This window comes from Lotus japonicus, chromosome 3, assembly GCF_012489685.1.
Source record: "Lotus japonicus ecotype B-129 chromosome 3, LjGifu_v1.2".
NCBI classification, from domain to species: domain Eukaryota; kingdom Viridiplantae; phylum Streptophyta; class Magnoliopsida; order Fabales; family Fabaceae; genus Lotus; species Lotus japonicus.
The window spans coordinates 9,683,797-9,747,115 of NC_080043.1; the positions used below are offsets into that span (position 1 = coordinate 9,683,797).

A 63,319-nucleotide genomic window follows, 5' to 3' on the forward strand; every position below is an offset into this window, starting at 1 on the left:
CTTCACTCAAACATTTGGTATGCATTAATATTCGATCGAATTGGGGTATTTAAGTTGTTCCACCATAAATTAATAACGAAACGACACATGAACGGCCATGAAGCATATTTCTTGAAAAAAATTCTGGCCGTCGCATTGTTAATGACGAAACTTGCAATATATATACACCCAATTGTTGCCATGCTTTTCGTACAAATTAATTTACAGTATTTAGCAAGCATGGCTTCCTCTCCTCGTACATTCCACACCATGTTTGTGTTCCTCTGCCTTGTTCTTCTCCTTTTCTCCACAAGGGGTAATTAACTCATGAATCAAACTGCCTTAAATGCTTAAGCTCCATTAATGTATATCATTGAAAAGTTTAAGAGTAGTAATGAATATGCAACGCCAGTGTAAAATGACTTTTTTTTCATTGTTGATTTGCAGAACATGTACAAGCATTCGGTTGTAAGAAGCGTAGCGTATTATGGGATGTGGGGGTGCCCTGTCTTGACACCGAAAGATGTAAGAATCAGTGCGTCAATGTGGAACGCGCAGTGTTCGGCGCTTGTGAAAACCCTGCTGGCTTAGGATTTGCTTGTTTTTGCTACTTCTGTTAAGCTGTGAATTGAATATATATAATGGGAACTGGGAAGGCAACAACGCAGTTTTCAGGGCTTGTCACCAAGATGGCTTTGACCTCGCATGCTTTTGCAACAAAAGCAGTGAATTTCATTTCAAGTCATGTGATTTAATTTCCACCTTTCATATTTAATTGCTCTCTAATCTTTCCACAGCTTAATATCGCTCTTTAATACAAAGAGGATTCATTGACAATTGGATGCTTCATTCAAAACTAATTACGTTGATTTCCAAGTATAGAGACCAACCATTCAAATGCAATAGTTCAAGATAAACTCCATGAGAATTTCAACGTATTGACTTAAAATCAATTGAGTGAGAATCTTGAATTAAGCAAGGTGATAGGCAAAACAACCATAGAGGAATAATGCACAGAGTAAATGATTTCTGGATGCAGCCAAAGTGTGGAATTAAAAGCTACAATCAAGAGATCGACTCTCTGAATCTGACTCATTTACGGTTACCATGCTGCTCTGTAAAACAGGCACATAGAGCTGTATTTCACAATTTCCTCCAAAGTTTCTTGCACTTGTGGTAAAGATTTGGGTCCCCACAAAAGAGTTGTTCTTTTTTGTTATACAACCCCCTACCTTCTATCATTAGAATTTTTATCAAATTACATTCCATATTTTGTCTCCACACTGTTGTATGAAACTTGGCACACACCCCATTAAAGCATGAAACACCTCTTCAATATTATCAAAATACAACCTTTGCCAACAGAGTTTTGTTTAGGAAGTTCTGGATACCCACGTAAATAGCCATATTTTCTAATTTTGAAATTGTGGTATGTCCATTATTTCCTCCTTGTCATATCCAACTTCAATTTTACTCAAATGGCCTCCAATTTGAAACTTTTCTTCTTGACTGTCCTCCTTTTCCTGCTTTTCAAAGGTGTCTTCCTTTTCCTGCTTTTCAAAGGTACATATTACAACTCTTCTTTGTAGCATGTATATATCACATTGTACTTTTTTCAATAAACTCTTAATTCATTGCTTTTATTGTTTCAGCTCATGGACAATGCTCCTTAAGTAACATTAGCATTGGACAAAAAGAAACATCAGATACAGCACATGGCTATCCTGTGATTCGTGTTAACATCACCAACAACTGCGCATCATGCACTCAGTCAAAAATAAAGCTTGATTGCTCTCAATTTCAAACAAAATTTGGTGACGACCCATCAAACTTGAAGGTTTCTGGGGATGATTTTTGCATTCTAAAAAATGGCCAACCCATTGAACCTTTTGAAACTGTCACTTTTCGCTATGCGTGGGATATTAGGTTTTCATTTCAACCAATTTCTTCAAAAATTGTATGTTCTTAAGTATGAGGATTAGTAATTTTTTTATTTTTCATTATCTCATGATCAGGTGAAATTTCCTATCATATCCTCTTGTTATTGTTCTATTTACTTTAGTTCCTTTAGGTGTAGCTTTAGGGAACTGACACTTTCGAATTGAAGCTTTGTATGAACTAATTAATGTCAAAATTTAGAAGATCTTATAATTAAACTTGATTTCTTGAGAGAACACAAGCAATGACTGAGCTAGAATTCCTCAATAAATACAATATGATGTTGTTAATAATAAATACCTTATGGAGATATTTTTAAACTATTATTTTTCAATTTTTATTAATAAGTAATATTTTATTATTAATTAATTTAAATTTTTAATACTATTTACATAGAAATATATTTCCTAGTTTTATTTTACAATTTTAATTTTTTTTCCTCAATTTATAATTGATAATTAATATTCTGACTATTTTTAATTAATAATTAATAAATTATTTTTTATAAGAAACTAAGAAGTTGATAACTATTATTTAATACAACTAATAACATGAAATTGTAATCAATAATTTATTACTATTGTTACTCAGACAACGTTAAAGTGATTTTTAAAATAATTTTCTAAAATAATGAGAAGGAATTCTTCCTCTATAACTCATTTATTTCAAGGAAAAAAAAAAGAAACTCATGTATAAAGGAATTAGATGAAGGGGGAAGGGGAGAAGATAATAGTGGGAGTGAATGATTAAAATATGATTTAAATAAATTTCAAAGACTAAAACTTATGTGAAAAAAGTGCATGTGACCACTCTAGCTCAACTGACTAGACTCGGTACTAGATGGTTGACTGGTCAAAATTGATGGCATGTAGGCATATGAACTTAATTTGATTTAAAAATTAGGATGACATTTCAAAGATTTTTTTTTTCAGGAACCCAATTGGATTCCTCTTACAATGTCAGAGACCTCAAGCATATTTAAATTAAACCTTTTAAATTTTCCATTTTTTATACACAAAAAACAGTTTTTGAAAACAGTAATCAAACAGGTCCTCGATCATCACAAATTACTAGGGCCCCCTCAACCTTTTGGCAGGTATAAAAGGCCAGGATTAACCTGAAACTGAAACAGGTACACACATCTTACTCCAAATTCAAAAGAAATCATAAATTCCCCAACCACTAACTTAGGTATCGTAGTGTCTTTGAAGGGACCCCTAGCCTCCCGGGCACAACACCCTGAGCTCTCCCCCAACAAAGTTCAACCGTTCCACCTCAATCAACCAGCTTGTGTCCAATGTATAACCTTAGTCTCTCTACTCTTGCTTTATCATGCTAGGCTTTGTTTTGACATCCTTTTTCATTTCCCCTACAATTACAATGCATTAATCCCCGCATATATTCGACCGATTAGGGGAATCAATTAAAATAAGTTGTTGCATCCCATGTAAAACGAAACAAGACAGGAACAGCCATGAAGCATATTTCTTGAAAATATCTCGTGCTGTCGCTAGCTTTGTTAATGACGAAACTTGCAATATATATACACAAGATTGTTTCCATGTTTTTCGTACCAATTACACTCTCATTGACATATTCACAATAGATATTAATTTAACAAGCAAGCATGGCTTCCTCTGCTCGTCTATCCTACACCATGTTTGTGTTCCTGTGCCTTGTCGTTCTTCTTTTCTCAACACGTCGTAAGTCATGAATCAAATTATAAAAGCTTAAGCTCCAATGCTCCATTAACGTACATAACTGATTTTTATATGATAGTTCATCTCACATCTTTATTTAATTAGTTTCACTGATCTTTTCTTAAATTTCTGTGATGTCTTTTTCATTCTTGTTTTGCAGAAGTGCTAGCATTAGGTTGTAAGAAGCGAAGCACTTCATTTAGTGGGATATGTACTGATTCGGGAAGCTGTAAAGATAAATGCGTTAACGTGGAACACGCAATCTTCGGGGCTTGTCACCAAGATGGCTTAGGCTTCGCGTGCTTTTGCAACTTCTGTTAATTACAGAGTGAATTTCAAGTCATGTGATTTAATTTCCACCTTTCATATTTCCTATAAAATAATACAATGGGAAGGAAACAATATACCTTATTTCTTTCTCTCTTTATATCTCTGTTGTAATTGACAGAAGATATAAACCACCTCACTATATATGTGTTTGCTTTATAATTAATGACTTGATGATGTAAATTCACACATTGTGTGGTTTTGTATAATAAAATGATTTCATTCAAAGAAATTTGCATTCTCTCAATTTTCGTATTTCTACTTCAATACGGTACCATTGTCTTTCTCGTGGTGTAGGCTGTAGACACATAAATATATTAAGAGAAGAAAAAAGAAAAAAGAAATGCTGATAAAAAAAATTAAAAAAAAGAGAAAAATAATAAATGTAATATATGATGTGATATGATCACAAGAAGAAAAAGATAGAGAGAAAAAAGAATGTATAAATGATGCTATCGTCTTATAGTACACGAATTGTGACAATTTAAGTCAGCCGGATGAATTGTGACACCATTTTCTTAAAATTGAGTACAAAATTTAGATCATCTTCATCCCTAGGTTGTTCTTAACATTATTTTTGTGTGTCCCAAGTGTCACACTAGATCTAATCAAATCATAAGAATCCTGATTCAAGTTGTTATGTATTGATGCTAGGGTTTTTAAAGTTGTGTGAGTATTGAAGCTTAAAAATGTGGTTTTGGACGTTAGTCCTTGTTGGGTAAAGCATATGCATATAGTTAGCAACTCAACTGACTTAGTAAGTTTTAGCTTTAATTTAGCTCTTAGTTTGATCTTAGAAGTTATATAAGTCTAGTTGTATGTGTGCTTGTTAAGGTTTGATTCGATGCACACGACCGTACGGGAGATAGGACTGCGAACTTGCAAGAAGAACACTTTTGGTACGGGCACTTCCAGTTCAGGACTTTAGCGTGCCACTTGTTTATTTGTTTTTTTTTTTGATAGGCAATATGAATTATATTGAATAGAAGTACAAGGGGTACTTCAACCCAATACAGAAGAGAAAAGAGTCATATAACTTGTTTATTTGTTATATGAGTTGAATGATCTTGTTGCTAAATATGAACATGTGAATGGAAATATGCTATGATATATGAGATTATGATATATGATATGCTGAGCTATGTTTCAATGACATATTGAATTATGATACGTTATGTGAACTTATGAACATGACTTGCTGGAACATGCTATATGATCACATGCTCTTGATGATATGAATCACTTGATAATCTATGATATGGTTGCATGCTTTCAATGATGTGATTAACATGAAAATCTATGAGATGATTGCAATGATTGTATAAACTATTTATTATGTTTTCTATTGAATGTTATCATCGACTATGATCGAACGGGGAAGCTAATTATGAGAAAGCTATATATCGTTGCTACGAGAAGTTATGGATACCTATGATTTTGGTGATCCCAACCACTCATGTGGAAGATACGTCGTTGGAAACTTAACTTCAATGATTTTGGTGATCCCAACCACTCATGCATGGAGATATAATTACATTTCTAACGAAATCTTGGAGCTGTTAGTGGACGGGGAATGTAACATCTTGACTTGATGACTGCCTCATGGTAACAACACGGGTTTTTCCAACACGTTTTGTCCTTACTCACGTGCTACCCAGTAAAACTTCCCTGAAGGTCACCTATCTCAATATTGCTCCAAGGAAAGCACACTTAACCTTAAAGTTTTTATGAGTTGGGCTCCTAAAAAGAAGACGTATCTTGTTGTTATGAGTAGTACCAAACAAATCTTTTAAACCCTCCTCAACTGTATAGTCTCATACCATACAATCTTGAACTACCTCTTCTTCAGGTGCGAGATCAGTTCATTCATGAGAGATGCTTGGACGGATGTCTAGCCTTCGGGCGAGATAGACTTTAATGTTGAGGAGTCTAACTCTAGTGATGCTTGGGAGGAAGAGTATTGCTCCCACCATCTGAGCTACCTCGGGCGCGTCACTGAGAGACTCTGTGATGACTGAGGACGCTACATGACTACACGCCGAGATTAGAGCCTATTCCTTCTTGGATGGCTTTGGGTGACTTTACTTCTACTGCTACTACTTCGAGCCCTTCAACTAGAACCAGTGCTGACTTTACTCTGTCAGGTTTTCTTGCTTCAACGTCTTAGGTGAAGGAAGAGCCTTTTCACACACCTTCGTCACCGACAAGATACTGTCTCCTTCATCCGACTACCACAAAGGAGACTGTTGTATGTGCGGACTGTGCATATCGACATGGAGTGGACCATCATCGATCTTGATCCCGAGGGTCCATAGAGGGATTCGCACCGATGCAGGAGGAGCCTACTGAGGATGCTAGTTAGGAGGAGGACCCATCAGAGAGGGTGTTTCACTAGCCTCATGGGAAAGTTGGTCTTGTGGGTAGATTTGGTCTTTGTAGGACTCTCTTATACTTTTTCTATTTTCTATTCCTCCAGTGATCTCTTCCTCCTAATGATCTGTTATCATTGATTGTAACAGATAGAAGGAGCTTGCCATAGTTTTTGTTTCTTGCTTTTCTTTTTTCGTAATTTCAGAACTATAGCAAGAAAATGTACTGAGAGTAATTTTTAAACAATTTATTACCCAAAAGAATATTCTCAGTTTCAGCCTCTTTTCTTCTTTTTCATCCCCCACAACAAGGAATTTTTAATCATTAATAGATATTTGTATTTCGAGTAGAACTTTAAAAGTAGAAGTTGCAAAATTTAAAATTATAGAGCATGTATGCAAAGTTAAATGGCATGTAGTCTAAAATTAGAATTATTATTTTTTCCAGATTATATCAAATTTAAAAGAAAACACCAATGAAATGTATCATTTAATTTTCAAGAAAAAATAAACTAAAGGGTTAATTGTAAAATTAGTCCCTTAGTTTGTAAGCGAGTTTGATTTTAGTTCATTTGAGGGAAAAATGACGTTTAGTGGCGGTCAAAAATCGTCACTAATTGTAAAAATAATCATCACTAAACGTCATTTTTCATCAGATCGAGAAACTAAAATCAAACACACTTATAAACTCAGAGACTAATTTAACCATTAACCCTAAACTAAAATAGGATGTCAACCTTAAAATATATAGTACCTCGTTTTTATATAAATGGGGTAGATTATATTAGAGGAGCAAAGAAAAAATTTCAAACCAGAAAGAAAATACAAGATAGTGTTTGGACAAGATATTTGACATTAGATTCGCATTTTTACAAAAAGTTGGGAGTGTCGATAAGAATTGGCTATTGGCTATTAGTTTAAATACAGAAGAATCAAGACACGAACAAATCAATGAAGCTTATCCCTAAGGGAGTATTCATGAAATTTTCCCCATGTTCACATTGTTGAAGGCAAAAGAAGCCGAAATGCCGAATTGTCTTGCATTACATATACACCCAACTGGCCATGCTTTTCGCACCTAACATCCTATACTCTTAGCAAACAATGGCTTCCTCTGTTCCTACATTCTACACCACGTTTCTTTTCCTCTGTTTTGCCCTCCTCTTATTCTCTACATCGGGTACAAACAACTAATTAAGCCACATATTCAATCATGCATGTCTATTTCCTTTAGATCCTATTTATTAATGAAAAAGATTGATGAACATAAAAACAGTGCAGTCTACTGCTGGACACCCACAAAGTGTATTGGCGGTCATAAACCACTACCAACGTGGGGCGTCCCATAGTAGCATGCACTGTTTTTATGTTTGTGTATCAGGACTGAATTATTAACCCATTGTTTGTTGGTGATTTTAGAATCATCAATGTATTTTAGTAGTAATGTGTTCTACTATAGGCTGATGCAATTACGCGTTAGGCTCAGAATCGAGTCAGGTTAGTGCGGAGTGCACGCTCGGTGAGCCAACGCATAATTAACCGCGAATACGAACCGGGGTCCAAGGGGCGGAGCCTAAGGAATGAATACAGAAAAACAGAAACAGAATACAGACACAGAAATTCGAAAACCATAACATCTCTACTTTCTTTATCTGTTCTCTTGTGCCAAGAAACAGATTGATTGTCAAGTATTATCCCAACAAAGATTTCGTGAACCCAGGCAATTATAGGGTCGAAATAATTTGTTCGGAAAGTGGACGCTCACGATTCTTGACTTTATCCAGGATTATCACAACTAGTTTTCTAACATTGTTCTCATTGTCTTCTTAATTATTTTATCATTGTGCAGAGGTGGAAGCACAATTTTGTGAAAGGCGGAGCAGTACCGATCCAGGGACTGGTAGTTGTGTAGTGTTGGGAGAGGGAAGCTGCCAAAGTGTGTGCATCAACACTGATAAAGCAGATTTCGGTCGTTGTCTGCGTCGTGGCTCTGGTTATGCTTGCTTTTGCTTCTTCGGCTGCTAAACTAAACATACTTCATTTCTGCTCTCGAGCATGCAGTTTCCTCCAGGAATATTTCCAGTAAAATAAAATAATGGAAAAAAGATATCTACTACATCTTATTCTCCAGTTACTATTCATAAGAAACAACCAATGAGTTTGCGCCACCTGGCTTTCTTTTCTTTAATTTTTCGTTTTTTTACTTAACATGTGGGATACGACGTTGTTGGCCTCGCCAACACTCTTCCTCCCCATCTCCCATCAACCCTAGCTGTCGTTAGCGTGATTCCTCTCCCATTCTACCCTCTTTGTCGTTCATCTCTCTTCTACATCAATCTGAATCCAGCTGCGTTTCCACCCACTTCTCACCAATCCATCAACTGTGTCGTTTCCGATTTGATCTGATGAGCCTTTTTTTCCGCCGTCGAACCATTCACGTCTCGACATCTCAAACGCTCAATTGTTCATTCATCACCCCTTCTCATGAGTTGCAGAACTCTTAGGGTTGAATGCATCAGCAAAGGTTGATTCTTTACTCAAATGGTTTGTATCAATCCAAATCTCCATTAATTTTCTCCATTGGGTTGAATATATTTCGTACTACTCCAACTTTTTTTTATCTCTGTTGTTGATTTTTGTTATTGAGATTTCAATTTTTTTTAACATTTATATATTATGACTACCTACAACTGCTTCATGTGTGTTTATGTGAGTGTAGTTTCAAAGTTTGGCTATAAATACCCCATGTTGTGAACTCTCATTCACACCATTCCCATATCCCAATCCTTCTGCTTGAAACCCCCCACCTCTATTTCATATGATTTCACTGTTCTGTTTGAACTCTCATATTTCATCTGATTTCACTGTTTCATGCTGTGGAATGGGAGGTCAATTTTTATATCATTTTATTATCAGATTGCAGGTTCATTTTTGCTGCAAGCTTGCTTCCTGGGGATTTAAGCAGAGAGGGAAGAATTGAATGTATGCAAAAATAGCATGGAGAGTTGTTTTAGGTGGGGTTAGCCATTTCCAAAGATGAGATACTTCTCTCACTTAAAGTCTCTATTTGCAATGTTTCTCCTTATATTCTTTGTTTCTTTCCACCAATTACTTTAATAATTACTTTGGGATATTTGTAATTATGGTCTTTTCTGTCATTTCCAGATTCTGGAGTGTTGGGTTTGTGATGTTTTGCCTCTGGAAGAGAGCCTTGCGGGTTTGTTGATGGCTTCTGGCTATGTGTACTGTTTTCTCCTTGGTAATACCTATTGTCCTGTGGTTTTTTTGCAGGTTTTGACACTACAAACGTTGCAGTGCTATAAGGTTTGTGCCATATTAGGTTCTGGGACTGTTCTGGCATAATGGTTAAGGTAGGGAGGTGGTTTTTCCTGTATCCGAGTCTTTCTCTCTTGCCATGGAATGCTATTTTAATTGGCTCCTGAGATACTTTATTTCTGGTGCATATTTTATGCAGGTGCTGGTATGTGAGGACTTAATTGAAAGGGCAAAGTCAGTTTTCGTGGATGTCTCTCTCTGCCAACATTTGAAGGTGTTTTCTTGGATTAGTCCTATATTCTTACTTGGCTTATTTGGAAGGGCTCTGTTGCTTCGTGCTTTGAAAGTAGCAAATTGATACAAAGAGACCCCTCTATGTATAGTTTATGTAGTTAGCCTTTGGGCATTTGGTATTCCCTTATCTTTCTCTGTTCTGTTTTAGTCTTAGTTTAATCTTTCCTTCTCTTTCTCCTCTATTGTATTTCTCATCTATTTGGGTTGGGGCACCCCCTTTGCCCCTCTTGATACAACTCTTTGGCTTATAAAAAAAAAAACTTTAATAATTACTTTGAAGAGCAAAAAGAGATGGAATGCAGATTTTTCTCCTTTTATTAATACTGTCATACTACTAAAGGAAAAGGAAATATTTTTCAGCAGTTGAATTTGTATTTTTATATTTTAAGTTATATTGTGTTTCCAACTATGTCACAAATAGAATAAGAAAGCCTTGGCAAGTAGAGAAATCTGATTTAGTATCAAAGAAGTGATATCTCATGTCATGTACCATTTAGTGTCATGTCTTTATGCAGGATTGTTAATTTAGAAAACTTAAGAAGCTATAACCAGATTAAGATATTGATTTCATTTGCTAAATATTCTGTTTAGCCTCGCTCATGTGGTTACTGAGGTGGACTTTAGGGAGGTTTGAAGGCTGAACTTTTATAGTAAAAAATATTAATTACAGAGTGAGAATAATGGAATGTTGGCAAAAATTCTGCACTTTCAGTTCCTTTCTGTTCCAAAACTGTCAAAGTAACTTTGGGGGTATGAACTTGAGCCCTTCATGTTGATTCTGCAAAAAAATTCTTTGTATCTGTTATTTCTTTCCATATTGTAGTTACTGAAATAAAAACTTTCTATAACTTTGCTTTCCTATATCATATAAGATTGATGTTTATGCTTTTGGATTGGTTTTAGTGGAACTCATTACTGGCTGAAAGCGAATTGAAGCGTGAAGGTCTCCAAGAAAGGAGAACTTGGTCTTATGGGTGAGTTAATGGCTTAATTATTGAGGAGTTACCTTAATTCCTGATTATGAAATGGTAAAATTCATTACTTTTGTGTACTGTGGTTGAGAATAAACAGAACATTATTAGTATGAATCTTAATCTACTCCTTTCTGATAGTGCAAAGCTTTGATGTCAATTTCACCTTAGCTTATTGCTTCTAGATCACAAAACTGTATGATGGCCTATTTGATTACTCATGTTACAAGTTGCAAGGAAATTGAAAATTGTACATTTTATCTGGTTCAAAGATCATACTAGACTTAATAAAAAGATCAGACATAATCTAGCTTTAAAGTTTGACAGATGTTATCTTTCTTAGGTGTCTTATTGTGTTATAATAGTCTATTATATTGGTCAGATCTCTTAAATAGTAAAATTCTATGAAAATCAGTTTGAATAGGGAAGATTGAATTGTGTTTACCAATATTTTGAAATTAACCAAGTGCTTACTTTTTGAGTGGATAAATGTAAGTAATGCAAAGTTTTATTATGGCAATCATAAATGTAAGTAATGCGGAGTTTGAAATTACATTACTTTTATCCTGTGTAGTATTAAACTTACACCAATGCTTAGCATTTATGACGACTATGAAGCTGGTAGTTTCGGCACTGCACTAAGGTTAAGCATAGTAATTTTAAACTTGTGTGGTCTTGCGGGCGCATCGAATGTGATATTCATTTGCACGCTAAACCTTTTATGAAGAAGGGGAAATGAGCGATTGATTAGTTGGTTGATCCTCAACTCAAGTGCAGTTTGAGATTCTCAAATTAAATGGGTAGAATGATTAAAGCAGCATGTGTTCCAAAGGAAGAATCTAGGAGCCATACAAGAGATTATTGAATAACTAAGGTTAAGAAGAACCTACTCTCTGCAAAAGAAAGAACACCAATTTTCTCGCCAAAGGCTGGTTGACTGATTGGTCATTGTGATGAAAAGTCACTTTGCTTTGGCAATGCTTGGAGTTTTAGAGTTAGAGGAGGGTTTATCTTCCTCATGATCGTTGTTTAGAAAATCTTTACGATTGTTGTCAAAAGTTTCATACTTTTTTGTTTTACATTGGTCTTTTTTCAATCGTTATATTGGGATTGGATGCCCAAGTATTTATGTTGTCCTAGACCCAATTTGTAACACTAAATTGAGACTTCCTTTTTTTTTGAAATTAAATTGAGACTTCCTTATCCTCAATGGATTTGTGATTTTGGGCTCAATTATTAAACACCGCAAAGGATACTTTCATTCCCAAAATTTTTTAAGATAGCAAAAATGAATTTGACTCATCTCAAAGAGAGACTCACTTTTTCAAAAAGCTAACAATTGTTTATAAGAAATCAACGGCTGAGATTTAGAGTTGTTTGTTTCAGCTTTTGTCTTTTAAAAAATCATATTTTAATTAATTAATTTTTTTTAACTTTTTAGGTGTTTGTTTTGGTACATAGGTGTTTGTTAAAGCTTTGAAAAAAATCATTATTTAAAAAAAAATGAAATTAGATTATTTGGAAAGGCTATTTTTCGGTTATAAGAGGAAAATTGGAAAAACTACTTAGATTTTAATTATGCAAACAAATAAAAATTATATTGGAAATCAACTCACTTTAAATTTAACTTAACTACACAAATTAATTAGTTTAAGATGGATTTTGACATTTGCTCAAATGTGATTTTTTTTCATCTATTTTAATTTTTTTCTCTTTAAATTTGACAAATGTACATAAATAAATTGTTGAGTAGAATAATATAGGTGGACTTCTGGAACTTCAGGTTTTAAAAGTGTAAAGTTATTACAGTTTATATGATTAAGTTCATGTTGTTCATAAGACAACCAATGTTGTTTATTCAAACAATTTATACGATCTATTAAAGTTATTATTATGATTAATTTAAACTTATATATTTGTAAAAACCACAATTAATAAAAGTATGATGTGTAAACCTATTAATGATTACTAAGATTTAACTTTAAACTATAAATTAAACTCGTGCGTTGCACGGGTTCGTTTTTAGTTATATTTTTAATTTTAATTGTGATATTTATATTTATATAAAAGTAAGAAACTATTAAATGAAAAAAATAGAGTATATAGATATATTAAATATAATTACATTGAGGAAATTCATTGTATATTGGATTTTTAGTATATTGTGCATATGTATCATTATACTCAACAATAGGTATTTTTCATTTACTTTGGTGATGCTACTTTAGACAATACAACATATAATTGACTGTGACAAAATACAGGCATAGTTTAATGACCGACCTTGGTTTTTTTTTTATTGTCATTGCATAACAAACTTTTGTGGGCAATTACCGTTGGTGCACAATGAGTAAGAGTGTTATATGAGGGATTTGTAACTGAAGAGAGAAAAAGACTTAACAACTAACTGAAAAAAGGGAGCAAACTGGTCGATTTCCATTGAAATTGAAATGATAGTAGTTTTAATTTGATATAACATAAATTTAATTACTTTTTTGGTTTAGTATTGAAATGAAAGTAACTAAGTCATTGCAATTATGTTATCAATTGTGTTGATTTTTTTATCCAGGTTGATGTAGTTGTTTACAACTGCTGATTGCATTGAAGAAGTTCTTTTAAAGTCAGTTTCACATATATAAAAGTAGATTTCTATCTAGCTGGGCATTTGTTCTCTTTGAAGGATTGAGTTGGGTTGCTATTTTTTTTTGTCTATAATGACAAAATATGACAATATATTGAGGAGCGTAAGATTCTTATTCTCATCATATCATAAGTGAAGGACATTTTGAGCAATATATTTTACACTTATTTGTTTAGTGCAGTGTAGACATTTATGCGGTTCACACTTTGTTACTACTTTGTGTCATATAGATATAGAAATGCTTAATAGCTCTTTTGGTCACTCACTTATCACGATTTTACATTTTTGGTCCCCCAATAAAAAAATTAGCACTTTTGGTCCTTCACATTGCTTATTTGTTTGCAAAAGTGATCCTTATTTGGACTAAAACGGCAAAAGTGTGTAAATGTGAGGACTAATTTTCCTAATTTTTTCCTAGATAGACCAAAAGTGCAAGATCGTGATAAATGAGGGACCAAAAGAGATATTAAGCCATATAGAAATGATGATATTTGTATGATTCAATTGAATGAAAAGAATTGTTTAGAAAAGATAATGTAGAATATAAAGTAGTAAATTACCATATTTGTGAAACTCACACTCTTATTTTACAATCATCAGTAGTGCAGGATAGATCGTTAAGGAATGTGTGTTCTTTGTTGTTGTTGATGATCTTTTTCCTGAAACAAAAAAACAACAAATGAGTAATTAAAAAAAAAAACAGTTTTGAGATTAACTAAGTTGTCATTTTTTCCTCACCGGTTGTCGGAGTCGAAAATATATGTATGATTTGAGTATACATGTGAGTGATTTATTTATATAGAGATATACTATAGAGGCAATTTAATGTAGGTAGCTAAATAGTCTTTAAACATTAAACATTTTAATCAGTTTCTAAAGTAACAATACTGCCACATGATTGTATAATGAAGGTTTATTACTGAGTTGAATAGCCTTAGTTCCTAAAGCTGTTACCAAATGGTTCACCGTTCACATCATGTGTTCTAGAAATGTGTTCTTTTAATAGCTTTCTTTTACATAATGCAGGTTACGACCTTTTGATAGCCTTTTTTTTTTTTCAAAATGTTGGACATGGAAGCTGTTACCAAATAGTTTTTTTTTTTTTTTTACATAATGCAGGTTATGGAAATTGTTACAAAATACTAAGTGGAATAGCCTTTTGTTGAACTTCATTGCTTCATGCGTCATTAAAAAACAAAAATAATTAAGATAGAAATAATAACACGAGTGTTTGATACAAAGCTTTTCACACTTTAATATCATGAGTATGCAATCTTTACTAATGTAATTAATACAATGGTTCAAGTGTGCTTTACATATATATATATATAGAAGATTATATTCCAACAATTTATATAATTAATTTGCAGGGTTAATGGTCGAATTAATCCCTGATTTTGTAAGTAAGTTTAATTTTAGTCTTTTGATGAAAAAATGATGTTTAGTATGAGAGGAGTGTTCTCTCTCTAAATATACCACTTGACATGAATTTTTATTTAAGTTTTACATGAAAGATTGCACTTGAGATCACATTTACATGCAAGATTGTGCCAAACAACACACACAGTGTGAAGCACAGTTGATCTTGGAAAACTATCCAATTAATCTCCACACTGAAAATGATATGTAAAAACATCAATAGAAAATAATTACAATCAGTAAATACGTCATTGTAGTATTCCATATATATCAATACAGATCTATATTCTATCAAAATAATTAGTATGTTATTCGAATTAAAATCCCCCGTGCATACACGGGTAAACGGGCTAAATACTAGTTGGTATAGAATAAAGGGAAGTTGCTTTTTCTGCTTTTGCTCTCTAAATTTTCTCTCTTTATTTTTGCTTCTTGCTAGCTGTGGATTTTAGTCTTTGCTTTTCTTTTTGTCAATTTTATAGGAAAACATTTACGCATAAAAGCTTTGGATTTAATTTGTTGAACAATTTTCTTCAACACATTACTACATGAAAAGGGCTCATTACTGTCGGCTGAAAACCGACGCTAACAAGCAAAAAACCAACACTATAGTCATTTTAGGTCGGCGTCACGGTCGACGTTAAAAGGCTTAAACCTAACACATGCCACGACAAACGATAACATGTAAATGTTAGCATCGATCAAATAGAACGATCCTTATAATTACACTGTAGCGTTCGCTAAACCGACTCTAGTCCATTTTTATTTGATACTATTAGTGTCGGCAATGCTACTTTGAATAGAAGCTTTTTTTTTTGTTTTGGCATCGATCATAGGCTGACGATCAATGGCAACATTTCAGGGTTCGATTTTTTTTTTTTCATTTATTTCTGTTTCGCAACCCGCTGCAAATTGCACATATATATATAGCCATACTGACCTTTCACATTGTTCATCAATTCTAAACACTTTAAAAATTAACTCAACTGTAAGAAAATTGAATACAAATTAATTAACGGACATATATCAAGAATCAAATTCAAAACAATTTTGTAAATAAAAGTTATAGTATTCAAGAACAATATTCAAAAAGAGAATAATTTTTTTTTTACATATCGCCATGACGATGAGCGAGGCCTGGTTACTCTCGTCCTGCTCCAATGACCTTGTAAAGGAACCTGGCTAGAGTCAGTGGATGTCATATGCGTGAACCTTCCAATGACATGAAATTATCCACCTCAGTAAAGGCATTTGCGGCCTTATGTTTGGCCTCATCAGAAGCATCAGCCTCGGTAGCTGCAACCCTTTGGTGAGCTGCAATAGCCCTTCGATTTCCTGCAATAGTTTTACCTATGACAATACTGGTTCCTGGCTTAGGTGTGCAGATTTAGCTTCGTAACTCCGCTACCTCTCCCCAGTACTTTCCTGTAAAGGAGATGACACCCAGCCTGACGTTGGATAACAAGTCTTTTGTGCCTTATAAACCACCATGAGTCATACCCCACAAACTCCGATCCTTCCTTAGATGAAGCTTTGTAGCTTCGTCCACGGTGAAGGGGTGATGCTAAATCCCTCACTGGGCCGATCAGGATGGATCTCCTTCCGTTTCTAAAGATTTTAGTCGGGAATTAGGTAAACATAAAGCAATTTAGTAAAGGAGTACTAAAGAAAACATGATGAACTACTTTCATGTGTCCTCTTAGATCAGTTTTCCACCTATCCTCCAGTCTTCCGATCATGTGTGTCTAGAGAAAAATATCATCGGGAGCATAACTAAAACAATATATAATTAATTTAGTAGATTCTACATATTAAATTTAGAAGAAAGTACAACTGATCTATGTCATTTTTAAGAAATTAAAAAGTAAATGTGAAGTCAATCTTTAAAGAAAAAAAATTAAATTGATACCTAAAATCCACCCAGACCTAAAGATATATAGAATAAGAAGAAAAAATTAAGTGATATGACGAGTAATGTAATAAAAAAAGAACGAAATATGAGGAGAATTTAGGTGGAAATGAGATGAAGAGATTTTTTTTCTTTCTAAATAACTAATTTTTTAATTCTGAAATTTCAACTTTAGAAGGAAAACAAGTTTTATTCTGGAACTTAGTTTTCGAAGGGAAATTATATATGTGTGAAAGAAATATGTAGGTAATATTTTTATATAAGGATATTTGGGAATATAAAAAAACAGGGTTTGTAAAAAATAATTGAAGAATGTGCTAGAAGTAATACCCTATTATGAAGCTTATTAAAAAATACCCTATTTTGAAAGAGAGGCACTATTTTGAGATTTAACTTCCGAAAGAGTATTATAAAGATAATTTGAGAAGATACTTTTTAGGGTAGGTAAATATTACTTTTGGAGTGTGTAAAATATAATCACTTTAAATTATATGAATAGAGTAGCTCAGATTAAGTGTGAAAGAAAAATGCAAAAGGAATACATTTTAGAGTACAAGATAGTGTTTGGACAAGATATTTGACATTAGATGCGAATTTTGCAAAAGAAAATAGGGAGTGTCGATTAGAATTGTTGGCTAATACTTGTTTGAACATGTCGATGAAGGTCATTCCTAAGGTAATATTGATGATATTTTCCTATGTCCACATTGTTTAAGGCATTAAAGTAGCCAAATTGTCTTACACTACATATATACACACTAATTATGTTGTGCCCATTCATTTCGCACCAACAAATCTACCATCAAATACATTTAGCAAACAATGGCTAATTCCTCTGCTCCTACATTCTACACCATGTTTCTGTTCATCTGCTTTGCCCTGCTCCTATTCTCTACATCGGGTATAAACAACAAATGAGCTAATTAATGAAGTAACAATTGCAGTGACATGTATTCTCATTGTTTTCTAAATTAAACTCTAATGATTTTATTAATTGTTGTGCAGAGGTGGAAGCACAATTTTGTGAAAAGCCTAGCACAGCCGAAACAGGGAACGGTTGTGTAGCCTCAGTGTCAAACAACCACTTATCCCAAAAGCTTAAGCTGTTGGGTAAGGACCACTTTAATGGTTTTATATTATATTCTAACACGCCCCCTCGCGCAAGAGCCCTTTGGGCTTGAAGCGTGGATAACTGCACAGGCTCACCTACCATATGCTTAATTAAATTCCACTTTTTAATTAGAAAGTGAGGGGAGCAAAGATCGAACTCTAGACCTCTCGGCCATAGAGGCTCTGATACCATGTCAAATAACCACTTAATCCCAAAAGCTTAAGCTGATAGGTAAGGGTCACATCAATGATTTTATATTATATTCTAACACGCCCCGTGGTATCAGAGCAAGGTCATGGGTTCGAATCCCCCGGCCAACACTAGGGGGGAGATTGTTGGATTTATTAATCCAGCGACACCCTTAGGATTCGATGGGCTTAACATCCCACCCCATGGCGCTTAACATCGCAGCCCCTTGAGGACTCTGTGCTATAAGGAAATAAAGTTGCGCCCTCACTAACAGCAATTGCTTTTGGCGTAGTGGTAAGCGCTTGATCCAATAAATGGTATCAGAGCCAATGGTTGTTTGACCATGGGCCTTGACCTCTATCCTAGATCCATTTGTTGTGGAGACCTCCCATATTTGGGCCACCCGTTTTATTCCACGCTCCAGATGTTCTACACTGGGCGTGAGGGGTGTGTTAGAGTCCCACATTGGCTAGAGATGTGGCCAAGCAATTGCTTATATATGGTTGTGCAAACCTTAACTCTTGAGCTAGCTTTTGGGTTGAGTTAGGCCTCCTTCACTCAGGAGAGGGAAACTGCTCAAATCACTGCGTCAACGTCGAACACGCATCTTTCGGTTTTTGTATGGGTCATGGCTCTGGTTACGAATGCCATTGCTTCTTCTTCTACTAAACACTTCATGCAGTTTCGTCCTTTCCCATTTCTGATTTCCTGTAAAATAAAGTAACGGAAATGAACAATTTGTAGTATAGAATAAAGGGAAGTTGTTGTTCTTAAGATTTCACCATTAAATACATATATATATGGTCAAAGAAATCTCCATAAAAGTAATGTAAATAAAACTTTATATGATATATCTACAACATCTATCATGTGAAATCAATAAGAATCATGGTGGGCTTGGAATTCGTGACATGGAACATGCAAATTCAGCCCTGCTAGGTAAGGCAGTGTGGAGCTTGTTAGAAAAACCTGGGAAATTGTGGGTTCCAGTTATGACAGATAAATACCTAACCAATACGCCGTTGATGCAGGTTCAACAGGTTCAAAACGCTTCCCCGGTTTGGAAAGGGATTTTAAAAGCGCGAGATAGATTGAGCGAGGGTTTCAATTTCAGAATGGGGAATGGTGCAACGTCCGTGTGGTATGCGGATTGGAGTGGTTTGGGGAAGTTAGCGACCCTCGTACCGTTTGTGAACATTGCAGATACTCAACTTGTTTTGAGAGACCTAGTTAGGAACGAACAATGGGTGTTAGATCAGGTCTATACTCCCTTGCCTGACCAGGCTTTGCTTAGGCTACAGAAGGTTAAGCCACAGGTGATCGAGAGCCAACGCGACGGCTGGGTCTGGGAACCGGGGAATACAGGTCGATATACAGTTAAAGAGGCTTATGAATGGCTAAATGCTAGTCATAGAGACAAGTCTGGTGGGCGAAAGTTTGGTTGGATTTGGAAGCTGGAAGCTCCTGAAAAAGTGCGCCTTTTTCATTTGGCAAGCAATGAATGAAGCGCAGCCAACAAATAACCACCGTTTTAGTTGTCATATTTCAGCGTCTGCAGCGTGTCAGGGGTGCTCTAGCCAGGTGGAAGACGTTGCTCACTGTCTGAGAGGGTGCCCGCATGCTATGGAGATTTGGATTCGTTTAGGAGCTTACTCCTGGAGCGGTTTCACGCACGTTAATACAGGGATGCGGATTGAAACTCTGTCGCGGGGTGTTCATGGAACTTTGTTTTTAGCAGCGCTTTGGGGAATATGGAAGTGGCGAAATTCTAGAACGTTTGATGATGCTCCTTGGTCGGTTCAAGAGGCTCTGAGGAGAGTCCAGCATGATTATGAGGAGTTTAGGCTGTGCAGGAAGGGCGGAGCAGTTTCTGAGGTAGGAGAATTCGCGACTTTGAGGTGGGAGTGTCCACCGCTAGGAATGATGAAGCTCAACACAGATGGGAGCTATCGAGACATGGAAGATAGTATGGGAACCGGTGGAGTGTTGCGCGATGAGCATGGCCATTGGGTGTGTGGTTTCTCCTCTCAGTTGCGTGGCGGGAATGCGTTCCTAGCAGATGTCATGGCTATGCGGAATGGATTGAACTTGGCTTGGAACAGAGGTATTCGCAATCTGATTTGTGAGTGTGACTGCAAAGAACTGTTGGAAGCCATTAGAAATCAGGATACAATAAGGTTTGTAGAGGATCTACAGTAAATTGTGATGTAGCTGGGAAGGAATTGGAGGGTTGAGGTCAGGTACACTCCAAGGCAGTGTAACAAGCCAGCTGATTTCCTTGCTAAATATTTTTCGTCGCCGGCGCCATTAACAGTCATGGAGATGGGTTGCCCGGATGTGCAGACTTTGCTCCTGCGTGATTTAGTCGGTTTTAGCTAGTTTGTTGTCTTTGTTTAGTTTTCCAATGTATCGAAAAAAAAAAATAAGAATCAAGAAGAAGAGACTGGTCTTCCAAATCAACAACCGTGCGGTCAAAAAAGTCCCTTAGGTTTCTCTTTATTTTCTCTAATAATAGGATGCCAGAAAAATGGGATCACTTAGGCGCATGATTTGGGGACAATGACCTTATTTATAGATAATAAAAATGCATATCTTTATTCCTATTTTAACTCATCACTAACTGACTAAAGCATAAATATATTTAAGTCTCTACACATGAAAGACCTAATTAATAAAAAAACAATATTAGTTCAATAAATCATAGAATGTCACATTTAATGAGAATCTCACATTTATTATTAACCTATTAACTAATAGGAGAAAAATGAAATGTTACAAGGGTATTAAATATTAACTTTTAAAAAAAAAGAAAGTATTGTTATATATCATCCGAACTGGGCAAACCACACCCTAAACAAAGGGAGAAAAGGCGAGGTAAGTAAAAAGAAGTGAACAAAAACCTCCAAGGAACAAAAAAGACAGCCCACCAACCGGCAACCACTCAAGAAAAATCCACAAGACCCAACACACAAGAGAGGAGCGCCTAAAGAGATCCTAAAAAATATAACACAGACTATGGCTAGCAGACCAAAAAGACTTCCAGAGACATGTAATCCATAGCGAACAACATCTTGTAACTCATCCATATAGCATGGGATTCATAGAACGCAAATGCTTTTGACCGAAAAAAAAAAGAACGCAAATGCTTAGTTAAGTTTGAAACTGCTCCATCGTGAGTCCCCTTCAAAAGAACACCTAGTTACTTTCCTTGAATCCAAATACGATTAGCTCTCGCCTACGCGCATGGAGAGTCATCGACCTCAGGAAGAATCGGCGGATTAGAAAAATCCTCTCCCTGCACTTCCTTCTGTGACACCATCCCTAAACCCAACGTCTCCATAGATACCACCCATTGATTTTCGATCCTACACACAATAGTTTCATGGGACAACTTCTCTTTCTATGAACACTAGATCCATAGTTATCTAAAGGAAACACCCCAAGACCAGCTACTTCACCATAGCTCTTAGAAGGCTCCACTGAAAGAACCTCACATAGAAGCAGAGGCTGGATCCGAGAGGGTCCAATCATATTAGCTTCAATACACGAAATCCTCGAGCTCGAAGGAGAAGAGAAAACCTCAAGATCAAGATCATTCAGAGACCACTCTACATAAGCCATGTGACGCAAAGAGAAAGACCACAGAGTGTCCATCCCAAGAAAAGTAGGCCACAAAGGCAAAACCAGAGAGATGAAGATGGAATCAGGCCATGAAATCCACCATAACAAGTCACAGAAGAAAAACACAAGGTTAAAGAAGCAATACAAATCCTCGAAAGAGGGAACAAAAACATACCTACAATCTTCATCTAACAACCAAGGAAACAAAGGAACCAATTTATTCTCCTCTATACAACCCATGTCTAAGGTACTAGAGAACATAGGATTTGTCAAAAAAGACGTGGTCATCCGACCCGCTCCTTACCCGATGACTGCCTTAACCCGCCGAGACCAAGACAAAATGTCTGGGAAGTACAAAACCTCATATGGAATAAAATTTCCCCAATCGCATAAGCTCTAGATATCCTCAACCATCTTCTCCCCAACTGTAAAAAAAAGCTACAAAGTTGGACCAAGCACCTTCCCCACAAAAACGTCCGACCAAGATTTTGTAGGCACACCATAACCGTCTCCTCTACTCAGCCTGAGCTGCGTCTCTGACTTTGTTATTTTCTTCACGGAAGCCCGAACTGACGGATAAAGCTGTGAAAGCCGAAACTGAGCCAAGGAAACAAATAAAGTTGCACCCGCAATATTGAGCTCATTCAGAGATCGAATTTCCGAGAGAGCATGATTCGTTCAAGTGAATCTAACAAACCCAAAACAAAATCATCTTCTCTGTTTCCACGGATGTTGCACAAAGACCTTCGTTAGTCTGCCAAGATGCTCGAAGAGGCCTCTCACCCTATGGTAACCCACCTAGTGCAAAATGCCATCAACAAACAGAGTTGTGACTGACACTTCCGAGGAATTTGAGGCAAGAACTGCTCCCATGCCCAACAACCTCGCCATCGTTCAAATCCCTCGAGATCCGCTCCCAAAACCTTAAGACATTAGGTCATTATTGTCTGCTGGGGGAAGACATGGGAGCCCATAGGCCGAGGACCAAGACACTAAGAGATATCGACGCCTCATCTTAACCCAAAACCTTAATACATTAGGTTTATGGGTCGCATCTCTTATAAAGTCTTCTTCTCAAACATACTTAGCCAATGTGGGACTTCAACTCACACTTAAATTATCAACACCGTCGCTTGGTCTTCTCACTGAGAGATCCTTGATGAGTGCAAACAAACTGGGTCACATAGTCTCCTTCTCTTATCACGTCCCAGGCTGCTCCTCCATTGTTATCTTTTTGTTCCCTTGGATCCTCGTCGTCTCCTTCTAGAGCAGAACTAGAGCCCATCGTCGCGCCTCCTCTCAGTGATTCTTGCGCCGCCTTTGAGGCTTTGAGTGTCCTACTTGCCGTGAAACCTTGGAGAGGGTGAGGAGAAGCTGATAAGCTAGCTGAAAGCTGAAAAGCTAGCTGAAAGCTTATAAGCTAGCTGATAGCTGAAAGCTGATAAGCCAGCTGAAAGTTGAAAGGCTACGTGATTGAAAAAAAAGTGTTTGGTAAAACTAGTTGTTAAGCAAGGTGAAATTGTAAAATGACATACTTGTATAACTATTTTTATATTTAACATTACTTTATTTTCACATTAATACCTGTATGATATTAATATTAAAACTATTATCACTTTAAATATTTTTATTAACTCAAGTTATTTATCATCTTAAAAATATAATATTAATTTTTATTTATTTTTATTAATATAATATTTTTAATACTTGTGGTGCGCAGCGGTGCGGCGGGAATGGCGGTTGGAACTGCATACGTAAGTGTGAGGGGAAAATATGTTTAGTGTTTTTATAAATGTATAAGGGTAATGGTGGAATTTTAATAAAATAATAAGGATAAAAATGAGAATAAATTTAATAAGCTATAAGCTTTAAGCTACTGAAATAAGCTTCTTCACCAAACACTTTTGAAGAGTTTTTAAGCTAGTCAAATAAGCTTTAAGCTACTCAAATAAGTTATAAGCTAGCTGAAATGACATGCAAAACGTAGCCTAAAGTTGATTACCTAACATTAAATATTACTTTTGGGGTGTGAAAAAGTAACCCCTTTAAATTATATGAATAGAATATCTCAGATTAATGGTGAAAGAAAATAAATCTCAAACAAAATAGAAAAATACGGTGGAATAAATTTATGAGTACACGATAGTGTTCGGCCAAGATATCTGACATTAGATGCGCATTTTGCCTAAAAATAGGAAGTATCGATTAGAATTGGCTAATACTTCAAAGTTCAAACAAGTAGAGAAGCAAGACACGAACAAGTCGATGAAGCTTATCCCTAAGGTAGTATTAATTATGTTTTCCTATGTCCACATTGTTGAATGCATTAAAGTAGCTGAATTGTCTTACACTATATATACACACACAATTATATTGTGCCCATTCATTTCTCACCAACCATCAAACACATTTAGCAAACAATGGCTTCCTCTGCTCCTACATTCTACACCATGTTTCTGTTCCTCTGCTTTGCCCTGCTCCTATTCTCTACATCGGGTACAAACAACAAATGAACTAGCTAGTTAATGAAGTAACATATTGAATGATAAGTATTCACATTGTTTTCTTAATAAAACTCTAATGATTTTATTAATTCTTGTGCAGAGGTGGAAGCACAATTTTGTGAAAAGCCTAGCAGAGTCCAAACGCCAAGAAGGGATCGTTGTGTAGTTGGTGGAGATGGAAGCTGCTCAAAGGTGTGCGTCAACATCGAACATGCATATTTCGGTGTTTGTATGCGTCGTGGCTCTGGTTACGAATGTCATTGCTTCTTCCTCTGCTAAACACTTCAGTTCATTTCTGCTCATGCAGTGTGCTCCTTTAAAGTTTCCTATAAATAAAATAATGGAAATGAACAATTTGTATTATAGAATAGAATAAATGGAACTTGTTCTTGAGATTTCACTATTTACTACAGATATCGTCAAAGAAATCTCTATAAAAGTAGAGCAATTATTAATTATCCCTTAATAATTAGACAAAAAGGCTAACGATGTATTGAGAGTGATGATATATAATGTTGCACAAACTGTGCATTTGAACATAAGCACCATTGAAGAGTTTTCCTCCAAATCCATCATGACCAGATCATTTTACAAAAGCATTCTTTTTAGTTAACTGATGAATTAAATGAGATTCTCAAGACTTGACGATGCCATAGAAGACGAGTATATAGCTGGTCATAATTTCCTTTACAATATCTTGATAAACAGAATATTTCTTCAATTTTTATGTGCTGAAGATTGTTCTCTAATATTGATAAATGTTATCCCCAAATTGATCTTTTACAATTAATCCTATATGTCTAATTTCTTATGCAGCCACCTACCAAAATCTAGTCTCTGCCTCACTATCACTTTAAGTTGAAGATATTTGTTGGGGGGTATGAGTTTCACTCTCACCATTTTTAAGTAACTAGATAGATGTTATTGTTGGGAGAGGCCTTGGTTCTCATAAGCCCCTCTTTATTTTGTCTCTAGAACTTGTGTCTATCTTGATGAAAATGTTATTATGCATTTGGGATTGCTAAATGTGTATCTTATGTCTAGGAAATGTGCTACGGCACTAGATAAAAGTCATTATGCTTTTACTAAATAAAAGTCGAAATTTCAAAAAAAAAATAAAAAATGATAAGGTTACTACTGCGGTTTAAACCGTCGCCATATATGTAGAACACTTTGCAGCGGTTTAAACCGCCAAAAAAGTATACGATTTAATACTTCATTAACTCGCGTCGGTTGAGATCGATGCCCGTTATGTAGAACAAGTTGCAGGGGTTTTAACCGCCAAAAAAGTATATGATAAAATACTTTATTAACTCGCGTCGGTTGCAACCGACGATATGTTTAAGTTGTTCCTTTGCGGCGGTTTGACCGCCACTAAAATATAGCGCCGGTTTTTCTGGCGTTTGCTTAAAAACGACGTTAGGGTGACTAGCGGCACAAGAAACAATGATGGTTGGACAACCGACGGGAAACTTTTTTGCGGCCGTTTAAACTGCCGCTATTGACAAATCCAACCGCCGCTAAATAGCGCATTTTGGTGTAGTGAACTAGAATGAATTGAGATTACAATATATTTTCATTTCCCCGAATGATAGCTCAAGTGGTAAGAGTTAGGACACATATGGATTTGGGTAGGGAGGTTCGGGGTTCAATTTCCTGGAGGGTGTAATTAACTTTCCAATGGACATAAAAAAAAGATTACAATATATTTTCAAAAATGTTTCATGAACGACTAACAATAGTGACATTTTTGGTTAATCAGACTCATCAAACTCCAGCTTCATCTTTCTCTAGTTTGTCAAACCAAATTACTTCTTTGCTTCTTCAGTACTTAACTAGGATGTTCTAAGTATAAAAAATGATGGACAAAGCCATAGGGAGGAGGTTCGATCTTAATTTGTTCTCTAAGAAAATGCCTCAGGTAAATGACGAAGGTTGATCTTCTTGGAGTCCATGAAATTGTTGACGTGATCCCTAGCTCTTTCTTGTGGAAAAATAATTTTGCTCAACACTTTTTGAGGATATTCGGCCTTATTTAACACAATTTTTTTTGTAGAAAAGGAAATCTGTTGATTAAATACAGGTTCTTGAGGACATGGCCCTCAAGTAGGAGAATCAGAATCAATTCTCATATTGGAACCACCTCTCGATCCAAAGATCTGAATAACAGCAATACAATTTATCTCAACTAAAAGTATATTAATTAAGTTCAAGTAAAAAGATTTTGTAAGACTAAAGTTGATCTAAACATCCCAACATACAAAGCAACATATTCAAATCATGAATAGCGGAAGCTAAAATAAAGATCATGTTACATACCTTCAGACATTGTGAGAAATTGATGTTACGAAATGTTGTCTCCTTAGCTTTTCAAACTTGATGGTGTTGTTTTTCTGAAGAGAGGAGCTGACTTGGTGAACCAAAAAACAGAGAGCAGAAGTTTCTTTTTTATAGAGTTTTGTCCATCAGAAATCTCACTGCACGTGATGCAAATATCATAAATTTAACTTTTGTTGATAACATATAATTGTAATCATACCCTGAATGCCTCAAAGCAATCATGACATAAAGTCTCGTTCTTTTATACATCATTAAATTTTGTAATAGGCTTTCGATATTGTGACTGTATTAACATTAGCACATGGTGGAATGGATTGGGATACATTATTCGGGGTCAAGACAGGTAAGGCGAGAGGGTGGGTGGTGTTTATCCACCAACAATAACACCAATAGAAGAACTCCTCCGTCCAGACTTCTTAGAAAAAGTCTCGCTATTCGCAAGACCTTTCCCTCAACTAGGGTCACCTCCATCTAATGGATCGCGTGATGTCATATATATTAATTTTGATAAATTTTCAAATCAAATATATATAAAACATAATGATTTAATTAAAATATTTACAAACAACTATAACAATACATTAAATATGGTGGTTCTAAATATTAATGTTAAAATAAATTGTAATTTATTGACCTAAAGTTCATATGCAAATACAACAATCTTGGATAAGCAATCTGTAACATTGTAACTAAATGAATTAGAAAATTAAAAATTGCACTTAAAAGAAGTGTTGTTAAAATCCCGATCTGAATTCCAAGATTTTAGGACTTTACGATCTAAGAATTGGATCTCACCGAGATCCCGATCCGCGAAGCAAGGATCCCTCAAATCCCAATTTTGTGATCGAAGAGAGAGAGCTTCACACTTGGACTTTATATTTTAGGCCCATTTCAAACTCCCATTTACAAATTTCAAAAAAAGTCCAATTTCAGCCAAAACTCATAAAGTGACAGGTTTTTAATAAAAAAAAAAGTGATAATCCCTAATTGACAACTCCTAACTGTCTTTAAGTCTCAAATCATTGAACCAATACAGTAAACATGCCCCTTGGATTATGACTCTTATGTTATGAATTTATCATGTCATTGTATGTGAATTTTGAAGTGAACCATGAGCTATTTTTCTTATATATGCGAATTTTTATGTATATAGTTACATTCTTATTAGAATTTTAAAGGATCTATGATCCGGTCCCAATCCTAAGATTTACGATATTTTACCCCCTAAAAGGATCTCAATCCTGACAACATTGCTTAAAAGTAAATGAATTAAAAGAAAATATAACTTTTGAAAATTAACCCGTAGAAATGAAAGCCAAGTCTTCCCGAATGCCATGCTAACGAGACTTATATAGGTTAAATAAATATGGCCATTAGTGTCCGTTAAATGTTGATTAGCATCAATTAAGGTTGACTTTAAGCTCATCGACCACCTTAGAGTTGGCCTTGGATGCGTACCAGTGATCATGGGGTGAACCTACTTTTTTCTGTGAAGTTTGCGTCGGTCGAGGTTGACCCAAGTATTTTAGTGTACGATTTTAATGCACATGGCCTAAGGCATAGCGTCAGCTTTAACCAGCTTTAATGTGGGCACTGTACGCCAAGCAACACACCTTTATACTTAGCTCGGCCTATCCGACACAAGTCATTTACTGTACGGTTTCAATGCACATGGCCTGAGGCCTAGCGTCGGCTTTGACCAGCGTTAATGTGGCACAGTACGCCAAACAACACGACTTTATACTTAGCACCAGCCTGTACGACACTAACCATTATTGGTTTTCTACCCCACCCCCATTATAAGCCTTCTTCTTTCTTGTCTTCTTTATCTCTCAAACCCTACCACTAACTCATAATCTCTCTTCCTCCACCGGCCCATCCTCACCCTCTACCCATCGGTCACAACTCCTCCCACACGCCGCCCTCACCATCTTCCATCACCCTCCCCCTCAGCCCGTTCATCCCTCGACGCTCCCTTCCCGACCCTCTTCCTTTGGCCTTTGCCCCTCCGTCGCGCTCACCTCTTCCATATCACGCTTCCTCTGCCCCTCCCTCCTCCACCGCCCGCATCCCGACCTTTTTCCCTATGCCATTGGCCACTTTGTCCTCCACCGTCATCACCCTCTCCCTCAGCCCCTCCGTCATCCACCAAAGGATTAAGGACAGATCAAGGGTATGGACAGAGTAGCACCGATTAAGGGTGAAAGAATAAATTTCAAACAAGAAAGAAAAATGCAGTGGAATAAATTTAAGAGTACAAGATTGTGTTCGGCCAAGATATCTGACATTAGATGCCTATTTTGCCAAAATAATTGGGAGTATCGATTAGAATTTGTTAATACTTCAAACAAGAAGAGAAGCAAGACACGAACAAGTCGATGAAGCTTATCCCTAAAAGGTAATATTCATAAAGTTTTCCATTGTACACATTGTTGAAGGCAAAAATAGACGTATTGTATAGCATTACAAATATACACACAATTATATTGTGTCCATTCATTCCTCACCTACCATCAAATACATTTAGCAAACAATGGCTTCCTCTGCTCCTACATTCTACACCATGTTTCTGTTCCTCTGCTTTGCCCTGCTCCTATTCTCTACATCTGGTACAAACAACTAATGAAGTAACACATTCAATGATAAGTATTCAGTTTGTTTTATTAATAAAACTCTAATCATTTTATCAATTGTTGTGCAGAGGTGGAAGCACAATTTTGTCAAAAGCGTAGCAAAGTCCAAGCAGGAGGGAATAGTTGTGTGGTCGTTGGAAAGGGAAGCTGTTCAAATCAGTGCGTCATGGAGATGGTTACGAATGCCATTGCTTCTTCCAATGCAATTGAGTTCGTTTCTGCTCATGCAGTGTCCGGTTATGAAGTTTCCTATAAAATAAAATAAAATATAGTGTTATTAAATTGGAGTTGTTGTTAAGATTTCACCATTTTCTACGGATATAGTCAAAGAAATCTATACAAAAGTAGAGGTTGTGTAAAATATAGTGTTTAGGTGGTGGATGTATACACTGCTATTAAATTGTTGTGTATGAAAATAGCAATTTCTCAAATATTTGACACCTAATTTTTGTGTAATTATTTTACTGTTCTTTTAAAAAAGCAGCTAATAAGCACAACAGTACCTACCGTAGCATGACAAAGCCAGCAGTCGTGGAAAATAAAAATAAAAAACGAGAACAACCTAGGCTACTAGCTTACAAAGCAGACAAAAACAGCCAACATGATCATTTGAACAAAAAACACAGAAAGAAACTCTGCTTGAGTCTGATCTGTTTTCATAGCTTCAGAGCCATCACGAGGCAAACTTCAGACACTCTACGGAGGAAGAGTCGACTCTTGTTTAAGGTTAGAGCCTTTTCGGATAGGAATTTCAACGTTGTTGGTTGAAGCACATAGGGCAACCTTATCGGTAGGTTCCGACGTCTAGATATGTGTGGTCTACCCTTCGTGGAGATTACGGGGAACTTGTCGGGTATAAGAGGCCTTGATATCTCTTTCTCGAGTCCTTGTTTGTACTTATATTCATGAATGTAAGGTTATCTATTATTGGATAATTACTTTGCATTTGCTAGAGGATGTTTTGGGAAAAGAAAGACGTTTCAAATATATACCTGCATCTTTATGTTTTCAAAAGTTAATCAACATGTTCAATTTTCGCGCATAGTCACTGAGTAACTTCTGAAAATCGGGACGTTACAAGGAGCGGCTCGGGGCAGTTGAGGAGGGAGATGGCGGTGGACAAGAATAGAGAAAGGTAGGGTTTGTGAGAAAGATAGTTTTTGCAGAGGCAAGCTTATAAGGAAAGCTTGGCGGGAAAAAATATGAGACTTAGAGACGGCTGATTCGACTATATATTTCTTGCCCATGTCCTGGCTTGCCATACTCAGGATTTGCTTCGACTTCAACCACTACATAGGCCGCTGGACTTAGCGTCACTAAACAGCTGCTAGCTGCACCCAGGTTAGACAGTAAAATTGTCTATGATTTTAGGGGCGGTGTTAAAGCCAACACTACTTATCGGTGGTTGAGCCGCCACGAATTTTAAGTAAGTTTTTTTTTTTCAGTTTTCGTTTGTTTAACCAATAAAAATGTGTCAAATTTAGCGTTAGTGTTGTGGCCGACGCAAAGTTTGGAGGGGGGTTTTTTCTTTAGTAGCTGAGTTGTAATTCCTTCGTTTGTATTTTCTTTCCTTCTTATGTTTTTTCTCTCATCGCTTTATATTGGGTTGAAGTACCCCTTGTACTCCATTCAATATATTCTTTTGGCTTATAGAAAAAATGTATTTAACACTCAATTTAGATCTTCATGACGGAAAATCACATTTCATGGGAGCTGTTAGAGATGTGTTAGAGAAATAAATATGAGGAACTAGTAACTCTTTGTTTAGACTCCAGGCAAGACCCCTTGGAGAGAGTGGAAGAAAAAGTTCAGATGTAGACAATAATCACACATAATACAATAGAAAATAATTATAAAATCAAGGTTACTAGCTCTATGGTGATCCATGTTGAAAACAAGTTTATTCATATTCATATTTTACTACAAACATTTAGTGCATATTATTCATAATATGCTCCTTGTGAAGTAAAATTGATTTGTAGAGAAGTCTTCCAACATGTGAATTAAATTTTTCTTAATAACCAAAAAAATGATAAGTTTTTCTTAGTGTACTTAGACAAAGCCATAAAATTGTAGATATTTTAATGGGGTGAGGAAAGTCAGTAAACTTAGAATTTAAATTTCAAATATTCCGGCAAGGAATGGTTCCAAGAACCCGTTGAAGAGGGAGGAAAAGCTAATTCACTTAAACTTATGTAATCCTAAAGTAAATAAATTCTAATAATATCTAGAAAAATAATATAAAATGTAGAAAAATACTAATACCAAATAAAAACATTGAAATGCATAAAATAAGTCTAAAGTATCATAAAATAATAAAAACACCCTAAAAAATATATTAAACTACACGCAAATAAACTAGGATAATAGCTATAAATCTCGGGTCATCAGGTCTCCTTCCCGACCCTCTTCCCTTAGCCTTGGCCCCTCTATCGCGCTCACCCTCTTCCATGTCACGCTTACTCCGCATCCCTACGTTTTCCCCTATGCCATTGGCCACCCGTCCACCACCGTCATCACCCTCTCCCTCCGTCCTTATGTCATCCACCACCTGATTAAGGACATATCAAGGGTATGAATAGATTAGCACCGATTTAGGGTGAAAGAATGAATTTCAAACAAGAAAGAAAAATACAGTGGAATAAATATAAGAGTACAAGATAGTGTTCGGCCAAGATACATTAGATACCCATTTTGCAAAAAATTGAGAGTATACGATTAGAATTGGCTAATACTTCAAACAAGAAGAGAATCAAGTCACGAACAAGTCGATGAAGCTTATCCCTAAGGTAGTATTGAAAAAGTTTTCCATTGTACACATTGTTGAAGACAAAAATAGCCGAATTGTCTAGCATTACATATACACACACAATTATATTGTGCTCATACATTTCTCACCAACCACCAAATACATTTAGCAAACAATGGCTTCCTCTGCTCCTACATTCTACACCATGTTTCTGTTCCTCTGCTTTGCCCTCCTCTTATTCTCTACATCGGGTACAAATTAACAACTAATTAAACACATATTCAATGATATGTATTCACTTTGTTGTTCTTAATAAAACTCTAATCATGATTATATTAATTGTTGTGCAGAGGTGGAAGCACAATTTTGTGAAAAGCCTAGCAAAGTCCAAACAGGAGGGAATCGTTGTGTAGCCTCAGGAGAGGGAAGTTGTTCAGATCAGTGCGTCAACGTCGAAAAAGCAGTTTCCGGTGCTTGTATGCGTCATGGAGATGGTTACGAATGCCATTGCTTCTTCGTATGCTAAACACTTCAGTTCGTTTCCGCTCATGCAGTGTCCTCTTATAAAGTTTCCTATAAAATAAAATAATATAATGGAAAAGAAAACTTTGTAATATTTTCTACGAATATGGTTAAAGAAATCTCTACCAAAGCAGAGGGTGTGTAAAACACTCTTCCGGTGATGAATGTAAAAAGTGTTATATCAAATTGTAATGTATTAGCAATAAAAAATAGCAATTTCTCAAATATTTGACACGTAATTTTTGTGTAACTATTTTACAGTTATGTTTTCAAGTTACAATTTTACATAATTACGTGTTTAAAAATAAATTACATAATTACAAATCGTTTTTCATCTGAACCCCTCATTTAAAGCCAGGCTCGCCACTGGGTTTGTCTCCCTGTTGCAACCGGCTTTGGCAAGAGTACCGCCGAGCTGTTTGCTTCCTAAAAGATGTACCTAAACAGCTCCCATTAAGAAATCTATGTGGTTCAATTCATTAAGAAGCTTCCATGGATGATTTGGTTTGGAGTTCACCCATCCCATCGCAGAAGTAGAATCCCTTTCTATTACTATGTTCCTTAAGAGATATTGTTGACAAAAGATCAAAGCCTTCAAGATGGCTTGAACTTCAGCTTCGAAAGCCCATCCATAGCTCGTTTTTTTTTTTTTTTATAGAGAAGTAACCAATAATATGTGATTCGTGAAATCTCTGATGACTCCCCTAACTCTAGAAGCTCCTAGGTTCCCTTGAGAAGCACCAATATTGACATTGAATCTTAGAATGCCGCGAGAAGGTGGAGACCATACTGCTCCTCGATGCCCAATTTCCAGTTTCCTAACTTTAATCTTGCAAAGAATTTATCAGTGCTGTATGGGCAATCTTTCCATATAACTTTTATCCACCAACTAATTCTCATCATATGTAAATCCAAGACCCCCTGGTAGAAGACATTCTTACCTCTAAAAACCATTGCATTCCACATTGACCACACAAGAGAGTAAGAAATTAAGCTCCAAAGCAACGGTACGTTCTGTTTAGGCTCCCAATGATTTCCAGTCCAATGCTAGTGAAGATAATTTACCTTATCATATGATACACATATAAATACTTACGAGTGTGCTATGTTACACACATAAATATACTTCCTACGTACACTTATTTTGGAAGTTGAGCCTACATAAATACTTATGAGTGTGCTATGTTACTCCCAAAGCTTGCACGCTATGTTTGTATGTTTGTGGTTGGGCGGTCGGCGACCGCCAAACGATGGACAATGATTAAATCACGTACTATCTGGCGACGAGGAGAGCTTTATGGAGGAGGAGTCGACTCTTGTTTAAGGCTAGAGCCTTTTTATATAGGAAGCTCACCGTTTTTGGTTGAAGCATGTAGGGCAACATTATGAGTCTGTTTACTTCTAAGGGTAGGTTCCGACGTCTAGTTGTGGTCTTGTCTACCCTGCGTGGAGATTACAGGAAACTTGTCGGGCATAGGCAGCCTTGATATCTCTTTACTCGAGTCCTTGTTTGTACTTATATTCGTGGATTTAAGGTTATTTATTATAGGGTAATTATTATACATTTGTTAGAGCATGTTTTGGGAAAAGAAAAAAAGACATTTCAAATATATATATATATATATATATATATATATATACCTGCATCTTTATGTTTTCAAAAGTTAATCAGCATGTTCAGTTTTCGCGCTTAGTCACTAAGTAACCTCTGAAAATCATGACATTACAAGGAGTGGCTCGAGGCAGTTGGGGAGGGTGATAGCGGTGGACGAGAATAGAGAAAGGTAGGATTTGTAAGAAATATTGTTTTGGCAGAGACAAGTTTATAAGGAAAGCTTGGCAGAGAAAAATATGAGACTTAGCGTCGGCTGATTCGACTATATATTTCTCGCCCATGTCCTGGCTTGCATTACACAGGATTTGCTTTGGCTACACAGGCTACTAGACTTAGCGTCACAAAAACTGCCACCAAGTTAGACGTTAAAATTGTCTGTGATTTTAGGGGCGGTGTTAATGTTAACGAAAGCTAACTTATTTAAAGCCAACACTACTTATTGGCGTTCGAGCCACTGCAAATTTTAAACAAGTGTATTTTTTTTCATTTTTCGTTAGTTGAGCCAATACAAATGTGCCAAATTTAGTGTCAAAATTTGGATGCTAAATTAAACACTTTAGTGTATATTATATTATAAATAAGTATTTAACACTCAATTTATATCTTCATGACGCAAAATCACATTCCATGGGAGTTGTTAGAGATGTGTTAGAGAAATAGAATATGAGGAACGTAACTAGTAACTCTTTGTTTAGACTCCAGGCAAGACCCCTTGGAGAGAGTGGAAGAGCAAGTTCAGATGTACATAATAATCACACATAACACAATAGAAAATAATTATAAAATCAAGGTTACTCTATGGTGGTCCATGTTGAAAACAAGTTTATTCATATTCATATTTTACTACAAACATTTAGTGCATATTATTCATAATATGCTCCTTGTGCAGTAAAATTAATTTGTAGAGAAGTCTTCCAACATGTGAATTAAATTTTTCTTAAAAACCAAAAAAAATGATAAGTTTTTCTTAGTGTACTTAGACAAAGCCATAAAATTGTAGATATTTTAATGGGGTGAGGAAAATCAGTAAACTTAGAATTTAAATTTCAATATTCCGGCAAGGAATGGTTCCAAGAACCCGTTGAAGAGGGTGGAAAAGCAAATTCACTTAAACTCATGTAATCCTAAATTAAAGTAAATAAATCCTAATAATATCTAGAAAAATAATATGAAATGTAGAAAAATACTAACACTAATATAAATACAAGGGAGTCTGCACCTAGCAGAGCATCCCCATCAGACTATTTCTCATATCTCTCTTCTCTTTTCTCTCTTACTTGCTACGCTTTATTCACAACACGTTATCAGCACGATAGTCGCTTCATAATTCATAATTCCTAAGTGAATCACTTCCAGAGTAAGTACCACATCCATGTGGAAGGTTATAATTTTACAAAAAAAAAAATTCTTCTTCTTCTTTCTTCTCATTCTTCTTCGAATCATTTATTTATGAGTCCAGAAGTACCATAGTACTAAGCATGAATCCTGAAGATTCATATCCTTACGGTCCAGGAGTACTGTAATTGAATTATTTTGCATGAATCAGGAAGATTCATAGCCTTACAGTCCAGAAGCACTGTAATTGAATTATTATGCATGAATCAGGAAGATTCATAGCCTTACAGTCCGGAAGCACTGTAGTTGAATTATTTTGAAAGAATCATGAAGATTCATAGCCTAGATTCATAGCCTATGTGTCCAAAAGTACCGTCGTTGATTTTTTTACCTTACGAATCCTGAAGATTCATAACCTACGAGTCCAGAAGTACCGTAGTTGATTTTTACAATACGAATCCTGAAGATTTGTAACCTACGAGTCTGGAAGTACCGTAGTAGAATTTTTAAAATATGAATCATGAAGATTTGTATCCTACGAATCCATAAGAATTGTATTGAGATATATTCTCTTTGAGCTATGAGTCCTGAAGTACCATAGCATGAATACACAAAGAACATTTCTTGGAGAACTAGAAATTTATATGAATATTAAATCCCAAAAAGATTCAATCGATTTATTGGATACGTTTGAGAGAAATTATTCTATGATTTAGTTGACTTGATCATTCTTCATTCCTTCATTGATGTGAATGAAATATTATTGAATCTTGCCACCTGAAGTGGAAGAGATAAAGAAAGGTCATGAGATATGGGAAGAGATCAAGAAAAGATTCATAAAATATATTATATTATTAAATTGATCTCTTTATTGAATTTACTACTTTTCATATGATTTGTTACATAAATTCTCTTATGATAATTGATTTGTGAAATACTATCTTCTAATTAAATCTTTTTTAGATCACGGTTGTATTTTTATTGGTGTCAATATCAGTTTTTTCTTTCTCCGTGAAAATTTTATGCTTATATAATCATACATTTAATTTCTGTTATAATTAATTTAAATTCAATTAAAATTATATATATATATATTTAAAAGAGATATGATCATGATGAGTTTATTTTTATCTTCAATAAAGTGGATATGGTTCCTAAATAAATAAATAAAAATTTACATGAGTTGTGCTTTTTCCAGTCTTTTCATTATAATAACTGATTAATTTTTTTTAGTAAAAATGCAGAACATTGCAAAACTTGAATTATGGCTAGATAATATGGGAAGAGTTAATCTAATATCAATTGATTTTGTGACTCTTAATAAAATTAGAATTTAAAGTTTTTTTAATATGTGTAAATATTTATGAGATCATGAACAGAGTATTTTAGGAATAAATCTATGGGTTTGTGATAAAATTATTGTAGTTATTTATAAACAAATTTATTTACATATATTTGGACTTCCTTCTTGTATCATAAAGGAATAATTAAACAAACTTAGCCTTTTGAAATAAATAAAAGAAGAAGACTCTATAGTCTTTTGTCAATATTTATATTGTAGTTCCTGAAGAACTATATCGTTATCATTATAAATGATCAAGTTGATTGAAAGACATGTGTCTATCATGTAAGCTACAGAAGTAGCTATATTAAGGAAGGATTGAGATATTTCCTGAAGTGAATATTTCAACAAACATGGCAAAAGTTGTGATCATTTAGATCAACGCATGGTCAAATGTCCCTGAAGGACATCCAATGGCATATATGGTATTGTTTCATGAAATGAAACTTTTGTGGTGGCTCTCTAGAAGAAGCCTATGAAATTTCAAAGCAATATCTTAAAATGGATCATTGACACTCTTGAAAAGATCTATTGATCAATAATCTTATATTTTCTTTTGAAGAAACAACCCCAAATGCGGTTGCAATCCTAAAAATGGTATTTGAATTAATGGTTGATGTGACCATGATAACGACTCCTCATATCGAAAGTCTTCTTGACACAATGTGGTGGTCAGACAACATGTCCTATTGACACGGTGATGAAGCGAATTGCAGTGCAATTGCTAATAGTTTGTTGATGGGGAGCATAATAATATGGTTGTGACTCACACTTAGGGGGAGAATGTTGAGAATTGAAGTGTGAGTTAGAGTCTCACATTGGCGCATGATCTCATGCTTTCTGGTCACTTTATCTTCCCCTAAATTGGTATCAAAGTATAGAAAGATAAGGAGCAATATAAAAACTGTTGTTAGATATTGCTTGGATCGGTAGTAATCCAAACATGTAAATATGTCAAACCTATTGCGTTTTCCATGCGATTGATATGAGTTAAAGGAAATTATGAGATGTAATACTCATCTTGTGACACAATTGTCATGTACACATATTCCTTATTATTTTGAAAGTCTTGAAGGACTTTATTTACATCTAATTGATGTAACGATAAACTATGGGTTGAAAATATCAAAATCCTTGAAGGATTTAAAATGCCAGAAAATTTTACTTCAAACATTGAAGTATTATTTTGAATGATAAAGTTCTATATATGGAACAAATTGAATGTGATTGGCATGCATGACCGGTTAGACCATCCCGAGTCTTATGATGCGAAAGTATATGAATTCATATGAGTACCCATCGAAGAACCTAAAGATTCTTCAATATAATGAATTCTTATATCTTGTTCTCATTACCAATTAATAATTGGTAAAATATATGGGTTTGAATCCTGCATACTTGTTGAAAGGATTTTTACTTAACCACTTCCGAATCCCTCAAGATTCAATTGTAGTATAGTAAAGGGTTTTTATCGTCCTCAGGGAATTGGAATACAATGCCGTTCTTTAGCTAAATTACTTAAGCAATGGATTAAAGGTTGATTGAGGGTTGTTTCGATTACCGATCAATAACATATGGAAAAACACAACAAATAATAGTAAAAAGGATTGTAAACAGGTTGAGACAATGGTTGGGATCGGGTTTCATCAATCGACTTCACTGTATTCTATGATTTCACATACAAATCATGATATATGATTGATTTCATCACACCATTTCTTAACTTCATCATAGTTCCCTAATGACAAAGATTATCAAATCACTTCCTAACCATCAATTCCTTGAATAAATTAGAAAGCAAGAAGCATTAAACTTAGGTGTTCTTTGACTCTTGAACTAACTCTATTCCTAGAACTTAGATTCAAGAGATGGGTTTATCTATTTCAGATTCAAGAACAAAGTTTCCACTAAGCAATCAAATCAAATATCAAGCTCTAGTTGATCAATCTAAAACTAGCATTAAGAGCAAGATAACCCATTGAAATCATCACATAAAACATGAATTCATATATGAGAATCAAGATGAATACATAGAAATCAAAAGATTACATCCAATCTCAACACAAAAAGGGTTTAGCTATCCATTTCCATGGAAGCTTTCACGCTTACAATAGTTAAAGAGAAGAAATAGATGATTCGTGTCGTCGTCGGCGTGTTCCCAGCTCGACGGAAGGTAACAAAGCTCCCAATCTCCCAATCCCTCTTCCTTTTCTCGAGTTTTTTGTCCTCTTTCTCGTTCTCCTTGTTTCTGTGCTGAACTTTTAGTTTTATAGCATTGCAGATCTGTTACAGTGTGCTTAGCACTCCACTTTAGGTGCTTAGCGCCCTGTTTCTTCATTATGAAGGATTCTCCACCGCCAGATGATGCTAAGCACTCCACTTTAAACGCTTAGCATCCTGTTACTTCATGCTGAAGGAGTCTCCATTGCCAGATGATGCTTAGAACCCTGGAACACATGCTAAGCATGATTGGAACAACAAGCTTGATTTTCTTGTGGTTTTTCAAAGTTCTTTAGTGGGATTCTCCAAGGCTAAGTGTATTTCTTCATTTACAAGCTTTCTTTCATCCAAATCATGCACTTTCTCAAATACTCTTCAGCCTACAACTCAAATTGAGATTGGAATCATTTTCTACATAATCAACTTAAAAGAGAGTTACTTAGAAGAAATTTCACATTATTACAATAAATAAGTGCCTAAAATATAATGTAAAACATGGTAAATATGACACTTATCAATACTCTTGAGTATATTAGATGCGATACATGTGCACGTATTCACTCTTTTTATGGGTCATTTAAGTATTTCATAAATTTATCGATGCATCGACTAAATGACCAAATACAATCAACTCTAAATATTGATAGAGTGAAAATTTCAACCTTGATCAAGTTGGTAAATGACATTATTTTGAATATCTAGTTGCACATGTTCGTATTCAAATTATCTAGCTGATTTGTTTAATTAAATGCCTCATATTTATAGCTAGACAATTACATATGAGAACAAATATCCTTATTTATGGACATGTGATATTGCAATTAGCAGCATTGACACGCATCAAGCCAACAATTCATTAGAATTCTCCCCATTGTAATCGGTTCATGGTCAGGAACCTAATATCTCTCATCTAAGAATTTTCAATGTGCGTTATATATTTTGAATCGCTCCATCACAACGCACTAAGGTGAGACCACAAGGAAAGCTGAGATTATGTAATCAATTTGAGCCAGTACCGATATATATTTTATATCTTACTTGTTGTTTCTCAGCATTGGGGGGAGAGGAAATTAAGCAGCTCTGAAAATTTGTAAAGAATGCATATGTATACTCGCACTATGAACCAGAAGTTCAAAAGATGCATTCTATGACCTAAAAGGAATTATTAAATTCCTTATATGCTGCAAATACCCTTCTCTATCTTGATATCCCATTTGGAAAATTTGTCATTATTATTAGGTTAAGGTATGCCTAAAACTTGGTTCAAAAATATATATCCTAGAGAAGGATGATGGTCTTGTTGAGGAGGCAAACTATCTTGAAAAGTGTAGAGACTACAAAAATGTTTATTCCTCCTGAAGAGGTTCAGGTACTTGTAATTATTTATTTAAGAGATCTCATATGATTATGTCTCTACAAGTTAACACAAGGAACCGAGAACATGAAGAATTGTTGACATGATGAAGTAGCGCTCAATATTAGAAATATGTGCGAGAATCTTGAACCCGAAAATGAATGGGTGTGATTGGCCATAAATAGAAAGAAGCAATTCATTTCCTGAATTTAAGGGTCTTTGGACCTCATATCTATACCCTAAAGGTATAAAGACGATAAGGCTTAAAGAGTCTTTGTAGTAAAGTGAAATAATGTTGTCATATTTAAGACAAACAAGTGACAATCGTGGTGGATACTTGGAGTTACAACTTATTGGTATGGCTCACTTGAGATTGATATCTCTATAAAACTCCTTGAAGATTGTAAGATGTCTAAAGCACACAATTCATGTTCTCAACAATGAACAAATTACTAGATTGAGGCAATCTAGATGATTATTTTCTTAAGGACGGTCACAAAATGACCCAACAAACTCATGCATATTTATGATGAGATATGAGATTGTTTATGTCATAATTAATGTTTATGACAATGATTTATTGAGACTCTAGAAGAGCTCACAAAAGCTGTAGATTTGCTAAAGAAAGAATTTGAGATAAAAGAGTTGAGAATGAAACTTTTGTCTAGCCTTATCAATTGAGTATCTAAAGGATGAGGTATTTATGTACCAAAGGACTTATATTGCAAAGGTACTAAAAGGATTCTATATGGACAAATCATGTCCACTGTGTACTCTATTGATTTTAAGGTCATTAAATGTAAATAAAGATCCTTTTATACCTTGAGAAAAGAATGAAGAATTACTTGATCCTGAAGTACCATATCTTAGTGCTATCAAAGCATTATTGTATCTTGCTAGTCATACTCGACTTGATATATCATTTGCTATTAACTTATTAGCAAGATATAGTTCTTCACCTACACAAAGACATTGGAATGGAAAACAAGTGTTTCGTTATCTTAAAGGCATATTAGATATGAGTTTATTTTTTCCCTTTATGTCCAAGCTTAATCTAATTGGTTATGCAGATGCTAGATTTTTGTCTAAATATCTCAAACAGGTTACTTGTTTACATGTGGAGGAACAACCATTTCATGGAGATCTGTGAAAGAAACTATGATAGCCACCTCAGCTAACCTTGCAGGAATATTAGCATTACATGAGGCAAGACGAGAATACGTTTGGCTGAGATTCGTGATTCAATGCGTACTTGATATTGGTGATTTGTCCTCTTGAAAGATGCCGCCAACAACTATATATGAAGATAATACTACATGCACTACTCAATCAAAAGAAGGATACATCATGGGAGATGGACAAAGAAAATATCACCGAGGCTCTTCTTCACTCATGATCTACAAAAGAATGGTGACATAGATATCCAACAAGTTCGTTCAAGAGATAATTTGGAAAACTTATTTACGAAGGCTCTTTCAACTACAACATTTGAAAAGCTTGTGCGGAATATGAGAGTTCGTCGGCTCAAAGATCTCAATTAAAATGCATTGCACTCTTTTTTCCTTAACCGTGTTTTTTTCCCATTGGGTTTTACATGGTAGGGTTTTTAATTAGGCAATGTACAAAGACGAACTATAGAATGATGTACTCTTTTTCCTTCACTAGGTTTTTATCCCACATTGGGTTTTTCCTAGTAAGGTTTTAATGGGGCACATTCTTAAGGGATGGTCATCCAAGGGGGAGTGTTATGAATATTTGGATGCCCATCATAGTTAAGAGTCCATGGGCCAGGCCCACATGTATACTTGTTCAACACTCTAAACCTAATAATATAAATACAAGGGAGTCTGCACCTAGCAGAGCATCCCCATCAGACTATTTCTCATATCTCTCTTCTCTTTTCTCTCTGACTTGCTACGCTTTATTCACAACACACCAAATAAAAATATTGAAACGCATGAAATAAGTCTAAAGTATCCTAAAATAATAAAAACACCCTAAAAAATATATTAAACTACACGCAAATAAACTAGGATAATAGCTATAAATCTCGGGTCATCAGGCCTCCTTCCCGACCCTCTTCCCTTAGCCTTGGCCCCTCTATCGCGCTCACCCTCTTCCATGTCACGCTTACTCCGCATCCCGACGTTTTCCCCTATGCCATTGGCCACCCGTCCACCACCGTCATCACCCTCTCCCTCCGTCCCTATGTCATCCACCACCTGATTAAGGACATAACAAGGGTATGAATAGCACCGATTTAGGGTGAAAGAACGAATTTCAAACAAGAAAGAAAAATATAGTGGAATAAATATAAGAGTACAAGATAGTGTTCGGCCAAGATACATTAGATACCCATTTTGCAAAAAATTGAGAGTATACGATTAGAATTGGCTAATACTTCAAACAAGAAGAGAATCAAGTCACGAACAAGTCGATGAAGCTTATCCCTAAGGTAGTATTGAAAAAGTTTTCCATTGTACACATTGTTGAAGACAAAAATAGCCGAATTGTCTAGCATTACATATACACACACAATTATATTGTGCTCATACATTTCTCACCAACCACCAAATACATTTAGCAAACAATGGCTTCCTCTGCTCCTACATTCTACACCATGTTTCTGTTCCTCTGCTTTGCCCTCCTCTTATTCTCTACATCGGGTACAAATTAACAACTAATTAAACACATATTCAATGATATATATGTTTTCACTTTGTTGTTCTTAATAAAACTCTAATCATGATTATATTAATTGTTGTGCAGAGGTGGAAGCACAATTTTGTGAACAGCCTAGCAAAGTCCAAACAGGAGGGAATCGTTGTACAGTCTTTGGAGAGGGAAGCTGTTCAGATCAGTGCGTCAACGACGAAAAAGCATTTTCCGGTTCTTGTATGCGTCATGGAGATGGTTACGAATGCCATTGCTTCTTCGTCTGCTAAAAAGTTCAGTTCGTTTCTGCTAATGCAGTGTCCTCTTATAAAGTTTCCTAGAAAATAAAATAAAATAATGGACACGAAAACTTTGCAATATAGAATAAATGGGAGTTGTTTTTAAGATTTCACCATTTTCTACGGATATGGTCATAGAAATCTCTACAAAAGCAGAGGGTGTGTAATATACTCTTCCTGTGATGGATGTAAAACGTGTTATGAAATTGTAGTGTATTAGCTATAAAAAAAATAGCAATTTCTCAAATATTTGACACGTAATTTTTGTGTAATTATTTTACAGTTATTAGAATAAAGAACGAGAACAACCTAGGCTAGGCTATAGCTCACAAAGCAGACAAAAAAAGCCCAAATGATCCTTTAAACAACACAGAAAGAAATTCTGCTTGAGTCTTATATGTTTTTATAGCTTCAGAGCCATCACGAGGCAAACTTCAGATGCACAAAAACAGGGCATAACGCATTATTTGCATGTGTTACTGCAGTAATTTATTTAGGGGAGACCGGAAAGGAACCTGTTCTGGGACGGGCGGATTTGGACGGTCATGGTCATCCGAGTGGACCCAAGTGGGACGACCAGGGGAGGGTGTCCGGGCCCCGACCACGAGCAGGACGACACTCTCCCCTGGCCCTGGGACATGGACCCCACCACCTAGGGGTTGACCTAGACCAACCACCCTACGGAACTAGGGTGGTTAGATGGTGGGTCCTTAGGTAATCTAGGCCATTGGATCACTGCAAACCGCAGAGGGAGCAGAAGGATCCAACGACCCTTAACCCACCAGTACGGGCCATGCATGACGTTGCATGGCTCCAACCCTAATACTCCAACGTGTATATAAGGGGGGCAACTAACTCATTCTAAGGTACGTTATTCTCTTCACTTTGCTACCCCCTTACTCGATTCCCCTACTTACTTTGGCATTGGAGTCCCTTGTAGGAGCCCCTCCCCGGTCTGTTCTGCCCTTCCAGCGCACCGGTTCCACCCCTTCTCTTGGCTGCCCCAGCTCCCGTGATCCTCCCGATCATTTGGCGCCGTCTGTGGGGATCGAGTAAACTTTTCCTTCACCACGTGCCGTCAGAGACAAGAGCAGCAGCAACACGCGATGGTAGAGACACGACAAACCTCTCGCTGTTTCAACGGAACTCTCGAGGGCCACGTGGAAACTCTGGACGAGTCCGCGAACCGCCAACACTCCCCCCAACCCCAGAGGACTACCCCACCAACTCCACCTCGGGGACGGTCCCCGGAACCAGGGATCCTCACCCCCCACGCAGCGCACGAAGCACTGTGCATACTTGAGGCCCGAGTCAGGGCGATGGAGGGGGAGCACCCTCCGGACGTAGGGCAGGAACGCAATGTCCAGGCCCGCAACACTCGGGACGAGATCCGCGCCCTCTGAGCGCGCCTCCGCCAATTGGAGGAACTGGAAGAACGCCCTGGACAAGATCCGACATTCTCTCAAGAGGGGGAGACGGGAAGGAGACAACTACCCCCCTCGAACTACCAAGACGACCAGGGTCAAGAACAAACCACAGAAAGAGCCGTGAATCAACCCTCCCATCACCGCAGGTACCACTCCCCGCGCAGGAGTTACTCCGGGCGGAGGAGCCCGATTTCCACCAGGGAGCCGCTCAGGGACCCGGCCCGCCCGCACGGCACTCTGGTTGCCCTACCGCAGACTATCAACGGCCCCCTCTCTCCAGACATCATGGCGACCCTGATGACCCGGGTTTATATGATGTTTTTAGGGTTTTTCCTTGTAGGTTTTGAGTCTTTTTCTTGTGTCTCATGTAGTGTTTCATGCATTCTCATGTATTTTTACTTTTATTTGTGCATTTGCATTAATTTAGTAATTTTGTAGTTTTATAAGGGCTTTAGTTGCATTTGATTAGAGTTTAAGAGTCATAGGCAATTTCCACTTGTTTTGGAGCCTTTGTGCAAAACTAACCTCTGAATTTCTAGATATTTTCCTAGCTTTGTCATCAAGTTTTCAGGTTGTAACAGCTGAAGATGGAGTGTCTAGAGGTTTGGAGAATTGAAAGGAGGCTTAAAGGGGCATAAAGAGGAGTTAAAATGAAGATCAAGGGACTTTCCAGCGAGTCTGAGCGCCTAGGCATGCTCCATTGGCGCCTAGGCGCCAATTGCCCTGTTCCAGAAATTGGAATTGGCGCCTAGGCGCTCTGAATTGGCGCTCAGGCGCTCTGGAATTGGCGCTCAGGCGCTCTGAATTGGCGCCTAGGCGCCAATTACCTTCCAGAGGCTCAGTTTCAGCATGGAATTGGAGCTCAGGGGCTCTGGATTGGCGCCTGAGCGCCCAGAACAGCCAAAACTCGTGATTTTTGCCTATAAATAGGATTTTAGTCATTTTGTTTTGTAATCTTGGATACTACTTTCATTTTTACATAAACTCAGAGGTAGAGGAGCATCTAGGAGAGTGTGAGAGGGCTTCTAAGCTTGTAATTCAGGTTTTTAGCCAAGCATGGCTCTTGCAATGCTTGGCTAATCTCTCTTCTTTTGCTTTGGATTTCTTTGTAAGACTTTTTATATTTGAGTTATAATCTTAAGTTCTTTCCCACATGTTCTTCTTCTTCCCTTGAATCCCATTTTCTGAATTTCAATCTAAGCTTGTATGCATGCTTGCTTTATACTATTCTATAATCAGAACGGAAGTTTGTTATAGATTAGGGAACTGATTTGGGATTACCCCTTCTATACTTGCTACTAGGAATAGAGGAAGGGTTGGGGTTTGATGGCCTGAAATTGCATGATCTAAAACCTCATATAAATGACTAAGTACACAAGGAATTGGGCTTAGCTTTTAGTATGAGAGAATTGCTTATGTGAGGAATCAATAAGTGAGTAACTAGGCTATATCACCAAGGAGAGATCCATGAGAACATGTGCATAGAATGATGTGCTTAGATTGACTAGTTGAACAAGAACCCAAAGCATGTTATTTTCTGAATTGTCTTTTTATTTTCCTTTTTCCTTATTACTACTTCAACATATCTCTTATTCAATAAAACCAACCTTCAGTCTCAAAGCTTAAACGAAATTTAGTCAATCACAATCCCTGTGGTTTGATATTTAAAACCGGGTGGATTCCGTACACTTGCGGATTTACCAACAAGTTTTTGGCGCCGTTGCCGGGGATTGTTTGTGATTTTTGGTTTGAGTTACGAGTTTGAAGTTTAGTCTACCTAAGACTATAACTTAGGGCTGAATGGGAGACAACCCATGTTTTTTTTCTGTTTTAAGTTTTGTTTCTTCTGTTTTTTTTTTTTCAGGAAATAAAAAGTATACACACTTGAAGGCACTCAATCACTTTGAAGGAGGCTCTTTTCTTACCCTGAGTTTTAGTCCATGCATTTTTGCATATTTTTCTTTTATAGATTTTGTTTATCCAATTTTATCATGCATTGTTATATAGAGTCTTTTATACCTTGGTCTTTATTCCTTATACTCAAATGACATGTTCCCAAGTCTTGCTCACTCACATGATGCTGGTTTTGAAAATGTTTTTAAGTGGATACTTTGTGCTTTCTTTTGGGGAGTGATTGTATGTTTGGGAAAGAGAGGACGAGACTTCGGTCTTCTAAGTGTTGTCTTGAGGATATAGTTGATTTGAGTCCACAAGGGTCCATCTTTGACCCTTCACTATATAATTTATCTGGAGGATCCTGACTCACTTGCACTTCTTGGTTCTGTGTTTCATTTTATGCCTCCTTGATTGTAGCTTTAGGAGACTTGCATTCTTGAGACTGGTAGGTTTTCTTGTACTTCAGAAATTTTTTTTATAACATCTTTGTCCCTAGTCGACCCTTTTGAGCCTTATGGAGATTCTATTGTTACCTTGTTTATTGGGCTGGATGATTGGTTGGATTCAAAGGGGAGTTGTGGTTCTTAACTCTTAAATGGAGCTAGTTTATAAAAAAATGCAATTGTCTCTTGCCCCAAAGAAAAAAATTGAAAAAAAAAAGTCAAAAGAAAAAAATGAGCTCCATGGAATGGGTGGAGTTCCAAAAAAAAAAGATAAAAATTCTGAAACAAAAGGGGGTTCAGAGACTTGTGTGCTAAGTATCAATTGCTTTAAGCTCCGGTTTTCATGAAGGACCACACTCAAACTTTATGCAGCCTTAGTCTTCCTTAGGGACCACCTACCTTGTGCTTTACCTAGCCACACATTACAACCCTTTTGATGTCTCATTGAATAATGCATTGTCAACTTTAGTTGCTCTTGAGTGAATGATTCTCAGAACCTATGAACTTGCTTTTGTGCTCAGTGCACTAAACAATTGTCTCATGCTAGGATGTTAGCTCTAAATGCTTCTCATAGTGGACTCTAAATCTTCTTTATCTAAGAGTAGCATGAAGTTGATTGTTGAATTTTTCTCTTGGAACTAACTACATTCACTTGATCCCCTGGTTTTCTAAAACAGTATCCCTCTTTTGGCATGTGTGTTGGGAGTAATTCTTTGTGCTTGAGGGCAAGCTAATCTTAGTGACGCTCGAGGTTGAGCTGTCGTTGAGTATAGTGGTGTGATGACCCGGGTTTATATGATGTTTTTAGGGTTTTTCCTTGTAGGTTTTGAGTCTTTTTCTTGTGTCTCATGTAGTGTTTCATGCATTCTCATGTATTTTTACTTTTATTTGTGCATTTGCATTAATTTAGTAATTTTGTAGTTTTATAAAGGCTTTAGTTGCATTTGATTAGAGTTTAAGAGTCATAGGCAATTTCCACTTGTTTTGGAGCCTTTGTGCAAATCTAACCTCTGAATTTCTAGATATTTTCCTAGCTTTGTCATCAAGTTTTCAGGTTGTAACAGCTGAAGATGGAGTGTCTAGAGGTTTGGAGAATTGAAGGGAGGCTTAAAGAGGCATAAAGAGGAGTTAAAATGAAGATCAAGGGACTTTCCAGCGAGTCTGAGCGCCTAGGCATGCTCCATTGGCGCCTAGGCGCCAATTGCCCTGTTCCAAAAATTGGAATTGGCGCCTAGGCGCTCTGAATTGGCGCTCAGGCGCTCTGGAATTGGCGCTCAGGCGCTCTAAATTGGCGCCTAGGCGCCAATTACCTTCCAAAGGCTCAGTTTCAGCATGGAATTGGCGCTCAGGCGCTCTGAATTGGCGCCTGAGCGCCCGGAACAGCTCAAACTCGTGATTTTTGCCTATAAATAGGATTTTAGTCATTTTGTTTTGTAATCTTGGATACTACTTTCATTTTTACATAAACTCAGAGGTAGAGGAGCATCTAGGAGAGTGTGGGAGGGCTTCTAAGCTTGTAATTCAGGTTTTTAGCCAAGCATGACTCTTGCCATGCTTGGCTAATCTCTCTTCTTTTGCTTTGGATTTCTTTGTAAGACTTTTTATATTTGAGTTATAATCTTAATTTCTTTCCCACATGTTCTTCTTCTTCCCTTGAATCCCATTTTCTGAATTTCAATCTAAGCTTGTATGCATGCTTGCTTTATACTATTCTATAATCAGAACGGAAGTTTGTTATAGATTAGGGAACTGATTTGGGATTACCCCTTCTATACTTGCTACTAGGAATAGAGGAAGGGTTGGGGTTTGATGGCCTGAAATTGCATGATCTAAAACCTCATATAAATGACTAAGTACACAAGGAATTGGGCTTAGCTTTTAGTATGAGAGAATTGCTTATGTGAGGAATCAATAAGTGAGTAACTAGGCTATATCACCAAGGAGAGATCCATGAGAACATGTGCATAGAATGATGTGCTTAGATTGACTAGTTGAACAAGAACCCAAAGCATGTTATTTTCTGAATTGTCTTTTTATTTTCCTTTTTCCTTATTACTACTTCAACATATCTCTTATTCAATAAAACCAACCTTCAATCTCAAAGCTTAAACTAAATTTAGTCACTCACAATCCCTGTGGTTCGATATTTAAAATCGGGTGGATTCCGTACACTTGCGGATTTACCAACAGACCTCTTTCCCCCCAGGGTGGTCAAGACCTAAAATGAAACTCTACGAAGGTGACTCCGACCCGACGGAGCACATAAACTTTTTCGTGGGAGCCATGCAGTATGCCGGAGCCACTGACCCGATCTACTGCCGCTGCTTTCCGATGAGCTTGGGGAAAGGCCCAATGAACTGGGTCCAAAACCTCCCCAACAACTCCATTCACAACTGGGAAGGGGTCATGTCAAGCTTCTTAGCCCAGTATTCCTCGGTGAGAAACATTCCGAAGTCTGAAGAAACGTTGGCCCTAATCAAGCAGGGCGAGAAGGAATCCCTGAAGGCTTTCCTTAACCGCTTCAACAAAGAAGCGGGAGACATTCCGGACCTCCTCCCCCAAGTCCGCCTGATCTTGGTACGACAGGCGCTCAGACCAGGCCCTTTCTTAACTTCTTTGGATGGAAAGAAAGCCAGGACACTGGAGGAATTTCAAACCCGGTCAGAGAAATATATTAACATGGAGGAAGCGGCGACATTGAGGTCCACCAATCAAAACCCAGGCCATAAGCCCTCTGAGAAGACCGGAGACCCCGGCGAGACTAAGCGCGATCGCGAGCCTCGGCGGAAGAGCCAGGATGAGAAAAAGCAGAAATGGAAGAAGTTCGATAGTTACACCCCCCTTAACTCTTCCCTCTCACGCATCTTGCGGGAGAGAGCCTCCACCGACCTCAGGGACAACCCCCCCCCCCACTTCTCACGCGGGTGGATAAGCTGGATTCCAAAAGGTTTTGCGAATTTCATGACAGCCCCGGTCATAACACGGACGAGTGCCTGAACCTGAAAGACAGGGTAGAAGAACTAATCAGAGTCAGGAGATTGTCAAAGTACGTCGCCCTCTCCTCGGGCGACCTCCCTCGTCCACGTTCACCACCTCCCAGAAGGTCACCCACCCCGCCCAGGGCCCGTGCCCAGACCCCTCCCAGGAACCGAGCCCGCACACCCACTCGAGCAAGGAGCCCCCGTCATCGCCGAAGTCCCGACCGACGCAGGAGCCCCGACCGTCGTAGAAGTCCGGATCGACGTCGCTCTCCAGATCGGCGGGACCACGATGACGTACGAAGGCGCCACGAGACCAATCTGGTCAGCGTCGGATCGATTGCTGGAGAAAGTACTCATCACCTTCATGGAAGCCTCGTGGTGGGCACCCGGGTCATCATGTCAGCAGGTGGGCGGCCTCGTCCTAGCTCCCTCCGGCCACCGCAGCAGAAAGTACCCATCACCTTCACGGAAGCCGACTACGGCACAGACACCGGCGAGGAGGACGACCCGATTGTCGTGGAGGCCCTCATCGCAAACGGTAAGGTACGGCGGGTACTCATCGATACAGGTAGTTCTGCTGACATAATGTTTTAGGATGCTTATAAAACCTTAGGCTTATCGGTAAAAGACCTGATCCCCTATGACCACGATTTGATCGGGTTCACTGGGGACAGAGTTCTACCATTAGGATATTTTGATGCATACCTCTCCCTAGGAGACCCTCATGTTTGCAGGACTGTCAAGGCCCGATTCTTGGTGGTGAAATGCCCAACAGCCTACAACGCCATAATCAGCAGTCCAAGCCTCAATGTCTACCGGGCCATCGTCTCCACCCACCACCTGATGTTGAAGTACCCATGGGCCGGAAGGGCGGTTTTTGTACGCGGAAACCTAACCATGGCCAGGGGGTGCTACAACTCCAGCTGCAGATTGGCGCGAGCGGATCGCAAGAGGAAAGAGCCCGACCACGGGAAAAGAGTCGAAAGCTTCCACCTCCGAGCAGGAGCATGCTTGACCGACATCGACCCGCGAGTGGACCAATCCAGAGAGGATCAGCGTCTTAAGCCGGATGGGGAAGCACAACCTGTTCAGGTCGGCCGTGGCCCCGAGCAAACCACCAAGCTGGCCCGAGATCTCCCTCAGGATCTCTCAAACCGACTGGAGGCCCTCCTGAACAGTTACGGGCACTTATTTGCCTGATCGTCCGCGGATATGCCGGGCATCGACCCAACATTCTGCAGTCACAAGCTATCAGTGGACCGAAAATTCAAGCCCGTTGCCCAGAAGAAGATACAGATGAGCGCGGAGAAGCAAGAAGCGACCAGGGAACAGACGACGGAACTTCTGAAGGTCGGGATCATTCGCGAAGTCAAGTACACTACTTGGCTTTCGAACGTGGTCCTGGTGAAAAAATCCAATGGGAAGTGGAGGATGTGCGTTGATTACACGGATCTGAACAAGGCCTGCCCTAAGGATCCCTTCCCCTTCCCCAGCATCGATGCCCTGGTGGACAACTCCTCGGGGTACGAATACTTGTCCCTCATGGACGCGTATTCTGGGTACAACCAGATTCCGATGAACAGAGACGATGAAGAAAAGACCGATTTTATCACCGATCGGGGGACGTACTGCTACACTATGCTCCCATTCGGCCTGAAAAATGCGGTGGCCACCTACCAACGAATGATGACCAGAATCTTCGGGGCGCTTATTGGGAAGTCAGTCGAAGTCTACATTGATGACATCATCGTGAAAACACCAAAGGGAGGCGACCATGCAGCCGATCTGGCAGTTGTGTTCGAACAGTTGAGGAAACACAATATGTGCCTCAACCCCGAAAAATGTACCTTCGGAGTCAAGAGCGGGAAATTCTTGGGATATATGCTCACAAGCCGTGGGATTGAACTAAACCCCGAGAAGTGCCAGGCTATTGTAGAAATGAAAAGCCCTAGGACGGTCAAGGAAGTCCAGCAATTGGCGGGACGGATGGCAGCCATCGGAAGATTTCTCCTCAAGGCCGCCCTAAGAGCCCTACCACTCTATGCCCTACTAAAGAAAGGAGCGAACTTTACCTGGTCGGAAGAAGCTGAACAGGCTTTCTTCCGACTGAAAGAGATTCTCACCTCACCACCGATCCTGTCAAGTCCAAAACAAGGGGAGCCCCTGTGCTTATACTTAGTTGTTCGAGACAAGGCTATGAGCTCCGTACTGGTAAGAGAGGAGGCGGGAGTCCAACATCCGGTTTACTTCGTCAGTCGCTCGCTCAAGGGAGCTGAACTCAAATATCAGATGCTCGAGAAAGTTGCACTCGCCCTCCTAACCACTGCCAGGCGGCTCAGAAGGTACTTCCAATCTCATAGCATCATTGTCCGCACAGATCAACCGGTCAAACAAGTCGTCCATAAGCCAGATCTAGCCGGTCGAATGGTGGGTTGGTCGATCGAGTTATCCAAGCATGACATTCGCTACGAACCCAGACGTGCGATCAAAGCGCAAGTCCTAGCAGACTTCCTGGTGGAACTCACGAGCGATGAAGACCCACCAGCAGAAATCTCCTGGGTCGTCCATGTGGATGGCTCAAGCAACAAGGAGGGGGGCGGCGCAAGGATCGTCCTCCAAAGCAACTCAGGGATGGTCGTAGAACAGTCGCTGCGCTTTAATTTCCCAGCCACTAACAACCAAGCTGAATATGAAGCTTGCATAGCCGGTCTGGTGACGGCACGAGACCTGGGGGCGCAGGACATACTTGTCTGCTGCGACTCATTACTAGTGGTCTCCCAGGCTAACGGCGAAGCATAGGCTAAGGACCCAATTCTGGAACAATACCTCTCCCATCTGAAACAGCTGGCTGCAACCTTCCGTAAGGTAGAATTCCGCCACGTCCCAAGAGCTCAAAACGACCGCGCGGATACCCTAGCAAAGCTGGCTAGCACCGGGAAACCCGGCCTGAACAGGACAGTCATCCAGGGCACACTTGCCCTCCCCTACGTCGCAGACCCCGACCGTCCCGCTGGAGTCAACACTTTGAGCATAGGCGCGGACGACGATTGGAGGACCCCTATTGTTAAGAACCTCACAACGGGCTGGCTACCACCCGATAAGTTGGAGGCAAAGAAGCTGGCTAGAAGTGCTTCCTGGTACACCATCGTAAACGGGGACCTCTTTAAGAGAGGATTTTCCACTCCGCTCCTCAAGTGCTTGTCAAAGGAACGAGCAGAATATGTGCTCGCGGAGATCCATGAGGGCAGCTGTGGCCATCACCCCGGCGGGCGTTCTCTGGCAAGAAAGGTCCTCCGGGCCGGCTATTACTGGCCCACCCTGGAGAAAGACGCAGTCGACCACGTCAAACACTGTGACCCGTGCTAGAAGCATGCCGACCATCGCTTAGCTCCACCCGAACAACTCTCGACTATGGTCTCCCCTTGGCCTTTCCACCAATGGGGAATGGACCTCTTGGGACCCTTTGAAACCGCCCCGGGACAGCTAAAGCACCTGGTGGTCGCGGTAGACTACTTGACCAAGTGGATTGAGGCAGAACCCCTTGCAACTATCACTTCGGCCCGCATACAGCGTTTCTTTTATAAGAACATCATCAGCCGGTTCGAGGTACCTGGAGTCCTGATTACCGACAATGACACACAATTTACCTCCAAAGGATTCAGGGACTCGTGGACGGACTTCACATCAAGCACCACTTCACCTCTGTGGAACACCCCCAGACGAACGGACAAGCTGAAGCGGCGAACCGAGTAATCCTTCGAGGACTCAAGAAAAGACTGGACGACGCCAGGGGCAATTGGGCAGAGCAGCTCAATCATGTCATATGGGCATACCGCACAACCCCGCACTCCACGACTGGGGAGAGCCCGTTTCGCCTAACTTTCGGCACCGAGGCGGTTATCCCAGCGGAGATTGGAGAGCCGAGCGCTCGTACCATGGGCTACGACCCGGAGCAGAACGGCCAGCTCATCAATGAAGACCTAGACCTTCTCACCGAAAGGAGAGTCGTCGCTAACTGTAGGGAACTGATTGCGAAGCAGCATGCGGCCATCCGCTACAACAAGAAGGTCGTCCACCGCACGTTCCTACCTGGGGACTTAGTCCTCCGCAACGCCAGCATCGGAGCTCGAGGGACCGAGCGAGGCAAATTGGCCGCCAACTGGGAAGGCCCATACAAAGTAACTGAAGCAACCGGCACCAGCGCCTACAAGTTGGAAAAGCTCTCTGGGGAAGAGATCCCCCGCACTTGGAACGCCACCAACTTGAACCTCTACTACAGCTAGCTTCGCCAAATGAATGTTTGAAACCCGGTTTTTGTTTTTTCTTTTATATTCTTAAGTCTAGAATCAAGGAACTGCTTCCAGTCCTCCTCTTGTAACCGAAGGGCACACTTGCATTATTTAATGAATCAAGAAGGAGCGTTTTGTTAAAGTTATTTTCGCATGGGTGCCGATCGAAGAAACTCAAAAGACCCACCGAGCAACGAATTAAAAAGACCCACCGGGCATAACATTAAAAGACCCACCGGGCACAAAAGTAAAAGACCCACCGGGCACGAAATTAAAAGACTCACCGGGCATAACATTAAAAGACCCACCGGGCACAAAAGTAAAAGACCCACCGGGCACGAAATTAAAAGACCCACCGGGAACCAAATAAAAAGACCCACCGAGCACAACAAATCGAAAGACCCATCGGGCAAAAAAAGACCCACGGGCCTGGAATCTAAAGGCCCTCGGGGCACAATAACTACAAGTCTACGCGAAACACAAAAATTAAAAAGTCCTACCGGGACCATCACAATACCCAACCGGCAAATCAAATAACATTGGTTGGAGATAAAACAAACCGAACAATCTATTCATTAATATTAGGAGTTCTCATTACAAACGGTTACAATAGCCCAGCGCGGCTCAAAACACTTAAGCAAAAAATAAAAATACTAAAAACAAAATGAAATTACAATCCCCTCAGGGTGCTTGCTCCTCCGGGAAGGTCGGGGTAAATTTCCCTTGGGAATCCACAGTCCCGATCCGTCCCCCAGAGACCACCTTTCGATATCCGACCGGAGCCGTCTCCAAACCCGGGTTGACAACCGCAAGCTGGCTCACCGCATTGTTAAAAGAGGCCTTGTTGATCTTGGACACGGTGGCCGCCAGTTTCTTCTTGTCAGCCTCCAGAGAGGATACCCTGTTCTCAAGCTCCTTCTTCACGGCCGAACTCCGTTCCCGCTCCTTCGACCAAGCGGCCTCGGCCTCCTTCAAGCGAGCCGCACCGGTCTCAACATTCCCCTCCGCAGCCTTCAGCCGCCCCTCCAAATCTTGACGAACCGCATCGCCGTCCTGGACCTTCTTCTTCAGCTGCTCATTCTCGAGCTTCATGTTGTCCAGCACTTTGCTTAGATCTTCGATCGCGGAGCACCCCTCTTCCAACTCCTTGCTCATGGAGGATATCAGCTGGTCGTCCTTCTCGGTTTTCTCCCTAAGCTCCTCCAGTTTAGGAATGGTCGACAACTAGAGATACCTGACAGCGGAAGCAGTCTTGAGCGAGGCCCGGAGAACATAATTAAGGAGCCCAGCAGGCTACCGATCACCCAAGTATTTTTGGTCGTTCTCCGTCAGCACCAGATCGTCGATCTGCTCCAGGTGCTCCCGACAGTTGCCGGCCCTAGGACCCCAAATCGAAAGCCTTGTGTGGGGGGGGGGGCTACCACTGTGACGGGCTCTGCCCGCTCCGGCTCGAAGCCCTGCCCTTCGCCATCGGCATGGTCCTGATGGCCCTCCACTCTGCGCTTCTTTGAGGCCGGGCCCCGAGTATCCTTTTCCTTGGAAACCGACCGCCCTTCCCCCTGGACGGGATCGGACCTGTGATCGGCCTCCAGAGAAACCTTCTTCGCCGACCCAGAGGTCCCCCCAACTTCAGCCCCTCCCCCATCCTCCAGGGTCGGGCTGGGGCTGATTTTCAGCACCCCCTCTTCCCCCTGGGCAGCATCAGTCTCTTGGTCCACCTCCTCATCCGTGGACTGTCCGTCTTCAACTCGCATCGCGTCCAACAAGGTTCTGTCTATGTCCGCCATGCCACCTGCCCAGAGATGAAAACAACATTAGCACTCGAAATAGGAAAAAGAAACGGGGAAAGGTATCACGAGTAAATAACTTACGCAGTAACTTAGCGTTCCTTCGAACGCTGTAGGAACACAGGTCATAACATCGAAGGGGACGAACCGGGACCTTCTTATCCCCCTCCATGACATAACGGACGACGCCCATCAACAACCGCTTGAATTCCAAGTCGGTCTCCGATAGGGCACCCTCGTCCGAAAAGCTGAATGAAGTCACCTTTTCTCTATAATGGGCCGCGTTCCAGGCCAGTGGGAACCGCGGCCGCATTCCGCCAGTCGGCCCCGGCTCGAACCACCAGAAAGGAGGCGGCGAGGTCGGTGCCACCCGGTAGAATTGGTCCTTGAAATCTTTATATGAATCGGCAAAGGCTTTGAAGATCGGGAACACCGTCCTCAGAGTCACCATGCCGTGACCGCCGTGACCTTGGGTATGGGCGACCGCGAAGAGATTGAAAAAGAGGGGCAGGGACGGCACCTGCCCAAAAAGCGCGCAAGCGGTCTCATAACCGCGCACGAAACCCCAGCCCCGCGGGTGGAGTTGGGAGGGCGCCACCATCATATGCCGCAGCACCGAGACCTGAAAGTCGGTTAGCGGCATCCGTACCTTCACCTTCTTCATAGTATAAATGTGCATGTAGATGCCGAATGGGGGGGTCTGCGGGAGCCTCTCCTTCTGGCCAGGCGCGAAAACGTCATGCCCTGGGCCGATCTGCTTCTCGGACAGATAATACAGTCGTCGGAAGTGCCCCTCGTCCTCATTAGCGTAGCAGGACTCGATCTTCAGTATTTCCCGGCACCAATCGTCCAAATGCGCCCGGTCACCCTCCAAATGAGGCCAATTTTTCCGATCGACTTTTTTCCGTTTCGGGGCGTCTTTGCTCATCTTCGGCTTGGAGCCGCCCCCGACCGCTTTGCCCTTTTTCTTTTCGGCTCCGGTCATACTTAAACCTGCACAAGGGAAAACGTCGTTTCAATATCTCAAGTTATTGACCACGACTCAAAGGGGAAAACCACTAGGATCCGCCTTTGTCCCCGGCAGGGAGAGCAAACCCTGCGCCGGAGGACCGGCCCACGGACCGCCCCTCCGCCGCACGGGGGGGAGAGACAGCTCTCTCCCATCCGAAAAGACGCACCCTAAGAACCCCCAGAGGACGAGACTAGGAGAAGAAGAAGAAAATAAAAGGCAGAAGGAGTCGAGAAGAACTTACCAAGTAACGAGAAGAGGACGATCACCGGGAAATCAAGGACGACCGCCTGGAAAGCTACGCCTTACGACGTCGGAATACAGAGCTTCAAAGGAAGAAAAGATGAGAGCTTGAGGTGTAGAAGGATGAAAAAAACGCAAATGAAGCCCCTTCTGCCCCTTTTTATAAGGGAAGTTAAGAATGGGAAGCGACGCTTCACCAAACCCTACGTCTGTAATGATGACGCTAGGGGAGGCGGGAAAGCTATCGACCAATTAGCTTCCGCCACGTCAGCAAGGGGAACGAAACGACGTAACGCGTGCCGCTTCTTGTCAGACGCATTAATGGCACTGCCAAAACGTCGCTTCATGTTATTGTTGCGTAACGTTTGGGATTCGGGACCGCCTCGCCGTCCCAAGACCACGGAGGGGTGCCGATCGGTTACCCCTCACTCGGCACCAATGTGTCGGGTCGTCCAGACCTCCGATCGTTCCCCCTACGACCGTCCGTACAAATTCTGAAGCTCACGCCTCACTCATGCAGCGAGGCAGAGCTGGGGGGCAACTGTTCCGGTAAGGGCTGGCAGGAACCGACCTTAAGGACGTAGGGAAGTTCACGTGAACCTGACCTGAAGCTCCTAGCCCACTACTTCAGTGGACTAGAGCTGGGGGGCTACTGTTCTGGGACGGGCGGATTTGGACGGTCATGGTCATCCGAGTGGACCCAAGTGGGACGACCAGGGGAGGGTGTCCGGGCCCCGACCACGAGCAGGACGGCACTCTCCCCTGGCCCTGGGACATGGACTCCACCACCTAGGGGTTGACCTAGACCAACCACCCTACGGAACTAGGGTGGTTGGATGGTGGGTCCCTAGGTAATCTAGGCCATTGGATCACTGCAAACCGCAGAGGGAGCAGGAGGATCCAACAACCCTTAACCCACCAGTACGGGCCATGCATGACGTTGCATGGCTCCAACCTTAATACTCCAACGTGTATATAAGGGGGGCAACTCACTCATTCTAAGGTACGTTATTCTCTTCACTTTGCTACCCCCTTACTCGATTCTCCTACTTACTTTGGCATTGGAGTCCCTTGCAGGAGCCCCTCCCGGGTCTGTTCTGCCCTTCCAGCGCACCGGTTCCGCCCCTTCTCTTGGCTGCCCCAGCTCCCGTGATCCTCTCGATCAGAACCTTTAGTGACTCACTGAACCAGAGAACCACTATAGGTTTGTTTCTCTGTTGCAACCGGTTTTGGCAAGAGTATCCGGCAAGCTGTTTTCTTTCGAAGATGGATACCTAAGTAGTTCACCTCCCCCATTAGGAAATCTATGTGGTTCCTATCATTAAGAAGCTCCCATGGACGATTGATTTGGAGTTCGCCCATCCCCCCGCATAAGTATAGACCAAAGTCTTCATAATGGATTTAGCTTCAGCTTTGATTTTGAAAGTCCATCCATAACCCGTGTTTATAGAGAAGTAACCAATAATGTGATTCGTGAAATCCCTAACTCCATCGACATTGAATCTTAGAATGTCGCGGGAAGGTGTAAACCAGACTACTCCTCGATGCTATGTTTCCTGTTTCTTAACTTTTTCTATAAGGGAAATCTTTCCATATCACTATTAAGGTTAGAGCCTTTATAGATTTGAAGCTTATCGTTGTTGGTTCAAGCATGTAGGGCAACCTTATGAGTTTTCTTACTTCTAAGGGTAGGTTCCGACGTCTATAGTTGTTATGTGTTCTACATGCGCAGAGATTACAGGGAATTTGTCAGGCATAGGGGGCCTTGATATCTCTTTCTCGAGTCCTTGTTTGTACTTATATTCATGGATGTAAGGTTATCTATTATAGGGTAATTACTATGCATTTGTTAGAGCATGTTTTGGGAAAAGAAAAGACGTTTCAAACAAATATATATACCTGCATCTTTTTTTTCAAAGTTAATCATGTTCAATTTCCGCGCTTAGTCACTAAGTAACCTCTAAAAATCAGACGTTACAAGGAGCAACTCGAGGCAGTTGGGGAGGGAGATGGCAGTGGAAGAGAATAGAGAAATGTAGGGTTTGTGATAAAGATAGTTTTGGCAGAGACAAGCTTATAAGGAAATTAAAGTTTGGCTGAGAAAAATATAAGACTCAGCGTCGGCTGATTCGACTATATATTTCTCGACCATGTCGTGGCTTGCCATACACAGGATTTGCTTTGGCTTCAACCACCACTACATGCGCCGCTGGACATAGCGTTACAAAACAGCTGCTAACTGCCGCCAAATTAGATGCAAAATTTGTCTATTATTTTAGGGGCAGTGTTAACGGACGCTAACTTGTTTAAAGTCAACACTACTTACCGGCGGCTCGACCATCGCAAATTTTAAATAAGTTTTTTTTCTTCATTTTTCGTTAGTTTAGCCGGTACAAATGTGTCAAATTTAATGTTAGTGTCCTGACCGACACAAAATTTGGATGCTAAATCAAACACTTTCTTGTAGTGAATATTATTTAACACTCAATTTATATCTTCATGACGGAAAATCACATTCCATGGGAGCTTTTAGAGATGTGTTAGAGAAATAGAATATGAGGAACTAGTAACTCTTTGTTTAGACTCCAGGCAAGACCTCTTGGAGAAAGTGGAAGAGCAAGTTCAGATGTAGACAATAATTACACATAAAATAAAATTATGGTAACTCTACAAATATTTAGTGCATATTATTCATAATATGCTTCTTCTGAATTAAAATTAATTTGTAGAGAAGTCTTCCAACATGTGAATTAATTTTTTCTTAATAACCAGAAAAGAATTAAGTTTTTCTTAGCGTACAAAGCCATAAAATTGTAGATCTACGTTTTAATGGGCTGAGGAAAGTCAGTAAACTCAGAATTCTAATTTCAAATATTCCGGCAAGGAATGGTTCCAAGAACCCGTTGAAGAGGGTGGAAGAGCAAATTCACTCGTAGACAGATTGTATTTAAAATAGTTTTCAGATAAAATGTCAATTCTTTAAGTGTTTCAATTGGGTTTTATCAAAAATTAAAGTAAACGGGATACTTGTCAGCTACATATCGCCGTGTGCGTTTGGGTATGTTCTAAAGGCTAGGTATTTTGTTTATAAGGATAGGGTTTTTTACATGTGGGCTGGCTTTCTAATGTCCGCAACGTCCCACCTACGGTTAGCTCAGATTTATGTTGATGAAATTCTCCTCACCCGAGCAGACGCTAGTTAGTCGTGGTGAACCGCTCCAGAACAGTATAGTGGGAAGATATATTGTATGTAAATTTTGAAATCAATGGATTAATATGATAGTAAAAATGAAATAATTCTACCATATAATGTAACTCACATGATTTGGAAAAGTTATCAAAATTATCTAGAGGGGTGGAAATAGGAAAAAAAATCTCATAATAGTCTCAAATCCATTCGCAGGGATCATAAATCTTGATACCTAAATGGTGTTGTCAAGGTTTGTGTTCCTTGCAAATGCATTTGAAGTTATATATTCTGAGAGTCTTTTAGCTATTTGAATCCCTCTAGGTCATTGTTAAGTTTTTCAATTTATGAGTTTTACATTATATTTGCGATTGTTTCATTTCTCTACATGTATTTCCTTATATTAGCATCAGACGCGACCGATGCTAGCTACGCCTTAAAGTTTAGAGTTCGTATATACCTTCAACGCTAGCCGTAAAAGAGAAGCATAGGCCCTAGCCCAAATAGATCGCGTCAGCTTGACCGACGATAAAACATTATGTCAACCCAGCTGACTCAACTCAGTTAATTTTCTATATTTAAATTTTTTAAATTCAAAATAAAAAGTTATCACTCAAGAGTCAACACTACTTTTATATTATTGAAGAAGTGGGATGAATAGTTTCTGGAGGACTGAGTAAAATTCAAACATTTCAGCTGTACATGCTGCCGACTCCGATCTTGTTACATAATAATAATAGTATTGTAACATTCTTGAAGCTTCCATCACTCATTCACTTGCTATATAAACACATACATGGTAGCCATGCTTTTAACACGGAAAATCATTCTCACTTAGCAAGCATGGCTTCTTCCTCTGCTCCCAAACTCTACACCATCTTTCTGTGCATTTGTCTTGTGCTGCTCCTTTGCTCCACAATGGGTACAACTAACTATTTTTAGGAATAAAATATATCATTTACTAGTTTGCTTTCAATTCCAACCCTTAATTATTAATTTGTATTTTTCATTATTGTTGTGCAGAGGTGGAAGCAAAAATTTGCCAAAGGCGTAGCAAAACATGGTCAGGGCCTTGTTTTAATACGGGAGGGTGCAAAAATCAGTGCATGAGAGTGGAGCATGGAACATTCGGCGCTTGTCACCGCCAGGGCTTTGGTTTTGCTTGCTTTTGCTACTTCAAGTGCTGAGCCAAGTGAAACTTTTATGAAGCAGTAAATTCCACCTTAAATATTTCAAATATGATTAAATAACAGGTGGAAATTTTATGTTTTAATGTCTTTTTTTTTTGACAGAAATATGTTTTAATGTCTTTGTTTGTTAAGGGATCTCGGCAGTGATAATGTGACAGAGATCAAAATATATGTTACCTTATGTTTGTGCTTCTATTTTTTTGGTTGCATTATGTATTTCATTTCCAGTAATGAATGTTATTGGAGGAAGTCTGAGCTGCTTAGTAAAAGTAAATTATGGGAAGATTTAATTTTCGTCATGCATGCCTCGTCAAAATATAAACTTGTTTGTTGTGAAAGGTTGGTAGCTAATCTTCAGATTTCTTGTTGTGAATCTCAGTTGGTTATCAACCCTTATAGAGATTCCCTGGCGTTCTTGGGATCATGCTGACATGCATAACGCAAATAATCCGCTTGCGATAGTATTCGACTATGTATACCCGGCCCGAGAATGAGCCTCTGGTGATTTTCCCAGCATGGGACTGACACGCTATTCGATAGTTTGAAGTGTTTTATCGTCATTTTACAATTTTTATTATACAAAAAAAAGTATTTCATAAAGTTCTTGTGAATTTTTTTCCTTGTTAGGTCCACTCTTCATATTAAGTTATTAACTATATAGTACCGGTTTATTCCTCTTTGTTCAAAATACATAGAGGACTAGATTACAAATTATAGTAAAATTTTATTTTAAAAATAGTTATTTCAAGGTAAAATGGAACCCTCAAATTTTTCAACGAATACCGGACAAATCTTCAAAATATTATTATTTGTGTCAAGAATGTGGACAACAATATCACTTGGCATTTCAGAAAGTTCTTACGATATTTTTTTGTTAGGTCCACTGATCCACTCTCCTCATATAAACAAACTAGTCTGTTCATTCCTCCGCGCTTGCATGCTTAAGTCTAATTAAGAAAAAGTGACCGTTGAAAATTCGGCTGAATTTTCTATATGTCTGAAGCTCAAACACAACTAAAGGGTAAATAACACTGAAGCTCATGATTCAGGATACAAGAAGGCCCTTGAATAACAACGAGCACCAACATATCGACCAACCGTAACCTAGCTCAAACACAATTAAAGGAAATGAAAATCACTTTTTATACCCATGCAATTGATCATGAATTTGGCCCAAGAACTATAGCTAAAATGACCTCAAACAACACAAAAAAGAATGTCGATTTAGCCTTTATGTAGTTTCTTTATTTAACGTAAGCAGACTACATTACAAGTACAAAACAATGCCATATGAAGCAACTACAAAATTCAAAATGGAACATCACAATTATTTTGACTACTTCTAGATTTTTTCTTTTGTAAATACTGGACAATGTTTCAGTAAGGAAGGGCAGAATCATTATCCAATGAAGTCTGGAATTTCAACTCTTGCAAAATATTTGTTGAAGCTATTGCCCATAAGCTTCAGAAGTGCATTATTACAAACTAATTCAGTGAAAAAAATGGGTTACAGGAAGTTTAGGGGATGGGAGCTCCAACAAAAATGCATTGCAAT

General features: G+C 39.0%; 3 protein-coding genes and 5 long non-coding RNA genes across 8 annotated transcripts in view; 7 read left to right on the top strand and 1 right to left on the bottom strand.

The window, feature by feature from the left end:
* The first annotated feature begins 203 nt into the window (after positions 1-203).
* Positions 204-2,132, top strand: LOC130748540 (uncharacterized). The gene is made up of 3 exons (XR_009022727.1): positions 204-295; positions 427-1,542; positions 1,632-2,132. It is a non-coding gene; the product is annotated as an uncharacterized LOC130748540 (long non-coding RNA).
* A 5,272-nt stretch (positions 2,133-7,404) lies between these two features.
* On the top strand, positions 7,405-10,160 carry LOC130748731 (uncharacterized). The gene is made up of 4 exons (XR_009022766.1): positions 7,405-7,493; positions 9,230-9,327; positions 9,479-9,684; positions 9,789-10,160. It is a non-coding gene; the product is annotated as an uncharacterized LOC130748731 (long non-coding RNA).
* Positions 10,161-24,092: 13,932 nt separating this feature from the next.
* LOC130749492 (uncharacterized) lies at positions 24,093-24,648 on the top strand. Its single transcript, XR_009022937.1, has 2 exons — positions 24,093-24,240; positions 24,349-24,648. It is a non-coding gene; the product is annotated as an uncharacterized LOC130749492 (long non-coding RNA).
* A 7,466-nt stretch (positions 24,649-32,114) lies between these two features.
* Positions 32,115-32,717, top strand: LOC130709535 (uncharacterized). The gene is made up of 2 exons (XR_009010029.1): positions 32,115-32,221; positions 32,321-32,717. It is a non-coding gene; the product is annotated as an uncharacterized LOC130709535 (long non-coding RNA).
* A 10,199-nt stretch (positions 32,718-42,916) lies between these two features.
* On the top strand, positions 42,917-43,561 carry LOC130709536 (uncharacterized). Its single transcript, XR_009010030.1, has 2 exons — positions 42,917-43,024; positions 43,128-43,561. It is a non-coding gene; the product is annotated as an uncharacterized LOC130709536 (long non-coding RNA).
* Positions 43,562-49,301: 5,740 nt separating this feature from the next.
* Positions 49,302-51,259, top strand: LOC130743568 (uncharacterized). Its single transcript, XM_057595814.1, has 3 exons — positions 49,302-49,900; positions 50,047-50,602; positions 50,654-51,259. Exons 1-3 carry the CDS (start codon positions 49,302-49,304, stop codon positions 51,257-51,259), a joined length of 1,761 nt encoding a protein of 586 aa, XP_057451797.1.
* Positions 51,260-61,365: 10,106 nt separating this feature from the next.
* LOC130709534 (defensin-like protein 19) lies at positions 61,366-62,063 on the top strand. The gene is made up of 2 exons (XM_057558921.1): positions 61,366-61,496; positions 61,598-62,063. Exons 1-2 carry the CDS (start codon positions 61,418-61,420, stop codon positions 61,759-61,761), a joined length of 243 nt encoding a protein of 80 aa, XP_057414904.1. The 5' UTR covers positions 61,366-61,417; the 3' UTR covers positions 61,762-62,063.
* A 1,017-nt stretch (positions 62,064-63,080) lies between these two features.
* LOC130745365 (uncharacterized) overlaps positions 63,081-63,319 on the bottom strand; it is a 4,242-nt gene continuing 4,003 nt past the window's right edge. Inside the window, exon 3 of the mRNA XM_057597558.1 lies at positions 63,081-63,319. This exon is cut by the window's right edge and continues 280 nt beyond it. Within this exon, the coding sequence (XP_057453541.1) occupies position 63,319 (1 nt within the window). The 3' untranslated portion in view covers positions 63,081-63,318.

Coding starts and splice junctions, on each gene's coding strand:
- LOC130743568 (XM_057595814.1), top strand. CDS start 49,302: ATGAAACTCTACGAAGGTGACTCCGACCCGACGGAGCACATAAACTTT. Junction 49,901..50,046: donor AAAAAGCAGAAATGGAAGAA/GTTCGATAGTTA, acceptor ATTTCATGACAG/CCCCGGTCATAACACGGACG. Junction 50,603..50,653: donor CCCTCATCGCAAACGGTAAG/GTACGGCGGGTA, acceptor ATAATGTTTTAG/GATGCTTATAAAACCTTAGG.
- LOC130709534 (XM_057558921.1), top strand. CDS start 61,418: ATGGCTTCTTCCTCTGCTCCCAAACTCTACACCATCTTTCTGTGCATT. Junction 61,497..61,597: donor GCTCCTTTGCTCCACAATGG/GTACAACTAACT, acceptor ATTGTTGTGCAG/AGGTGGAAGCAAAAATTTGC.